Source organism: Motacilla alba, chromosome 29 (assembly GCF_015832195.1).
Source record: "Motacilla alba alba isolate MOTALB_02 chromosome 29, Motacilla_alba_V1.0_pri, whole genome shotgun sequence".
In the NCBI taxonomy this organism is placed as follows: domain Eukaryota; kingdom Metazoa; phylum Chordata; class Aves; order Passeriformes; family Motacillidae; genus Motacilla; species Motacilla alba.
The window spans coordinates 1,841,577-1,908,934 of record NC_052044.1 but is presented as its reverse complement, the minus strand read 5'-3'; the positions used below and the strand labels follow the sequence as shown (position 1 = coordinate 1,908,934).

General features: G+C 50.3%; 5 protein-coding genes across 6 annotated transcripts; 4 read left to right on the top strand and 1 right to left on the bottom strand.

Annotated features, from left to right (window-relative positions):
* The first annotated feature begins 3,169 nt into the window (after positions 1–3,169).
* HOXC10 (homeobox C10) lies at positions 3,170–9,921 on the top strand. Its single transcript, XM_038164367.1, has 2 exons — positions 3,170–3,876; positions 9,467–9,921. Exons 1-2 carry the CDS (start codon positions 3,255–3,257, stop codon positions 9,742–9,744), a joined length of 900 nt encoding a protein of 299 aa, XP_038020295.1. The 5' UTR covers positions 3,170–3,254; the 3' UTR covers positions 9,745–9,921.
* A 1,720-nt stretch (positions 9,922–11,641) lies between these two features.
* On the bottom strand, positions 11,642–15,637 carry LOC119712671 (collagen alpha-1(I) chain-like). Its single transcript, XM_038164186.1, has 2 exons — positions 14,609–15,637; positions 11,642–14,411 (listed from the first exon to the last, which is right to left on the bottom strand). The coding sequence occupies exon 2, from the start codon at positions 12,734–12,736 to the stop codon at positions 11,642–11,644; it is 1,095 nt and encodes a 364-aa protein (XP_038020114.1). The 5' UTR covers positions 12,737–14,411; positions 14,609–15,637.
* On the top strand, positions 11,704–24,450 carry HOXC9 (homeobox C9). The gene is made up of 3 exons (XM_038164368.1): positions 11,704–11,775; positions 20,899–21,497; positions 23,410–24,450. The coding sequence occupies exons 2-3, from the start codon at positions 20,963–20,965 to the stop codon at positions 23,652–23,654; spliced, it is 780 nt and encodes a 259-aa protein (XP_038020296.1). The 5' UTR covers positions 11,704–11,775; positions 20,899–20,962; the 3' UTR covers positions 23,655–24,450.
* A 7,738-nt stretch (positions 24,451–32,188) lies between these two features.
* Positions 32,189–38,532, top strand: HOXC8 (homeobox C8). Its single transcript, XM_038164417.1, has 2 exons — positions 32,189–33,372; positions 38,100–38,532. Exons 1-2 carry the CDS (start codon positions 32,916–32,918, stop codon positions 38,393–38,395), a joined length of 753 nt encoding a protein of 250 aa, XP_038020345.1. The 5' UTR covers positions 32,189–32,915; the 3' UTR covers positions 38,396–38,532.
* Positions 38,533–59,118: 20,586 nt separating this feature from the next.
* Positions 59,119–62,901, top strand: HOXC6 (homeobox C6). 2 transcript variants are annotated; one of them, XM_038164377.1, is made up of 2 exons: positions 59,119–59,746; positions 61,449–62,901. In XM_038164377.1, exons 1-2 carry the CDS (start codon positions 59,341–59,343, stop codon positions 61,808–61,810), a joined length of 768 nt encoding a protein of 255 aa, XP_038020305.1. In that variant the 5' UTR covers positions 59,119–59,340; the 3' UTR covers positions 61,811–62,901. The 2 variants fall into 2 exon arrangements, with proteins under 2 accessions (XP_038020305.1, XP_038020304.1); XM_038164376.1 differs by having other exon boundaries at positions 61,425–62,901.
* The last annotated feature ends 4,457 nt before the right edge of the window (positions 62,902–67,358 follow it).

The window sequence follows — 67,358 nt, the reverse complement described above, 5'->3', positions numbered from 1 at the left end:
TTCCTGAGGGGGTTTCGCTCCGGGTGCTCCCGCCTGGAGGAGAAAATTCAGATTATTTCAGTCTCCAAGGGGGAGGAGAGGGCGAAAAAAATGGGGAAAAACTCTGGGATAGAGAGAGAAAAATGGGGAAAAATCAATTTATTGTCCGGGCTGGCAGCGCGGGGGCAGAATTGGGTGGCGCGGAGATTCTGGGGGGGAAAAAATGAAAATAAAAAGCAAAATATAAATCAAAGCGGCGGGGGAATAAAATTAAAGGGGGAAAAATGAAAATAAATGTGAAAACAGAGAGGGGAAAAATAAAGGGGAGGCGGGAAATAAAATAAAAATTAAACTGGCGAGAAAAAAATAAAATTAAAAGGGAAAAAATATTAAACCAGCGGGAGAAAATAAAAATCAAGAGGGAAACGATGAAAATAATATGAATTCGAAGGGGAAAAATTAAATTAAAGGGGGGGAAATGAAAATAAATATAAAACCAGAGGGGGGGAAAATAAAGGGGAGGCGGGAAATAAAATAAAATTAAACCGGCAAGAAAAAAAAAATTAAAAGGGAAAAAAATGAAAATAAAAATTAAACCGGCGGGAAAAAATAAAATTCAAGGGGGAAAATGAAAGTAAAAATGAACCGGCGGGAAAAAAATAAAATGGAACGGGGTAAAAATAAAAAATAAAATTAAAATAACAGAAATAAAATAAAATCCGGCGCCGCGCTTTGATTTCCTGGCCCGTGGCTGGAGCCGGAATCCGCGCGGCCCATAAAGAGCAGCGATTCCTCTCGCGGTGCCCCAGCTGAGGCCATAAAGCCTCAATTCGCTTTTCCCTTTTATTTTTTTAATCCTTTTTCTTTTTTTCCGCGCGGAGCCAAACGGCGCCGGGGCCGCGGCGGCGGCAGCGCGGAGCTCCCGGCCCGGCCCGCGGCCTCGGGCTCCTGGGGGCGGCCTCCGGCTCCTCGGGGCTCCCCGGGGCTCCCCGGGGCTCCTGGGGGCGGCCTCCGGCTCCTCGGGGCTCCTCGGGGCTGCTTGGGCTTCCTTGGGGCTCCCTGGGGCTCCCTGGGGCTCCTCGGGGCTCCTCGGGGTGGTCTGGGGGCTCCTCGGGGCTCCTCGGGGTGGTCTGGGGGCTCATTGGGGCGGCCTCCGGCTCCTCGGGGCTCCTCGGGGCGCGGGGGACCCCGGGGAAAGGCCCGGGAAAGGCTCGGGAAAGGCTCGGGAAAGGCCCGGGAAAGGCCCGGGAAACCCTCGGGCAATCCTCGGGCAACCCTCGGGCGATCGTTCCCAGCCCGTGCCGGGGTCCCGCGGGCTGTGCCCGGGGCCGGCACCGATCGCCCCAAACGGTCAAGTTCCACTCTCTCCTTTCCCCCTCCCTTTCCTTCCCTCCCCTCCGTTTTATTTTTGCCTTTTGTCTTTCCCTTTTATTGCCATTTCCCCTCTATTTCCCCCCATTTCTTCCCCTTTTCCGCCGCTTTTTGTTGTTGTTTTTTGGTTTATTTGGGTTTTTTTAATGAGCTCGGCGTTTTCTTTCCGTTTCCCTTGGAAGTGACTCTGAACCCGCCTCTTTCTGCCCCGTCGTGATCTTGAAATTCCCGGCCTATTTCCCTTTTTCCTCCATTTATTCCCCATTTTCCCAATCCCCAGCCCCAATTCTGGATTAACAAACGAAATAAAGTCGGAGGCGACCTCCAGAAACTCCAATTCCGGCGGTTTGGGCGTCAAAATTTCGCTGGGAGACGAAAAATTCCCCAAAAAATCCAAGTTGAGGAGCGAGGCTGGGAACGAAAGGAGCAGAAAGAAAAAATCTGGGGGGAAAAAAGAACTTTAATCCGCAACTCGCTGCGGGAAAACAACGAAAACTCCATTGACAAACGGCAGGGAAAGAATGGAAATTCGATTCAGTTCAAAGCCGCCCAAATCCGTGGAGTTTCGCTCTAAAAATAATCCATTTTTTCTGCTGGATGAGAGAATTCCCGGAGCAGAAGAGGCAGCGGCTGCCGGCGCTCTCCAAATTCCGGCTTTTTTTCCCCAAATTCCGGGTTTTTCCCCCCCTCTCTGGTGGGATTTTTTCCTCCCCCTTCCCCCCGATGCGGTTTTATCCCAGAAATTCCAGACATTCGGCAATGGGAGCGGATAATTAAAAAAAGCTGCTGGGGCAGGGCAGGGGGAGGCGAAGCCGCTGCGCGGCGGGGAAAGGGGAGAAAAACGAATTAAAATTCAAAACACGCCGCCAAAAATAAGGAAAATGAAAGCGAATTTGGATTTCGCCCTTTTTTTCCCCCATCAGGGGAAACCGCTCGGGAAAAACCCAACAGAAATTGGGGATTTGGGGGATTTTTCCCCAAATTTCTCTGCCCCGGCCCCCGCCCCGATTTTTCTCCTAAAGGGCCAAAGCCGAGCGCGGCCCCCGAAGCCCCCCCAGCCCCGCAGAGCCCGAAAACATCGGAATAAAACCCAAAATTCGGCCGAGGAGCGACGGCTCCGAGCGCGGAGCGGGGCCGGAGGAGCGGCCGAGGGAGGAAGAGGAGGGGGGTTCGCTAATTAAACCGCAATTAAACCCAAATTAAACCCCCCTCCCTATTTCCCGCCGCAAAAAGCGGATTTTTCGACCGAGGTACTGCAGACGGAATTAAGGGAGGGAAAAAAAAAAAAAACCAAAACCAAAGCAAAGCAGACGATGAAAAGCCGCGCAGTAATTTTATTTTTAACACCGAATCCCCCCGTTTATCGCCGCTATAAACGCGCGCGGGGGGGCGGGCGGAGGCCGGGGAATCGCGGTGGAATCGGGCTTTTTGCGGCGGGTTTGGCCCGGGCGGGGCCGGGCCGGGCCGAGCGGGGCTCTGCGGGGCCGCGGCTCCCGGGCAGATGTCGCTGTTGCTCCACGGAGCCGCCGCCGCCGGCGACAACTTGACCCCCGTGACGCGCTCGCCGTCTGGATCACCAAGGCCATTTTCAATCCTCATTGGCCTGGGCGTCACGTGGGGGCGAAGGCTGGAAGGCGAAAAAAAAGGGAAAAAAATATCGAAAAAATTAAAAAAAAAATAAAAAAAGAGGCGGGGGCGGCGGCGGCGGCGGGGGCGGGGGGGCGAGAGCGATGCGCGGGTAATTACCGCGCTCCGATTTTTTTTTTTTAATTTTTTTTCCTCCCTTCCCTTTTTTTTTTTTTTCCCCTCTCTCTCTCTCTCTCTCTCCTCCTTCCCCCCCTCGCTAAAAAAAAGATGTCAGCCCCCGGCCGGAGTATTCCTGCCGCCGAGCGCTGCCGGAGAAAATGTCGTGTCCCGGCGGCGCGGCTCCCGGCGCCTTCCTGATGGAGCCGCTGGCCCGGCCCGAGCCCTTCTCCGCGCCCGCGGGGCTCTTCGCGCAGCCCGCGGAGCTGCCGCCGCTGCGCAGCTGCGCCGCGCTCCCCAAGCGCGACGAGGCCTCGCCGGGCTCCTTCCCGTCCTACCTGGCGCAGCTGGACGCCTGGGCCGAGCCCAAGGGCTCCTCGCGGCCCGGCTGCGCCTTCGCCGCCGTCAAGGAGGAGGGCGGCTGCTGCCTGTTCGCCGAGAAGCGGCCCGGCGGCGCCGACAGCTCCGGCCTGTTCGCCGAGCCCTGCCTGGGCGAGCCCGAGCCGCCCGGGGCCGGCTTCTACCGCTACCCCGCGCTCGACAAGAGCCCCGAGCCCGCCGAGCTCCGCGCCGCCTTCCAGAGCGCCGGCGGCCGCGGGGAAGCGACCCCCGAGGCGGCGTCGCCCCCGTTCCAGCGGCACTGCCCCCGCAGCGCCGGCGCGGAGCAGCCGCGGGGCGAAATCAAAGCGGAAAAAGCCAAAGCGAGCGCGGCCGAGGCCGACGAGGAGCGGCGGAAAAGCGCGGACGCCGGCAGCACCGACAACTCGGACTGCGAGGCCAAAGGTAGGGCAGGCGCGGCGGCGAAGGGGTTAAAATCGGCCCGCAGCGCGCTCGCTGCCCCGCAGGATTCTCCCGCAGAAATTGGGGCTGAAGCGATCCGGATGGAGGGCGCTTTAAGGGGGGAAAAAATATCAATATTCGGCCTGAAATGGGGGAGTTGAAAAAATGAATTCGAGCGTTTGGGGCACAGGGGAGAAACGGGAGCAGAGAGCGCGGGGGCTGCGGGGGAGGACGGGAACGCGGTGTTCGGGGCTAAAAACCACGGAAATTTGGTGTTTGGTGCCATAAAAGGATGGAAATGTGGTGTTCGGGGCTGAAAAGAATGGAAATTTGGTGTTTGGTGCGGAATAAAGGGTGGAAATTCGAGTTTAGTGCAGAAAAAGGATGGAAATTTGGAGTTCGGTGCAGAAAAAGGATGGAAATTTGGTGTTTGGTGCTATAAAAATAATGGAAATTCGAGTTTGGTGCAGAAAGATGATGGAAATTTGGTGTTTGGTGCCATAAAAGAATGGAAATTCGGAGTTTGGTGTAGAAAAATGATGGAAATTTGGAGTTCGGTGCAGAAAAAGGATGGAAATGCCGAGTTTTCTGCGGAAAAAAAGGATGGGAATTTGGAGTTCGGTGCAGAGAAAGGACAGGAATTTGGTGTTTGGTGCAGAAAAAGGATGGAAATTTGGAGTTCGGTGCAGAGAAAGGACGGGAATTTGGTGTTTGGTTCCAGAAAGAGGATGGAAATTCGGAGTTCGGTGCAGAAAAAGGATGGAAATTCGGAGTTCGGTGCAGAAAAAGGATGGAAATTCGGAGTTTGGGGGCTTTGCTTTGGAACCGCGGGGATTCGGGGTTCGGGGCTCGGGGGGCTCTCGGGGAGCGCTTGCTGTGATGTTCGGGGGGCGAACCCCGCTTTTCGCCCCTTTTTCCGAGGGGAATTCTTCGTTTCTGCGCGCGGGGCCAGCGTTGGATTCCTCTGGCTTTGGCTCGCGGTCAAAGAGGGAGGAAAAAGGAGAAAGAATTGAAATGAAAATAATGGAAATAATGGAAATGGAACTGGCAGCTCCAGGCGGGAATTGCGGCTCCTTCCCGGGCTGGGAAGAGGCTCCGGGAGAGGAGGAGAAGCTTTTTTTGAGCTGAACTCCCCCAGTTTGTTCCGTGCCCTGGCGGAGGCGCAGGAAGGGCTCTGCCGCGCCGAGCAGAGGGTTCGGCTTTGGGGCTTTCCCGGGGCTCGCACGGAAAGCTGCCGGATTGCGGCCGGGCAGGCCGAAAATTCGGGATATTCGGGGTTTATTCCCCCTTTAATCCCAACCCGGGCACACCCAGAGGCGGATTCGGGCAGCGGGAGTGACGGGATTGCATTTTCTGAGGGAAAAAAACCCCAAAAATCCCAGGAAAATCCCGCTCGGATCTCAACCTGGCTTTGCCTGTGCTGTGGGGATTAAAATATCCCAAAATTGCGGCTCTGCGGACACCCCAAAACCCCCTGACCCCAACAAAACCTCTCCTCCCCCACCAAAGGCGGCCTCGGCGGGAGCAAAGCCAGAAATTCTCTCCCCCCCGCTTTTGATTTTGAATAATTCGCATTTCTGGTTTGGCACCCGGAGGGGAAATGATTTTATCTGAGGGCTGAGCTGCGATTGCACCAAAAAAAACCCCGGGAAGTAAAAAAAAACCCAACAAAACCCCATCAAAACCAAGGCGAAAAAAGCAAAGTCAAGGTTATCAAAACGCCGCGGAGCCGATCCGCACAAGGCGCCGGGAGAGGTTTTGGGGGCGGATAACCCAAAAAAAGGAGATTCTTTGGGGCTGGATTTGCGCTGCGGCGGAAAGGACGGAACAGGAATGGACAACAAGGGATTTATCCGCCCGGGCTGCGCGGCTTGGGGGGATTCTTTGGGGTCGCTGTCAGAGAAATTCGGGGTCGGGACGGTCAGAGGCGGTTTGGGGCGGATTCGGGCGATTTCTGTTGCTAAAAACCTCCCCGAGCTGCCCTTTTCCTTTCTGTCGAGCCCCAGTTTCGATCTTTTAATATAAAACCCATTTTCATCTGGAATTTCAGCGTTCGGGGGTCCTGAAGGGCGAACCCCGAATTCCCCCGGAATTTCCCCAAACGGGGCCGAGGATTTGCTCCGATTTTCTGGGATTTTCCCCAGATTTGGGGCTCGGATTTTCCCTGCTCGTGGCCAAATTCAAGGACGCTCCGCTGGTTGTTTCTTCCCCGAGTTTCGCCCTTTTCGCCCCGGTTCGTGCCCTGGCAGCGCAGCCCGGCGGGGAAAGCCGCCAAAATCCCTGAATTTCACCCCAAAATGGCCCCGAACCGCGCCGAGAAACGATTCGGGGTTCGGGGCTGATGCGGGGGAGCCCGAAATTCATCAGTGACCGCGGGGGGGGGGGTTTAATTAGCGCTGTTTAATTGCCCTGGGGAGGCAGCGGATCTTCACCCCCGCCACCACGCGCTGCAGGTGCCTAAAACCCCTTTTTTACCCCCAAAATCTGCTGGGTGCCCCCAAACCCCCATTTATGTCCCCCAAACCCCGATTTATGCCCCCCAAAATCCCGATTTATGCCCCCAAAATCCCGATCTATGTCCCCCAAATGTGATTCTTCTTCCCAAAATCCCAATTTCTCTTCCCCCGAACCCCGATTTCTCTCTCCAAACCCGATTCTTTTCCCCCAAAATCCCATTTTCCTCCCCCAAACCCCATTTCCTCCCCGAACCCCGATTTATCTCCCCCAAACTCCATCCTTCTCCCCCAAAACCCCGATTTCCCTCCCCAAATCCCGATTCCCTCCCCTAAATCCCGGTGGATCTCCCTAAACTCGGTTCTTTTTCCCAAAATCCCAATTCCCCTCCCCGAACCCCGATTTGCCTCTTCCCAACTCGACGCTTCTGCCCCAAATCCCCGCTTCCCTCCCCAAAACCCCATCTCCTTCCCCAACCCAGTTATTTTCCCCAAAATCCGATTCCCCTCCCAAAACTCCGATTTTTCTCCTCCAAACCAAATGTATCCGCCCAAAATCCGATTTATCCCCCCCAAAATCCGATTTATTCCCCCCAAATTCAAATGATCTCCCCAAAATCCGATTTATCTCCCCAAAACCCCGATTTTTCTCCCCAAAACCCCGGTTTATCTCCTCTAAATTTCCATTTTTCTCCCCAAAATCCCGATTTATCGGCCCAAACTCCGATTTTTCTCCCTAAACCCCGATTTTTCTCCCCAATCTCGCGTCTCATTTTAACCCCTGCGCCCCCAGCCCCAAAACCGCTCCAAAGCCTTCGATTAAACCCGGCTTTAGGGCCGAATAAACCTTCATTTAAACCCGGCTTTAGGGCCGAATAAACCTTCATTTTAACCCGAATAAACCTGTCTATAAACTCGATTTCGGGCCGAATAATTCTTTATTTGAACCTGATTTTCGAGCCGGGAAAAGTCCATTATTTAAACCCGGGTTTGGGGGCGAATAAACCAATTTTGAAACCCGACTTTGGAGCCGGAACCCCCCTTATTTAAACGGAATAAACCTGAATATGAACCCCATTTTGGGGCTAATAAACCTTTCTTTGAACTCGGCTTTCGAGCCCGGATAATCTTTATTTCCCCTTGATTTTCGTGCGGTGAGAGTCTCGTTGGAACGCGATTTGCCGGAGAAACCTTTATTTAAACTCAGTTTTCTCCCAGAAAAGCCGCGTATAAACCCGATTTTCGTGCAGAATGAAGCTTATATAAATCTGATTTTCGGGCCCAATTCCGCCCCTATTGCCGCGCGTTAAAACCTCTGTGGAAATCCAATTTTACCGCGGAAAAATAATTATTTAAACCCGATTTTCTCATGGAAAAAAAGCCAAATACCCGCATTTTCTCGCAGAAAAAACCCTAAATATACAACGCCATTTTCTGACGGAAAAAAAAACCCCTTCTATAAACCAAATTTTCCCGAGGAAAAAATTAGTACTGAAACTCGATTTTCTCCCGGGAAAAAAAACCAATCCAATAACCCGGTTTTTCTCCAGGAAAAACCTCAAATAACGCTATTATCTGGCAGAAAAACCCCAATAACCCCATTTTCTTTCAGAAAAAAACCCGTATCACCCATTTTCTCCAGCTGAGCACCCCAAGAATCCCCATTTCCTCCCGGAAAAAAAACCCGAACCCGATTTCCTCCCGGAAAAAAACGAAAACCCCCATTTTATCCCAAAAAACACAACCCCAAATCCGATTTTCTCCCGGAAAAAAAAAACCGGAAAAATCCCATATTATCACAAAAAAAAAAAAAAAAAAAAAAAAAAAAAAAAAAAAAAAAACCCAAACCCAAACCAAAACAAAAAAACCACCAAACCCAAACCCCCCCCAAAAACCCCCCCAAAAAAACCCCCCCCCACCCGATTTTCTCCCTGAAAAAAATCGAAAAATCCCATTTTCTCTCAGAAAAAAACCCACATCACATCTTTTTCTCCAGCTAAGCACCCCAAGAATCCCCATTTCCTCACGGAAAAAAAACCCGAACCCGATTTCCTCCCAGAAAAAAACCGAAAACCCCCATTTTATCCCCCCCTCAAAAAAAACAACAAACCCGATTTTATCCTGGAAAAAACCCAACCCCCCCATTTTTTTGGCAGAAAAAACCCAAATAACCCCATTTCCTCACGGAAAAAAAACCCCTAAAGCCCCCATTTTCTGTCAGAAAACAAAACAATAACCCCACTTCCTCACGGGAAAAAGACCCCAAACCGGATTTTCTCCCGGGAAAACCCCTAAAACCCCCCGTTTTCTGGCAGAAAAAAACCCCAATAAACCCTAAACCCCCCATTTTCTGGCAGAAGAGACCCCAATAACCCCACTTCTTCACGGAAAAAAGACCCCAAACCGGATTTCCTCCCGGGAAAACCCCTAAAACCCCCATTTTCTGGCAGAAAAAACCCCAATAACCCCATTTTCTCCCGGAACAAAAACCCCAAACCGGATTTTCTCCCGGAAAAAACCCTGAAACCCCCATTTTCTGGCAGAAGAAACCCCAATAACCCCATTTCCTCACTGAAAAAAAAAACCCAAACTGGATTTCCTCCCGGAAAAAACCTCTTTTATCCCAAAACAATAACCCCAAACCCGATTTTCTCCCGGGAAAAAACTGAAAACCTCCATTTTCTGTCAGAAGAAACCCCAATAACCCCATTTCCTCCCGGGAAAACCCCTAAAACCCCCGTTTTCTGGCAGAAAAAAAACCCAAATAACCCCATTTTCTCCCGGAACAAAAACCCCAAACCGGATTTTCTCCCGGAAAAAACCCTGAAGCCCCCATTTTCTGGCAGAAAAAGCCCTCTAACCCCATTTCCTCGCGAGAAAAAAACCGAAAACCCCCATTTTCTGGCAGAAGAAACCCCAATAACCCCATTTCCTCACTGAAAAAAAAACCCCAAACCCGATTTTCTCCCGGGAAAAAACTGAAAACCTCCATTTTCTGGCAGAAGAAACCCCAATAACCCCATTTCCTCACTGAAAAAAAAACCCCAAACCGGATTTTCTCCCGGAAAAAACCCCTAAACTCTGCCCAGATTCCCCCCGCGGGCGCTGCGGCGGCGCTGACGCCGCGTTGTCTTTGGCAGACGGGCCGCGGGCCGAGGGCGCGGGCGGGACGTGGCTGACGGCGCGCAGCGGGCGCAAGAAGCGCTGCCCCTACACCAAGCACCAGACGCTGGAGCTGGAGAAGGAGTTCCTGTTCAACATGTACCTGACCCGCGAGCGCCGCCTGGAGATCAGCCGCAGCATCGCGCTCACCGACCGCCAGGTCAAGATCTGGTTCCAGAACCGCCGCATGAAGCTCAAGAAGATGAACCGCGAGAGCCGCGTCAGCCAGCTCAGCGCCGGCTTCGGCTTCAGCTGAGCAACGCCCGCCCGCCCCTCCGCGCCGCCGGCCTCTCGGGGCTCCCTAGCTTTTCTTTTGATTTTTTTTTGGATTTTTTTCTGATTTTTTGGGGGTTTTTTTTTGGCCGTTTAATCAGCATTTTACTGTTGTTTTGTTTTGTTGTTTTATTCTGTTATTTTATTTTATTATTTTCTGCTGTTGTTTTCTGGGTTCGTTTTATTATTTCATTATTTTATTTCATTATTGCATTATTTCATTATTTCATTTCATTGTTTTCCTCATTTTACTTTCTTTTATTTTATTTTATTCTATTTTATTTTTAATTTTTATTTTATTTTATTTTGTTTTGTTTTGTTCTATTCTATTCTATTCTATTCTATTCTATTCTACTTTGATTTTCTTATTTCATTTCATTTCATTTCATTCTATTCTATTCTATTCTAGTCTATTCTATTCTATTTGGGTTTTATTTTATTTTATTTTATTTTATTTTGATATTTTCTTCAATCATCTCCTTTTATTATTTTGTTATTTTATTTCACCAGCCCATCGTTTCATTTCGCCCTTTTATTTCATTGTTTTCTGTCATTATTCCATTTCATTTCCCCATTTCCTCATTTCCTTTCCCCCTTTCATTTCATCCTGTAACTCCATCTCTCCATTTCATTTCGCTATTTCATTTCCTTCTTTCATTTCGTTCTTTTATTTTATTTCCTCGTTTTATTTTTTTTTTTCTTTTTTTTTTTTTTTTGGTTGGTTTTTCCTCGCGCCCGCAAAATCCCGACCGGCCGAGAGGGCGAAAAACCCGACTAAAACAAAAGGACCTGGAGCGGATTTTGCGCTCCGAGCGCCACGAGGGGATTGCGCAGCCCGCGGCTCCTCGGAGGGGAGAGGAAAGGTGCGAAACGAGACAGTGGCGAAAAAACACACAAAAAATACAAAACCCCCTCTTTATCGAGTATTTAAGTTATTTCCGCGCAGCACGAGCAGGAGGACTCTTCCCCAGGTGTGCTTTTCTGCTCGGGAGGGAATAAATGCCTCCCCAAGTTTTTTGTCTTTTTTTTGGGGTTTGTTTTTCCCCCAATCCCGGCGTAGCTCGGCCGCCGCGCCAGGAAAACGGCGGAAAAAGCGCCAGGAAAGGAGAAAAGATGAGAAAAGATGAGAAAGGATGAGAAAAGATGAGAAAATAAAATGAGAAAAGATGAGAAAAGATGAAAAAAGATGAATTTCGGCTGGGTGGGGAGGGGGGCACCTCCCGCCCTGCGGCTCCTCCCAGGGAAAGCGATGCCATCCAAAAAATAAAATAAAATTAAATTAAATTAAATATTTAAGGGGAATAGAGCAGGAAAAAAAATGGGTGGGGGGAGGAAAGGAAAAAACTAATTTCAAAAATCAGAGTTTTGGGTGGTCTGGTGATGGGGGGGCAGGAAAAAAAAGGCTGAAAAAAGTCCATTTCTCGTGGCCGTGCTGTTGAAACACACCCTGTATGCCGTACCCTGTGCATGTATCTCCCTTCCCGGAGCCAAAATAAATTTCACAGAACCGTGGACGAGTGGGTTCCTTAAAACGCGGTGAAAAAAAAAAAAAATCATTTATTTATTTATATTTTTTTCCCTTTTGGGGGGGGGGGGGGTGAAGAAGCTCTTCTCCCCCACTGCCCCCACCGCCGCCACCTCTCTCTATATAAGATTTTTCCCCCTCCTCAAGGCTCGTCCTTCTGAGGCTCCGGGAGCCTCTCCTGGCGGCGGGGGGATTTTAATATCAGCGCGAGCCCCATAACGTTGATTTAAATATTATCCAGGTGACCACAATAAGTCAAGGTCATAAAACAGTAATGTCAGGACAGTCTCGGCGAGCGCTGGAGGTGGATTTTATGATCTGCAAATATAATGTGCCGCAGCAGTAAAAGATGCATTTAAAGGTGACGGTGCGGGAGGGAAGGGAGGCAGAGCCGGCGCGGCGACCTTGGGATGCGCACCTCCCTCCGCGGGGCTGTTTTTGGGGAGCTGCCCTGGGATTGCAGCCGGGACTGGGGATGGCGGCCGCAAGGTAGGAGCGGAGATTCCCCTCTCCGCGCGGATTTCAGCTTTATTATTAATGTTGTTATTATTATTATTATTGCGATTATTATTGGGATGATCGCGGGCATTTCTGCTCCCTCCGCGCTCGGGTTCTCCCGCAGCCCCGCGCGCTTCCTGCGGGGTTTTGCGCGCCTGGCAGCGGGAATTCCCGCTTTTCCCCCATTTCCTCTGCCCCCAACCCTCCCTTCCCCGGAAACCTCGCGGAGGAGCCGCGGAGGCTGCGCGGATGGCGGAGATTGCGGCAATGTCGGGGCGAGCCGCGGGCTTTGGAGGAGCTGCAGCCTCCGCAGGATTTGCGGCGCGGTGTGCGCGGGGCGCGGAGCCTGCGCGGCTTCGGGGCTCCCGGGCCGCGGCTTTGGGCTGGATCCGCGCTGTGTGCGCGGGGTGCGGAGCCTGCGCGGCTTCGGCGCTGCCGGGCCGCGGGTTTGTGCCGGATCCGCGCGGGTTGCGCGGGGCGCGGATCCTGCGCGGCTTCGGCGCTGCCGGGCCGCGGGTTTGTGCCGGATCCGCGCGGGTTGCGCGGGGGGGAGCGCGAATTCCGCGTTTCGGAGCCGACTGGGAGCCGATGGCCCCGGGAGGCGGCGGCGGCAGCGATCAAATCCATTTCCAGCCGGACCGGCCCCGCCGCTCGCGTCGGCTTCTCTCGATCCGCGCAGCCCCGCGCACCCCGCGCACCCCGCGGGGCTCGGGCACAGAGAGCGCCAGGGGGGCCAAGGGAGACCAGCAACAAAGGGGCGAATTTCCTCCTTCCTCTGCTTTTCTCCTTTTCCCCTCTTTTCCCTCCTTCCTCCCAGCCCCGCTTCCCCCATCCTCCTCCTCCTCCTCCTCCTCCTCCTCCTCCCCTGGCCGGGTTTTTGCCCTTTTCCGCCCGTTCTGACAGAAATCGCGTGGATGCCAGCGCAGCTGATCTGTGGTTTAGGTAGTTTCATGTTGTTGGGATGGGCTTTAGGCTCGGCAACAAGAAACTGCCTTAATTACGTCAGTTCGTCTTCATCAAGGGCAGCACCCGCAGCTCCGCCGGGCGCCCTAAAAAAAATCAAACAAAAACCCCAAAATCCCACCCCAAAATCCCCGTCCCGACGGGGATGGCCGCCCAAACCTGCGCGACCCCCAGCGCGCTCCTCGCTGGGGTTTTTGCCCCTTTTTATTTGATTTTTGCCCCTTTTTATTTCATTTTTTACCCTTTTTATTTGATTTTTTGGTTCCTTTTTTTCTTTGATTTTTGCCTATTTTTTAATTTGGTTTTTGTCCCTTTTTTATTTGATTTTTTTGCCCCTTTATATTTGATTTTTGGCCCCGTTTCATTTGGTTTTTTTGGCCCCGTTTTATTTGTTTTTTTGGCCCCGGCTTCCCCCCTTTTGTTGCTGGGATGATGAGGACAAAAGCAGCGCTTTTTGCGCTTTTCCACCCCAAATTATCAGCGATGATTGGCACAGCCCCAGCGCGGGGTGATGCCTTTAAAATACGAGAGAAAAAAATGAAATTATTATAAATAATTTTTAAAACCCCAAATTTAAATTCCCTCCCCTTTTCCTCCCTCCCCCGTGGCAGCTTTTGGATCCCTCATTTTTTAAAAATTCCGTTTCGGAGCTGGGAAGCCGATTTGGGGGATTTTTGGGGGATTTTTGGGGGGCTTGGCTGAGGAGGGGGTGTTTGGGAGCGCTGATTTTTGGGGGGTTGATTTTTGGGAGCGCCCCTCGCTCCCCCTTTTGCTGATAATCCCCCAAAAAAACCCAAAACTCGCAGGGGAAAAAGGGGGGAAAAAGCAGAATTCGGGCTCTTTCAGCTCCTCCTGCTGCCGGCGTCTCCAGCCGGGGATTAAATTTAAATTTGCCCATTTTTTTGCTCGCTTTAATCCGGATTTCCCGCTGCTCTGTGGGGCTCGGGTTGGGAATTCGGGAATGGAATCCTCTGGAATAAAAACTCGGGAAAACCTCAGGAATTTGGGCTGGAGAGGTTCAGGCGTTTGAGCTGCAGGAGCAGAGGGAAAAAAAAGTGATTTTCCCCCTTTTTCCCCCCAAAAAACGCGGTGGGAAAGTTGGATAAGTTGTGCCATCTTTTGAATGCCAAAAAAAAAAAAAAAAGGTGAAAAAAAGGAAAATTTGGGAGAGAAACGAAGCAGAAATCGCGGGGAAAGAGGAATGGGCGAGCTCTGGAAATTCCGGAGCGGGAAATGGGGAATTTCGGGGCCTTTCCCGCCGGGCTCGGTGGGTTTTGTGTCTTGGCACCCCAAAAACGGGAACGGGGCCGCAGCCGGGGAGGCGCGGCTCGGAATTGAGGCGAAACGCGGAATATTGGGGTTCTCGCTGCGCAGCTCGCCCAGTGCGGCCGCAGTTGCGGGGTTCGGGGTTGTGAATTTTCGGTGTTTTCGCCCCGGTTTTGGTTTCTCCCCCGAGAACGCGAGGTTGCTGCGGCAGGAGTTGATTCCGATGGCGAAAATCGCGATTTTTTCCCCCAAACTGGGGCTGGGGGCTGTGGCCCAAAGGAGAATAAAACGGGTGAATTCTTGAATTTCTGATTTTTCTGCTCTGTTCGGTGCTGGAAATGCTGGCTTTACAGCGCGGGGAGTCGCTGGTTTTGCTGGTTTGGGGCATTTTCCTCATCCTGGGGGCGAAAAACGGAATTTAACGGTGGCTAAAAAGGGCAAAAGAAGCGGAAAAAAAGAAAAGAAGAAGAAAAAAACGACCTCCCGCTGGTTTAAATTAATATTTCAACAGGAACAAGGTTGATTACTGGTAGGTTTAACCATAATTATTTGATATTAGCGCTGTGATAATTGAATGATTTAAAGGATTCATTACATTTATGACGAGTTTCGCCTTCTCGGGATTAACAATCTGCAGATTTCTCCCCCTTTTTCCTCCGAACAGCGTGAACCAGACAAACCAATTCCTATTCTCTGCATATTAAGATTGATTTTTATTTCCGAGCCACCCCTGGAGAGAGAGACAGTGAGAGAAATAATAAAAAATAATTTTTTTTAAAAAAGCAGCGAAATTTAAAATCCGCTGAGCAACCCCGACCCCAGAAAAGCCATAAAAAGCGAAAATCTCCCCCACTGGTTTTTAATTATGAAATGAGAGCGGCGCAGGGGCGCGGGGGGGATTTACGGCCCCGAGATTTTCCTGGGATGCGCCGATTTTTATGGAAAGCCGGGAGCGCTGGCGGGGACCCCGCGCTGCTCTCCGCGGGTTTTCTGTTTTTTTTTTTTTTTTTGCTGTGTTTTGGCTCCGTTCATCCGCTTTCTCGGGCCCAGAGCTCTCCGATTTTGGCTGATTTCTCCCGGCAGGTGGAATCCCAAACCCCAAACCCCAAACCCCAAACCCCGAATCCCCGCGTGGGCGAGCCTCGCCCCGGGCTGCGATTTCTCCTTTCTGAGCGGGGAAAATCATCAAAAACCCCTAAAAACCGAGCCCCAAACGAGTGAAACCCCCCCGAAAAGCGCCGGGGCGCGGAGGGGTCGCGCTGCTGAATTTTGCGGATTTTTGGGGATCTGGGCTTTATTTTGGGGGGGATCGAATCAATTCCCGTCCCTCCTGGGAGGGTTTGGGGTGGGGAAAAGCCCCTCAAGGTTTTGGCGGAGAGGAGCCGGGAAAGGGGAAAAGAGGCGGAAAAAGGGGCTCGGGAATGGGGGAAAAGCGCAGGAATCGGGCAAAGGCTGCGGCGCGGAGCGGCCCGGGCAGGATCCGCGCAGGTAGCGGGCTGGGAGGGGGCAAATCTGTGCGGATGGGGCAGATCCCATGGGGAGAAAAACCCCTAAAAATACCTTAAAAAAAACCCTTTAAAAACCCGTTAAAAAAAAAAAAACCTAAAACAACCCAAGAAAAAACCTTTAAACCCCTAAAAAAAAAAAAAACCTTTAAAAAACCCTTTAAAAACCCTAAATCAACCCCCCAAAAAACCCCTTTAAAACCCCAAGAACAACCCACAAAAAAACCCTTAAAAACCCTTAAAAACCCCTCCAAAAACGCCTGAAAACCCCCTAAGCAGCCCGTTTTGGGGGCGGCCGGCGGCGCGGCCGGAGCAGGCCGGAGCTGCGGGGCTGCAATCCAGCAGCCGCCGCCCCCGCCCTTCCCCCGCCCTCCCCCGCCGCTCTTTCGGGGTTGTTTTGTCTCCTCCGAGGGCACCGGGCGCTGCCCCAACACCTTTGGGGCCGGGGGGGTGCAGACAATGGGGTGGCGCAGACACAACTCGCGCCCGTGGTTATCTATGCTAATTACAGCCTGTCTGGCGCAAACCTAATAAATGAATAAACGCGGCGGCGGAAAGAACCCAAAAATGTTTCTCCAGGCGCTGTTGGCCTCGCCTCTCTGGGTTCAGGCTTGTTCTGCGCTCGTCTTTGCTTTTTTTTTTTTTTTTTGTAATGTTTGGGGGGGTTGTGATTTTATTTTTTTTTCCTCCCCTCCTTCTCTTTGCGCCTCACCCAAAAAAAAAGAAAAAAAATTGAAAAATCAAAAAATCCACAGCGAAGCTGCGGAGAAAAACGCGGATTTTCCGCCTCTCAGCGCGGCTGGGTGTTGGGGGATATCCGCGGAAATTTGGGGGGTTTTTGGGGGGGAAAAAAACCAGAGCAGGACGCGCTTAAAGAAATGGTCGGGAGCTTTAATTGCGGCTCGGAATTTATTGCGCGCCCGCGGTAGCTCCAGCGCTGGAGGAATTCGGACACGGGGGGGACCGAGGGGGGGCAGAGGCACCCCAGCAGGTAAAACACCCCCGCGGCGGGATTTTCCCGGGAAATCGGGGCGTTTCGGTACCTCCGTGGCGGTTCCGCGATGCTTTCCGCCGGGGAATGGTCCTGGGGAAGCTTTGCCGCGGAATAAATGAGATTTTTGGTTTATTTTCCCTTTATTTTTGGCCGGTTTGTTTTTCCGAAGGGTTCGAGCCGGGAGGGAAGCGCAGCGCCGGATCCGCGGACGGCCCCGAATTGATTTTTTCGCCCCGCATTTCTTCACTGCGAGAGACAATCCCGGGATAATCAAATATTGCGCAGCCGCTGGCGCATTGCGGGCGGTTTTTGCCCTTTTTTTGGGTTTTTCTGAGGGAAAGGAGGGCAGGAGGAGGAACAAAAGGGAGCGAGCGAGAACTTGAGCAGGAGGAGAGCAGAGGAAGGCACGGAAAAGGGACAAAGAGAGGCAGGAAAAGGGAATTTTATTCGGGGTGAAGGTTGGAAAAGCGGCCCTGGGGCTGCTCCGGGCAGATCCGCCCTCCCCCAGCGCCGATTTGGGGCAAAATCGCGATTTCGGGCAAAACCCGACCTTGACTGTGGGAATGGAAGCGCGGCCCCGCGGGGATCGGGGATTTGGGGATGTGGGGATTCGGGAATTGGGGGTTTTGTGTGTCCCCCCCGCAGTTTCCCCTTCCCCGGGGATCCCGAGGGGTTTGGGGACCCCCCTGGGAAAAGGGGAAATCTCCGACCCTTCCCCCAAATCCTCGGCTGCCTCTGCAAAGAAGGAGATTTTTAAAAATCCCAAAAATAGCTAAAAAGGCAAAAAATCCCCCCAAAAGCAGCGCCAGCCTGGCCACGAGCGGGTTTATTCCTTTTATTTTCCTGCCCTGCCTCTCCGGCCCTTTTTCCTTCCATTTAAAATTTTATTTTTATTCCTTTTTACATTTAATTTATTTTTTCTTGGGGTTATATTTTTGCCCCCGCTCCTCCCAGTCTGGGCAGAATTTCCCAGAGCGGAGGCGAAAGGTTCGGAAGCGAGGGGGAAGCTCCCGGCTCGGGAGCATTTCTGAGGCACCAGGGCAGGATTTGAGCTCCAAAAAGGTGCCAGAAGTGGCCAAGACCGGGCTCAGACAAAGGCTGAATTTCCTGCCGCCGCATCTCCGCTCTCCTACCTATTTATGTTTATTATTATGATCACCATTATTTATTGTTATTATTTTATATTCGAATTTTTTATCTCCGCCAGGAAATAATAAATCTCCAAACCCCGAGCTGAGCTCGCTCGGCGCTGCCGGAGTTTTTCTTTTTTTTTCCTATTTTATTTTTCCCCCCGCGGATTCCAGAGCAGGGAAGGAGCCGGGATTCGCCGGTTGCCCCCTCATTTCCCAGGAATCTCCCCCAAAACCGCGGGAGCCCAGAGCCGGAATTCCGGCCGGGAAAGGGGAACATTCCCGGGGCTCCCCCCACAACTTCGCCCCCTCCACACGGCGACGTTTTCCCCTCCTTTCGGAAAAAAAAAAAACAGATTTTATAGGGATTTTATATAGATTTTATAAGGATTATTTAGGGCTTTTATAGGGATTTTATCGGGAGAGGGGGAATTTCCCGGGGGGGTTCCCACGGCGGTGAATTTTATGGGGTTCCCCATGGCGGTGCGGGGTTCGGGGGGCAAAGCGCTGCCTTTTCAGCCCCACGCCGAGCTCCCAGGCTGTTTTGAACCCCAAAGCCGCCGCTTTTCGCCCCAAAGCCTCCCAGGCGAGGCTCGGAGCTGAAGCGTCCCCGCTTTGTGCCGCCGCCCGCTCCGCGCCCCGCGCTCCGCCGGGACCTCGGGGGGCTCGGGGATGAACCCCTTCCCCGGCGCACCCCGGGCCGGGCGGGGGTGGAGGAATCCCGCTTTTTGCACGTGGAAACCCCAGGGATCGGCGCCTTTGTGTGACACCGGCTCCATCCCGTGACCTTGCCTGGCCGCGCCGGGCTCCGAAATCCGCCCCGAGCCCGGCTGGGATCGCTCCCGCCCGCTGGCCCGGGGATCCCCGATTCCCGGAGGAATCCCCGATTCCCGGCGGAATCCCCGATTCCCGGAGGAACCCCCAATTCCCGGCGGAATTCCCGTTTTCCCCCCGCTCTGAAGCCCTCCCGCAGCTCCCGATCCCGCTCGGCTCCGCTGCCTCCTTCCCCCTCTTCCTCCTTCTCCTTCCTCGCCTCTCCCGGCCCCGCCGCCGCTTTTGTGAGGATTCCTCCTCAAAACCTTCCCCCGAAACCGGGAGATCCCACGGGGGTCCGTGCCCCGCGCTCCTCCCCGCGTGGAAAATGGGGCGAATGAAGGAAAACGAGGATATTTTGATTTTTTCCAAGCCCCGGTCGAGATGAAAATCGCGGCGAGCGGAGGCCGGGGATTACCGGGGCTCGGGAAGGCCAAGCAGCACTCCGGGACCCTCTGGGATGTTTTCCTTTTTCAGGGCTCGCAGGAGCCTCCAAACGCAGCCAGGGAGAAATCCTGGCGGGGGGCAGCGAGGCGAGGACTCTTTTTGGGGGAGGATGCGGAGTTTCCCGCAGCAATTCGTGGTTTTGGGTGGAAATCCCGTTTTTCCCAGCAGCTCTGGGATTCCCGTTCCTTTATTTTTGGGGCTTTTCCGCGGGGTGAGGAGCGGGGTTTGCGCTGGGGAGGATTTTGGAGGGGTTCGGGGGGGATTTGCCTCATTTTGGGCTCATTTGGGGCTCATTTGGGTTTTTTTTCCCCGTCCCAGCCCCTCGGTTTTCCTCAGCCCTCTCCTGCTGCTCGCGTCCCTGGCGCAGCCCAGGCGGGGAAATGGGTGAAAATCGGGGGTTTTTGGGTGCGTGGGGCTCCAGCGGAGCCGCTCCCAGCGGTGACATTGGGGACACCCCGCTGCTCCTCATTTTCCCCTTTCCTCCCCAAATTTCCCCATTCCCCTCCCAGCTTCGGGGACGCAGAAAGCAGAAAATCCTTTTATTTTTTTTTTTTTTTCCCCAGGATGGCTCTGTTTGTTTGTTTATTTGTTTTTAATAAAATGCTGAGATATAATTTTTGAAAAAGGGAATTTATTTTATTTTATTTTTTGCTTCCAAAGAAATCGCCTGAGTCCCTTTTTTGGGGCCGGCGCTGGGCGGGAGCTCCTCACCTACCTGTCCTTCCTCACCAAAAGCAAGGTTATTCCCTCAAAACGCAGCCAGGCTTTTTCTGAACGCTCCCAACTCCTCCGCTGGCTCTGGTACAAAAAAATAAAATTAAAAAAAAAAAAACCCAAAACCCAAAAGTTTCCAGGCGTCACCCAAAATAAAAGAAAATAATAATTAAAAAAAAAAACAGTTTAAAAAGGCAAAAATCGAAGCAGAAAGCTCCTGCGCCCAGCACGCGATGCTGCTTCCTCCGTCCCCCCCCCGAGCTCCCCGAGCTGCAAACTCCGTCCTGCGCTTTTATTTAATGAACGACACATTTATGAACAATCAAATGATCCTCGTAAAAATTTTATTGAAGCACATAAAAAACATCCCCGGCTCCTCCTCGCCCAGCGCCGCAGCCCGTGCCTGGCGGAAGCTCCGCTTTCCCTTTTTGGATGCTTTTCTTTTCATTTTTCTTGTTTTGTTTTGTTTTAGGGACGGAGGAAGGGGTTGTTTATTATCATTGTTATTATTGTTGTTATTATTATTGTAAGCCCCCCGCTCTTTCCTGGAAGCCGCCCGGAACGGTGCACGGGTTTCTTTCTGGCTGCTGGAGAGGCTCCTGCTCGCAGCGGATCCGGAGCAGCCCCGCGGGAGGCAGCGCTGCCCGGGATGACAAAAGCCGCTCCTCTGCCCTGCTCGGCTCCCGGCTCCTCGTCCCCCCCTCTCCGCGCCCCTCCGCGGCCGCGGGCGGGGGTCCCACCTCCCCGAAATGCGCTCGCATCCCCCCGGAGCCGCGCGGGGAGAGGGGACAGAGATAAATTGCGTCGAGAAATAGTTCCTGGGCCACCTTCCACAATTACCTTCCACCTTCCCTGCCTCTCGCTCGCAGCCTCGGGCTCGGTCTCCCCCCTCCCAGCCCGCGGGGCTGAGCATCCCCGGCCGCCCAGCCGAGCATCCTCCTCCTCCTCCTCCTCCTCCTCCTCCCCATCTCCGCCCCCGTTTCCAGCTGCTTTTTTTAATTTTTTATTTATTTTTTTAAGGAAAAGCCGGGTGGCGTTATTAGATTAAAAAAAAAAAAAAAAAAAAAAGAAAAAAAAAAAAAAAAAAAAAAAAAGAGAGGAAGGGGATAGGGGGAAAGGGAAAAAAAAAAAAAAAAAAAGGAAAAGGAAAAAAAAAAAAAAAGCCCTGCGGATTGATCCGGGCGATATTTTTGGGTAAATACAATCACGTGAGGCCGGCAGCCAATGGCGCGGTGGGAACGGCTGAAAAAATAATTACCTGCCCTGATTGTTCTATGAGCAGATAAAAAGTACACATACACTTCATACAATAATCCGATGAATGTAAAAGAGGGGGCGAGCGAACCATGTCGGCTTCGGGCCCCATCAGCAACTACTACGTGGACTCGCTGATCGGCCCCGACAACGAGGAGCTGCTCGCCCCGCGCTTCGCCGGCCCCGGCGCCGCTCGCCCCGCAGGACTGGTGCCGGACTGCGCCGACTTCCCCTCGTGCAGTTTCGCCCCCAAACCCGCCGTGTTCACCACCTCGTGGGCGCCCGTGCCCTCGCAGCCCTCGGTGGGCTACCCCCACCCGCACCCCGCGGGCCCCTACGCGCCGCAGGCGGCCGAGCCCAGGTACGTGCGGACCTGGCTGGAGCCGCTGGCCGGGGCCGTGTCCTTCCCGGCCTTCGGGGCTCGGCCCTACGGCCTCAAGGCGGACGCGTTCGGGCCTCCGCGCCGCGCCGAGTGCGGCCCCGCCGACGGCCGCGCCTACGCGGATTTCGTGTACGCGGCTCCCGGGGAGCTGCGGGAGCGAGCGGCGCAGAACATCCCGTCCTCCCCCGAGTCCGAGGCCATCGCCGCCGGCAAACACAAAGAAGAAAAGCACGAATTAGACCCCAGTAAGTCCAAGTCATTCTTGTTTACGACCGCGGAAGGCATTACGGCTTCCAGGACCCCACTCAATAAAATGAAATTACCTTAGAGAGAGAGAGAGCAGAGGGACGGAGCGCGACCCTAAAACTCCGGAGCCGCGGGAAGGTTCTGGGGGTTTCGGCCAGTCCACTTTGTTTCGGGCCCTTTGGGGGTTTTTAAAACATTTTCATCCCCCTTTTATCCTTCTATATTTTTTTCCTTTTTTTAAAAAAAACCACCAAATTTATTCCGCTGACGGGGCTGCTTTGAAACCCCCCTCCCACTTTAAATTGAACCAATAATAGCAATAATAGCAACAACAACAACAACAATAATAATAATAATAATAATAATTAATAATTCTATGGGGAGAGCGTGCGTGTGCGAGAGGCAGAGGCAGAAGCGTCTTCGGCTCCCAAAAATTCCTCCCCACTTTCCAGGAACGAGGAAGAGTTTGGGGATGCCTGGGAGCGAGCGCGCGGGTGTGGGGGTGGATTTTGGGGTTGGTTTCTTTATTTATTTTAGGGAGGGGAAGGGAACATCTCCGGGTGAACGCAGAGGCGCCCCTTTATCTCCTGGAAAAATCAATAGCAGCTCGGGCGGCGCGGTCACCCCCGAACCATCCCCCCCAAAAAAAGAAAAAATCCTGCTCCACGTGGGAATGAAGGGAAAGGTGAAGCCCGGCCAGGGGCGAGGCTGGAATGGGCAGAAAAATCGGGATTTTAGGGCCAGCGGAGGGGGCAGGAGGCGGCGAGCGCAGGGGCTGCCGAGGAGGGAGGGGAGCACTTAAAAAAACCCCAAAACCCCCCCAAAAAAAACCCCAAATTGCAAAGCGGGAGTCGGCGAAAGCCCGAATTTTCCCAGGGGCAGCCAGCAGGTAACGGCGGCGGCTGAGGAGCGAAAACCGCCCGGAACGGCCCCAAAACCGGGCCGGGGCAGCCGGGGACGCTCTCGGGGCGCTTGGGGGGCTTTGGGGGCGCTTTTGGGGCGTCTTTGGGGCTCCGGGAGCGCTTCCGGGGCGCTTTGGGGCGCTTTGGGGCGGTCGGGCTGCGGGGCCGTGCCGGGCGGGCGGAGCGGGGCTGCGGAACCCCCCGGGCTGCCCAAAGCACCCCCGGCACCCCAAAAGTGCAGCCGGGGGGAGAAGCCGCGGCCCCGCTCCCGCCGCGTGAAAAGCCCTTGAGAAACTACATTCAAACCCGCAAAAAATACCCCAAAATAACCCCAAAAATACCCCCCAAAACCCCAAAAAAACCCCAAAAATGGGATTTTTGCGACGCCCCGCGTGGCATCCCCGAGATATTAAAAAAGCCACGGCGGCTTTGCAGGTCCGGGAGAGCTTCTGGGGAAAGCCTTGGCGAGCTGAGGCTGTAAAAAGAGTTTATGGGCCTATGAAATGGTGGGAATTTTGACTTTTTATGACTTGTTCCTCGATTACCGCCAGCAGCAGCAGCAGCAGCAGCCATGTGCATCGTTATTATTATTATTATTGTTATTATTATTATTATTATTTTAAACCCTGGCGCGCCGCTTTGGTTTTTATTTTTTTTTATTATTATTATTATTGTTATATAATTTTTTATTTTTACTGAAGTTTTTATTTGAAAAAAAAATAAAAAAAAAAGTGAGAACGGCAGCGAAAAGAGAAAAGGAAGTGACCCCCTCCAAAATAAACAGATTAAACCCTTGCGAAGGTCACTTAAAATATTTAGGTAAGAGCTGCTAATTAAACAGGTTCTGGCTGTAGGGCGCGGAAGGGGGAGGGATAAATTAATAAGAGGAAAAAAAGCCGATTTTGTGCACCGATTTCCCCCCCTAAAAATATTTTAAAAATACAAAATATTCCAAAAAAATTAAAAACATATATATATATATATATATATAAAAAATCTTCTTTCTCAGACAACCCCGTGGCAAATTGGATTCACGCGCGCTCCACGAGGAAGAAACGATGCCCTTACACAAAATATCAGACCCTGGAACTGGAAAAAGAGTTTTTATTCAATATGTACCTCACGCGGGACCGGAGGTACGAAGTGGCGCGGGTGCTGAACCTCACGGAACGCCAGGTCAAAATCTGGTTTCAGAACAGGCGAATGAAAATGAAGAAAATGAATAAAGAGAAAAGCGATAAGGAGCAGCAATAATAATAATAATAAAAATTATAAAAATAATAAATAAAAAAAAAAACCACACCACAAAAAAAAAAAAAAAAAAAAAGTTTGGCGGAGAGAAACGAGGGTGGAGAGGGAAAAAGAAACAGAGGAAAAAAAAACATTAAAAAAGGGGGGGAAAGGGAAAATAATAATAATAAAAAAAAGGGGTGAAATGTTTCTGACTTTGAATGTGCGGATGAATGTTTAGCGGTAGAGCTCTGGGGACTCGAGGCTTTTCTAAAATGCGACTAAAACCAGAAAAAACAACAATCCAAGGTGCCCGGGGGGGTTTGGTTTTCTCTTCCTTTCTTCCGCCTTGCTCTGCCCTCAGCAAAAGCGGCGCGAGAAGTACTTGAATTTTTATTTTGCTGGTTTTTTATTGTTATTATATTTTATGTCCTAAATTAAAACTCCATCCAGTATTTTGAATTTTTTCCCGGATTTTTTTTTTTTTTTTTTTTTTTTTTTTGGAATCCCGCGTGAATATTTTGTACAAAAAAAAAAAAAAAAAAAAAAAAGATTAAAAAAAAAAAACGAGGAAAAAGGAGGAAAAAATATACGGAAAAAAAAAAGGACTGGAGGGAATGGTGGCTCCCGATGCTGATGTTCTGTCACGGTGTTGAACGTTTCTGCTGTACCGATTTTGTGTATTTTATTCTCGTCTCAGACCCGTTCTGTAATATTTGTTCTGTTGCCTATTGTAGAGCAGCTCTGTAAATATACCTTAAAAAAAAAAAAGAAAAAACAAAAAAAAACCCACCCGAAAACAACAAAGCGGCAAAAAAAATCGGCCTTGGAGGTGTCTTTTTCTTTGAAAGCAGCCCCGGGGCTCGGCCCGAGCATCCCCAGAGGTTTTTTAATTTTTTTTTATATTTTTTTCCCTTTCCCTGCATTTTCCGCGCCCCAAACGCGGCGGCGAAAAGCGCTGAGGTAAGGGATCTGCGCGCCATCAATTTGGAGATTGCGATAATTAATTGTGCTAATTTATGGCCGCGGGCGATCGAAGGATGTGCTCGGGAAAGGAGGAAAAAAAAAAGGGAAAAAGGAAAAAAAAAAAAAGCCGGGGATGAATGGAGGAGCTGATGCAGAGCTGGAAATGAGGGGGGGAATAATTAAAAAATCAAATTAAATATCCGGGCTGAGGGCAGGGAGCGGGGGGAGGGAGAGGACATCGAGAAATCGCCCATTTTGGGGCGGAAAAGGCCAGAAAAAGCAAACCCGCCACCCCCCTCCTTTTTTGAATTTGCTGCGGGAGGGGGAAATGATTAAAAAAATAAAATTCCGAGTTGGGGGGAGGCTCAGGAAGGTGGAAAAGCCCCGGGGAGGGAGGAGAAGCCGGGGCCGGGCGCGCCCCCCCGGCCGCGGGAGAGAGGAGCCGCATCAGGAACCCCAAAACCGCGCTCGGGGGCCTCGCTTTAATTAAACACCGCCCTCATTAGCGCCAGGCCCTTCGCCGCCCTCGCCCCGCTTTTCCCCCCAAATCGCCCCCGCCTCGTTCCCAAAAAAAAAAAAAAAAAAAAAAAAAGAAAAAAAATTAGAAATAAATCTGGAAGCGATTATCGCCGCGGAGCCGCTCGAGCGGCGCTCGGGAATATTCCCCGCCCGAGTCTCGGGCTTTTCCTCTCTTCCTCCCCCGCCTCGGGTCGGCTTTTCCCAGGGTTTTGTCGCCCAAGAGGAGCGCGGGGAGAGAGGCACGAAAATCCCTTTTACGATCCCAGTTTTGCGCCAGAGGAGAGGGAAAAAATCCCCACAGAAACCTCAACCACCAGGCTGGAAAAGATTTTTTTTCCTTTTTTTTTTTTTTTTTTTTTTTTTTTTTTTAGCCGAGCGGGAGATTTATGGCCGAAAAAATAAATAAAATAAAACAGGAGGAGGAAAAAAAAGAAGGGGGGGGGGGGGGGAATCTTTCTACCGAAAGGCGATTTTTGAGGAAATTATTACGATTATTGTTGTGATGATTCTTTTCCGTTCTCCGCCCGGAATAAAGAATAAAACCGCCGCCCTCCCCGCCCGTTTTAGCGTCGTTAATTAATGAATTAATGAGGAGGCGGAGGCCGCGCGGCGGGAGCGGCTCTGGGGCCCCGGGGAGCTCGCTCCGGGCCCGAATCCCATCCCCGGCTCTGTCCCCGTCCCTGTCCCCGTTTTCTGTCCCCGTCCCCTGCCGCCCCCTCCCCAGCCCTGTCCCCATGTCCTCCGGCCCCCTCCCCAGCCCTGGCCCCCTCCCCATCTCTGTCCCTGTCCCCCTGCCAGCTCTGCCCCTGTCCCCCTCCCCGGCTCTGTCTCCATCCGTGTCCCCATCTGTGTCCCCAAGTCCGCTGTTCCCCCTCCCCAGCCCTGTCGCCATCCCTGTCCCCTTGTCCCCCTCCCCAGCCCTGTCCTCTCCTGTCCCCCCCTCCCCGTCCCCTTGTCCCCGTCCCGGTCCCCGTCCCCTCCCCGCGGCCACCGGGGCTCTTTTAGGGCCCCTTTGTCCTCCCTTTGTGGGGCCGCGCGGTTCGGTCACGGGCAAGGCCCGCGGTCCCCTCCGCCCCCGTGCGCGCCCCCGCCCCCCGTGCGCGCCCCCGCGGGACCCCAACCCCCCCCCGGCACTGCCGTTGCTGCTCCGGGGCCGCCCCGAGCGCCCCGAATCCCCCCCGAGCTCCCCGAATCCCCCCCGAGCGCCTCGAATCCGCTCAAGGGAGCCCCCAATCCTCCCCGAGAGCCCCGAATCCGCTCAAGGGAGCCCCCAATCCTCCCCGAGCGCCCCGAATCCGCCCCGGGCACCCCGAATCCTCCCCGAGAGCCCCGAATCCGCCCCGAGCCCCCCGAATCCGCTCAAGGGAGCCTCGAATCCCCCCCGGGCGCCCCGAATCCGCCCCGAGCGCCCCGAATCCGCCCGAGCGCCCCGAATCCCCCCCGGCCGCCCCGAATCCGCCCCGAGCGCCCCGAATCCGCTCCCGGGAGCCCCGAATCCGCCCCGAGCGCCCCGAATCCCCCCCGGGAGCCCCGAATCTGCCCCGGGCGGCGGCCGGGGGCGAGCGGCGGCCCCGGGGCTGCGGCATTCGGGGCTTTCGTGCGCGGCCGATCCGCCGAGCCGCCCTTTGTGCGGGCGCCGCCGGCCCGACCCCAAACGCCGCCGAATCCCCCCAAAAACCAGCGGCGATCGCGTTTATCCCACCCCCGAAAGCGGGAGACGAGGCACAAAAACCCCAATTTCCCCCCAGCCCCGAGGCGAGCTCGCTGGTTTGGAGCAGAGGGAACGGGGGGGAAAGGGTAAAAATAAGCGAAAAAATCCACCAAAAGAAAACCAAAAAAAATTAAAATACAACGCGTTTTCTGGCGTGGTCTGGGGCCGTGCCGCAGTTTTATTTCTTTACACCGAATATCACAAATACAAATATTATTTTGGGGTGGTTTTGGGGTGCGTCGGAGTTGTTGCGTTATATTTTTGTGTGTGTGTGTGTGTGTGTGCGCGTCTCATTTTTTTTTTCCCCTTTGTGAAGGACACAAAACCAGGGCCCGGGAGGCTGCAGCTGGCCAGAGGTGCATTTCCGCAGCCCCCAAAAAAATGCGATTTTTACAGCTCTGTTTGTCTCCCTGCTATGCGGGGCTGAATAGGGGCGAACAAAACCGGGCCGGCCGTGGCTAGACGTCTGGCCTTAATTGCTTTATGGGGTAAATAAGGTGCGCGCTCTGCCCTTTGAAACCCGATTTTTGGAATGTTTTGTCTACAAGCTACAAACAACAGACCCCCCCCGGGGGCCCGGAGGGGAGGGCGGCAAAAAAAAAGGGGGAAAAAAGGGAAAATCCGAGCCGGAGTGGAAGGGGAAACGGGTGGGGAGAGAGGGGGCTTGGGGAGGGAAAGGGGTGGGGAAAGGGGGAAAGGATGGGGGGAAATGGGGATTGGGGGGAAAGGAGAAAAAAGGGGGGAAAGAATAGGGGAGAAAAGGGGGATTGGGGGGAAAAGGAGAAAAAAAGGTGGAAGAAAGAATAGGGGTAAAAAGGGACTGGGGAAAAAAAGGAGAAAAAAAGGGGAAAAAGAATAGAGGAGAAAAGGGGGATTGGGGGAAAAAGGAGAAAAAAGAATAGGGGAGAAAAAATAGGGGAGAAAAGGGGGATTGGAGGAAAAAATAGAAAAAAAAAGGGGGGAAAAAGTGAGGGGAAAATGAGGATTGGGAGGCATAAAAAGGCGAAAAGGAATAGAGGAGAAAAGGGGGATTGGGGGGAAAAGAGGGGAGAAAAGAATAGGGGAGAAAGGGGGGATTGGGGGGAAAAGGAGGAGAAAGGAGGACTGGGGGAAAAGGGAAAACGGGAGAAAGAGGGGGAGAAAAGGAGAAATAGGGGGAGAGGAGAACGGAGGGAAAAAGGGGAAATTGGGAGGAAAAAGGGGAAATGAGTGGGACAGGAGAAATGGAAAGAAAAGGGGAAATGGAAGGGGAAAAGGAAAAAGGGGAAATCGGGGAGAAAGAGAAATGAGGAGAGAAAGAAAAAGAGGGCAAAGGGAGCAAACGGGGAAAAAGGCGGAAAAGGGTAAAAAAAGGGAAAGGAAGGCGCGAAACGAGCGGGGGAAAGAACCGAAATTGGGATTTTGACCCGAAATCGCTCCCCGGGGCCCCCCCGGGCCCCCCGGCCCGCGGCGCTGCGCGGGCGCGGCCGCGAGGTGGCGCTGTCGGCCCAGGGTTCGCGCGGGGCCCCTCCCCCACCCCGCCCCCCCCCCCCCCAATTCCGCACCCGCGGAGCGACCCCGCGACCCCCGCTGCCAGAACCCCCCAGCCCGCCTTGCTCCCACCCCTTCGCACCCCTCCCCTTCCATTTTCTAAAGATATTTCGGAATTATTTTAATTTTTAAAAACTTTTAAGTGTTTTCTTTTTTTTTTTTTTTTTTTTTTTAATTTTTACATCGATTCATTCCGCTTTAAATCCGCGCTTTTCGTTTCTCCCCCACTCCCTTTCTCCTCGCGGTGCACCCGGCAGCCGGGGGGGGGCAGAATCTCCCCCCCCGAAAAATGAAATTTCTGTTAAAAATCTCTTTTTTTTTTTTTTTTTTTTTTCTGGCGAGGCTGCGGCGCTGCTGTGGCCGTGCCCCCCTCTCTCCTCTTTGTGGACGCCCCTCACGTCCCCGCCGCGCTCGGGGTGGGGAAGCAGAAAATGACATTTTGCAGTGAAGGTCAGGGCGAGAGGGAGGAGGGGGGACGGAGAATCCTCAAAAGCCCCGAAACGCCCCCAAAAGCGCCGAGCCCGCAGCCCGGACAAAGAGCGGCTCCCCAAAAACCGGGATTTTCCCGTAAAAAAAACCCAAAAACACCGGGAATTGGGGTTTTAATGGTCCGCCGGAATGCTGCAGGGGCGAGGGGATCTTTTCGCGGAAATCTCGGTGTTTGTCCCCAAAATCAGTGAGGTTTTCTAGAGGGGAAATCCGCGCTTTTATCCTGAAAAAAAAAAAAAACCAAACAAAATTTCTTCCCCCCCAGCCCTGAGCTGAAAATTCCGGTTTATTTTCGGCCCTGGATGGGCGCTGGGGGTTCAGAAATCGAGATTATTGATCAGGGAGGGATCGGGAGCGGAGCCTCCGCTGCCCTTGGCTGCTCTTCCCCCGCACTTTGGGGCAAAAGCGGCGGAATTCGGTAAAAAGGATCCGCCGCGGGGAGTTCTGCACGAAGCGGGGGGGTTCGGTGGCGGAAAAGGGGAATTTCGCGTCAAAAATGTGAATTTTGGGAGGCTGGGGGAGAAGGAGTTCATTGTCTGCTGGCGCTGCCCCCCCCGCCCCGCGCCGCCTCCTCCGGGGGGAAAATGGGGCGAAAACCGCGAGAATCGGCTCAAGGTGGGCTGGGGGGCGCTGCTCCTCGGGAGGGTGCGGGGAAATTAAAGAAAAAATTAAAATTTAAAAAAAAATGCAATTTTTAAACCCGCCCTGAGGTTCGGGGCCGCCCCAAAGGTGAAAATGAGCCCGAAAATGTGAATTTGGCAGGGCAGGGCAAGCTCGGGGCTGCGGGGGTTTTGGGGAAATCGGAATTTCAATAATTCTGGGAAAATTTTGGGGTTTTTTTAAAGGGGGGGAGGTTCGGGAGGGGTTGGGGTGCTGGAGTTTTGGGGGGATTCGGGGCTTTTTTGGCGCCTCCACAGCAAAAAAAACCTTTGGGAAAAGCTCTCCTCCCCCAGTCCTGGAGAAAAACCCCAAATTCACAAAAGCCCTCGGATTTTGGGGTGATTTCGGTGCTTTCCAGGAGTTTCGTCCACGCCGAAGGTTGCAGGGGGTGGCCGCCGAAAAAATGAGGCCCGAGGGCTCAGGAATGGGCTGGGAAGGGGGAAAATGGGGAAAATGGGGATTTGGGGCTGGAAAAGGGGGAAAAGGGTCTGCCCGGGGTCGGGGCTGGGTTTGATTCCGCAGCGCGCACAAAGGGCAGCCTGACTCTGCCTCCAAAGCGGCTTCTGCACAGCCAAAAAACGGAATTTTACACCAAAAAAATTGGGATTTATCCCCTCGGAATTCCCTCCCCGGCCATCCCAGAGGATTGGGACGAACTGGGGGGAAATGGGGGGAAATGGAAATAAATGGAATAGAGCGGCACAAACCCCGCGGATCTGTGGATTAATTCGCGCCCCAGCGCAGCGAGGAGCGGCCGATCCAGAGCGGGAAATTCCCGGGATTTTCGCTCCTTTTGGGGTTTTTTGGGGGGTTTTTGTTTGGTCGATTCCGAGCAGCAGCAGGGCAGCGAGGAAAATGGGGGAAAATGGGAAAAATGGGGAAAATGGGGGGAAAAGGGGGAAAATTGAGGGAGAAAAGGATAAAATGGGGGAAAAGGGAATAAGGGGAAAAAGGGGGAAAGGGAAGAAGGAAATAAAAGGAAAATAGAGGGGAAAATGGGAGGAAAATAGAAGAAAACAGAAAGGGGAAAAGGAGAGGGAAAAGGGGAAAAAAGGTGGGAAAAGGAGGAAAAAGCAAAAAAAAGAACCAAGGGAAAAAAAGGGAAAAAAAGGGAAAAATGGGAGAAAAGAGGGAATAAAAGGGTGGAAAATGGAATAAAGGCCAAAAAATCAGGGGGAAATTTAGGAAATCTGGGAAAATAAAGGGAAAAAAGAGGAAATCCCCCCAGGGCCCCCTCCCCTGTCCAGGTGGGACCCCCCAGGGGTGACACAAAAACAACAAAAACAACCCAAAAAACCCCGGGTTGGGTTTGGGGGTGCGGGGGCCGGGTTGGGGTTTACCTGCTCAGGTGACCCGGGGTCACCTCCCCGCTGCCCGCAGGGAAAGGGGGGGTTGGGGTTTGAGGCTTTTTTTGGGGTTTTGGGGTTTGGGGTTTTTTGGGGTTTGGGGTCTGCGGGCGCCCCCTCCCCCCGCGATCGAGGATTTTGGGGTTTTTTGGTGGGAAATCCGCTGCCCCCCCCCCCCCCCCCCCATGGAAAAAGCGGAATTTTGGGGTCATTCGGGCGCTGTGAGGGGAGGGAGAGAGGGGAGGGGAGAGGAATTGGGGGAAAAAAGGGGAAAAAAAGGAAAAAGGAGGGGAAAAGGAGAAGAAAAGGAGGGGAGAAGGAAAAAAGGGGGGAAAAAAGGAGGAAAAGAAGAGGAGGGGAAAGGAGGGGGAGAAAAGGAGGGGGAGATAAAGGAGGGGAAGGAGAGGGGAAAAAAAGGGGAAAAAAAGCAGGGGAGAAAAATAAGGGAGAAAAAGGGAAAAAGGAAGGGAAAAAAGGAAGGGAAAAAAGGAGGGGAAAAAAGAAGGAGGAAAAAAAAGAAGGGAAAAAAGAAGGAGGGGGAAAAAGAAGGGAAAAAGAATAGGAAGGAAAAATAGGAAAAAAGGTGGGGGGGGAAAAGGAAGGGCAAAAAAGAAGGGAAAAAGGGAAAAAAGAAGGGGGAAAAAAGGGAAAAAATAAGAGAAAAAAGAAGGAAAAAAAAAGGAAGGTAAAAAAAGGAAGGGGAAAAAAGAAGGGAAAAAAAGGAAGGGGGAAAAAAGGAAGGAAAAAAAAAAAGGAAAGGAGAGGGAAAAAAAAAAAAAAAAAGGAGCAGAAAAAAAAAAAAAAGCAGCCACACCGCCGGGATTTTGAGGAATTTGCCTGTGGTGTTAAAGGGAAGGAGCAGAGTTCCAAGAGAAATTGAGAGAGAGAGGGAGGGAGGGAGGAGAGCTCTACCTACCGCCACAGCGCAGAGGAGTCAAGAGCACCGAGCACCGGAGCCACTCGGAGCCACCATGAAACGCCTTTGAGAGCGCGGTTAAAAAACAAAACAACAACAACAACCACCAAAAAAAAACCAACAACAACAACCAAAAAATTTACCGACAGCGGCCACCCTCCAAAAAAAAAAAATCTAAAAAAAAAAGAGAGAAAGAAAAATAGCCACTCTTTAAAAAAAAAAAAAAAAAAAAAAAAGGAAAAAAGAGCGCAGGACTTCAGCAGTCAGAGGGACAAACCTCGCTTTGCTGCTTCTTTTCATTATTTTTTAGGGTTAAAGCGGATTTTTTGTGAGAGTTGAACCCTTTTTTAGAATTAAAGCGTGTTTCTTTCAGGGCGAAAGCGGAGGTGTTTTTCAGGATTAAAGCTGCTTTTTTTTTTTTTTTTTTTTTTTTTTTTTTTTTTTTTTTTTTTTGGGATTAAAGCAGTTTTTTTAAAGAACCGAGCCGTGTTTTTTCAGCGTTACCCCGGATTTTTTTTTTTTTTTTAATAACTCGCGTGCTGCTTTTTTCTGAACCAACCCTTTTTTTTTTTTTTTTTTTAAGAATCAAAGCGGGATCTCTTCAGAACCAAACCGGATTCTTTATCAGAGTTAACCGGGATTTCTTTTCAGAGTTTAACCTGATATTTCACCAGCGTTAGCTCGCATTTTTCCCAGAGTTAACCCGGCATTTTTTCCGCAGTTAACCCGGATTTTTTTGCAGAGTTAACCGGATTTTTTTTTTTTTCCGGAGTTAACCCTGATTTTTTTTTTTAATTTTTTTTTAAGCTGATTTATTCCAGAGTTAACTCCGATTCCCCCCAGCGTTACCGCTGCTTTTTCCGCCGAACCGAGCCTCCTTTTCCCCGCAGCCGAACCCGTTTTTCCCCGCCATCCGCCCCGATCCTTCCCCGAGCGAGCCCGCTTTCCGCCGGGACTCAGAGCCCTCTGCCCAGCCCCGGCTCCGAGCCTGCCCGGCAGCCCCCGATCCCCGATCCCCGATCCCCGATCCCCCGATCCCCGATCCCCGATCCCCGAGCCCCGAGCCCCGAGCCCCCAGCCCGTTCCCCCGCGCCGCTTTAACCCTTCCCCCGCCGCGCCGCCGCTCCCCCGTCTTGCATGCGAGGGTCATGAGTTCCTACTTCGTCAACCCGCTCTTCTCCAAGTACAAAGGCGGCGAGTCCCTGGAGCCGACCTACTACGACTGCCGCTTCCCGCAGGGCGTGGGCCGCGGCCCCGCCGCCGTGCTCTACGGGCCGGGCGGCGCCGCGCCGTCCTTCCAGCACCCCTCGCACCACGTCCAGGAGTTCTTCCACCACGGCGCCTCGGGCATCTCCAACGCGGCCTCGGGCTACCAGCAGAACGCGCCCTGCGCCCTGGCGTGCCACGGCGATGCCTCCAAGTTCTACGGCTACGAGGCGCTGCCGCGGCAGGCGCTGTACGGCGCGCAGCAGGACGCGCCCGCGGTGCCCTACGCGGACTGTAAATCCTCGGCCGGCGGCGGCGGCGGCGGGGCCGAGGGCCAGGGGGGGCACCTCAGCCAGAGCTCGTCGCCCAGCCTGATGTTCCCCTGGATGAGGCCGCACGGTGAGGCTCGGGGCGACCTGGGGGCTTCTCTTATTTTAAAGTATTTTTTTTCTAGGTTTTATTTGGGTTTTATTATTTTAAAATATTTTTTTCTGGCTTTTATTTTGGGTTCTATTATTTTAAAATATTTTTCCTGGCTTTTATTTGGGTTTTATTATTTTAAAATATTTTTCCGGTTTTTTTTTTCTGGCTTTATTATTTTTAAATATTTTTTTCTGGGTTTAATTTGGGGTTTATTATTTTAAAATATTTTTTTCTGGGTTTTATTTGGGCTCTACTATTTTTAAATATTTTTTGGATTATTTGGGGGGGCTTTATTATTTTAAAATATTTTTTCTGGGTTTTTTTTTTGTTTTTTTTGGCTAGTTTTTTTGTGTATTATTGTGTTCTAAGGGTGTTTTTTTGTTTATTTTTGAGGGGGTTTTTTGTGTTGTTTGGGTTTTGAAAAGGGTTTTATTTCTTGTTTATTTTTGAGGGGTTTTTGGGGTGTCTTGGGGTTTAAAGGGTGTTTCTCTGTTGATTTTTCGAGCCTGTTTTCTGGGGTTTCTTTTGGACGTCTCTTTGGTTTTTAAAGGTGTTTTTTGTTTATTTTTTGGGGTTTTCTTGTTGGTTATTTTTGTGTTGTAAAGGTGTTTTTTTGTTTATTTTTTGAGTCTTTCCCGGGCATTTATTTCAGTTGTTTTTTGGGCTTTGGGGGGTGTCACTCATTTATACCTTAAAGGATTTTTTTGGGGATTTTTTTAGGGTATTTGGTGGGGTTTTTTGGGGGGTAATCTGAGGGGTTTTTGCTTTTCTGCTCCGGGGGTTTTGGGTTGTTCTGGTTCTGGTGCTCTCGCTCGTTCTGCTGCGTTTGGGGCTCTTTGGGGTGAGTTTGGTGCTGCCGGGCTTGGGCTCGGGGTCGGCTGGGTTGGGTTCGGTGCTGCCGGCGTTGGGCTCTTGGGGTGGATTTGGGGTGGATTTGGGCTCTTTGGGGCTCTTTGGGTTGAATTTGGGCTCTTTTGGGGCCGTTTGGGTCAAATTCGGGCTCTTTTGGGTCTCTTAGGGGTGGGTTTGGGCTCTTTTGGGGTCAGGTTTGGGGTGGGTTTGGGTTTGGGTCCGATTTGGGCTCTTTGGGGCTCTTTGGGGTGGATTTGGGCTCTTTGGGGCTCTTTGGGGTGGATTTGGGCTCTTTTGGGGCTCTTTGGGTTGAATTTGGGCTCTTTGGGGCTCTTTTGGTTGAATTTGGGCTCTTGGGGGCTCTTTGGGGTGGATTTGGGCTCTTTTGGGGTTGGCTTTGAGGTGGGTTTGGTGTTTGGGTCGAATTCGGGCTCTTTTGGGTCTGTTAGGGGTGGGTTTGGGTTTGGGTCCGAATTGGGCTCTTTTGGGGCTGTTTGGGTCGGATTTGGCTCTTTTGGGGCTCTTTGGGCTGGGTTTGGGGTCTTTGGGCGCTGGAGGGAGCAGAGAGGAGACAGGCGAGGAATTGGGGGAAAAGAGGAGGAAAGAGGGAAAAAAGAGCAAAAAGGGGAAAAGGAGGAGAAAAGGAGAGGAAAAGGAGGGGAAAGGAGGGGAAAGGAGGGGAAAAGGAGCTCGGGTTGTTGGGGTTGCCTTTGGGATGCTTTTGGTGCTCTTTGGGCTGGAATTGCGTTCTTTGGGTTGGTTTGGGGTTGGTTTGTTGGGGTTTGGGGGATTTTGGGGGTGTTCGTGTCTCGGGGTGCATGGAGATGTTGGAATGCCCTGGAATTCCCACCTTTCAGCCCCAAATCCCAACCTTTCAGCCCCAAATTCAGGCCTCTTAGCCCAAAATTCCGACCTTTTATCTCGAAACTCCGGCCTCTTCTCCCAAAATTCAGGTTTTTATGGCAAAATTCCGCCCTCCTGTCCTAAAACTCAGACTCTCACCCCGAAATTCAGACCTTCTGTCTCAAAATTCCTGAAATTCTGGCCTCTTATCCCAAAATCCCGAGCCTTTACCCCAAAATCCTGAGCTTTTATCCCAAAATTCCGGCCTCTTCTCCCCAAATTCAGATTCTCCCCAGAACCCCGACCTGTCCCAGCGCCCATCCCCTCCTCCTCATAAATACATTTATTTTCACGTTTATTTTCCAATAATAGCGGTGATCACCTCAGCCCAGCCGCGCTCTCGAATATTCAATTTATTTTATTTTTAAAACAAAGCAAACCGAGGGGATTCCCTGAAAAAAAAATAAAATTAAAAAAAAAGCTGACAAAAATAAAATTAAATTTAAAAAAACCCAGCTGAAACGGCTCTAAAAGCAAAACTTGGGGTTTTTAGGGCTGTTTTTATGGCTTGCCTGGAGGATTGGCAGTAAGATACGGCTCCCACGAGGTTGTTTGCATGCTGATAAGAGCAGCGCTCTTAAAAATGTCAAAAATGTCAAAAATGCCCTTTTTGAGCCGCTGGGAGACGCAGCCGGAGAGGTGGGACCGGCTCCGGAGGGTTCCCAATATTTATATGGGCGGATATTTACATTTTTATTAATTTTTTTGGTTGTTGTTTCGTATTTGTGTTGTTGTTATTTCATCGCAGGGAGGGGAAAATTTAAAATAAATTTTAAAAAAAATTAAAATTAAAAAAAAAACCCTCAGCCTGGGGCTGCGGGGTTGGGATCAAAAAAATTAAAAATAAATAAATAAAAACAACAATTTAAAAAAAGAGTGGGAAATTCAAAATAAACAAACAAAGCTGGGACAAGGAGGGGGAAAAGGAGGGGAATCACTCGAATTTCAGCTGCGGGTAATTCGAACCATGTGGGCGCTTTTGGGGCGAGAGCCGAGCGACCCAAAGCGCCCAAAATAACCCAAAAAAGGGGAAAGAGAAGAATTGCGGCCGCTGGCGAGAGGACGTGGCCCGGGGCTGCTCGGGGGAACTCGTTATTTATTTCCTTGACCCGCGGGGAGCTGAGCCGGATCTGCGCTTTTTTCCCCCAAAATAAATGGATTTTCTCATTAGCGCCGGCCCAAGGGCAGCGGCCGCAGCCTCAGCTGCTTCTGGTTTAATTTTTTCCGGCTTTATTTTGATTTTTTGGGGCATTTTTCCCCCGTCTCTGTCTCTGTTTGCCCCTCTCGGTTTCGCTGACGAGGAGGAAAATCCCCGCGGCTGGGGCTGTTGGGGGGAAAATGAGATTTTGGAGGAATTTGGGCCAAAAGGAGCTCCCCGCCCCCTCCCGGGCTGCGATTTGGGGGGAGGCGTGGAAAGGGAAAAGCGGATTTTGGGGTTTGGGGAGGGAATGAGGGGGAGAGGAAAAATGGGGGGGAAAAGAGGGGAAATGGGAAAAAAGGGGAAATAAGGAAAGGGGGAATAAAGAAAAGGGAAATAAAGAAAAGGGAAATAAAGAAAAGGGAAATAAAGAAAGGGGAAATAAAGAAAAGGGAAATAAAGAAAGGGGAAAAGGGAAAGAAAATGGGGAAAAGGAAGGAAAAGGGGGAAAAGGGGGAAGAAAAGGAAGGAATAAAAGGGGGAGAGAAGAATGAGGGGGAAAGGGGGAAAAGAAGAGGGGAAATTGGAAGGAAAAGGGAAAAAAGAGGGGGAAAGGGAAGGAAAAAGGGAAAATGGGGAGGGAAAGAGGAAGAAGGAGGGGAAAAGAGAGGAAAAAAGAGAAAAAAGGGGAAAAAGAGAGAAAAAAGGCGAAAGAAAGAGAGAGAGAGAGAGAAAGAAAGAAAGGAGAATAATGGAAATGAAATTTAAAACAAGGGCGAAAGAGGCTGCTGAGGGTTTTCTGCTGGACAATGCACCTTTCCTAGGAAAAATGGATTTTTTGGGGGGATTTTCCCCCTTTGGGAAGGGGCTCTGGGCGTGCAAAGGGGAAAAAGGCAAAAAAGGGGAAGCTGGGGGAAAAGGGGTTAAAAATGGGTTAAAAGGGGGGAGAAAGGGGTAAAAATGAGGGAGAAAGGGGCAAAAATGGGCGAAAAGGGTGAAAAAGAGGAGAGGAAAGGGCGAAAAGGGGCAAAAGAGAGACGGAAAGGGGTTAAAAAGGCTGGGAAAAGGTAAATTAAAGAGAGGAGGAAAGGAGCAAAAAGGGGGCGAGAAAGGGACGAGAAATGGGGAAAAAAGGGGTGAAAAGGGGTGAAAAAGGGGTGAAAAATGGGGTGACGAAGGGGTGAGCAGGGGGTGAGCAAGGGACTGAAACAGGCCCCAAAGGGGCGCGCGCCAGGCGGAAAAGGGGCAGAAAATGGAAATTTTGGGGTTTTGACCCCAGCGAGCGCAGCCGGGGGGGAAAGGCGGGGGCGGAACAGCCCCAGGGAGAACTTTGGGGTGGTTTTGGTGGGGTTCGCTCTGGGGGTTTCATTGCGGATTTTGGGGTTCCTTTGGTGTTTGTTTTTTTTTATTATTATTATTTTTTGGGGTTTCGGGGCGTTATTTGAGGGGGGCTGGTTTTTCTGAGGGGTTATTTTGTTTTCATTATTATTATTTTTTGGGGGGGCTGTTTCTTTCTGTTGTTTTATTATTATTATGATTATTTCTCTTTTTTTATTGTTGTCGCTCTGGACTTTTTTATTTCCTTTGTGTTTTTATTTGTTTGGGTTGGTTTTTTTTTTTCCCCCCTTTCTCTTCTCCCTTTTATTTATTTATTTCCTCTTTTCCAGATCACCTCTTCCTCATTCCTCCCCGCGCATCATCCTCACCTCCCTAAACCCAAACCATACCCAAACTCAAACCTTTTTTTCGCCAAAAAATCGCTTTTTTTTTTTTGCTTTAACCCCTTTTCCCCCCCTTTTTTCCCCCCCAGCCCCGGGCAGGCGCAGCGGCCGCCAGACCTACAGCCGGTACCAGACGCTGGAGCTGGAGAAAGAATTCCTCTTCAACCCCTACCTGACCCGCAAGCGGCGCATCGAGGTCTCGCACGCGCTGGGACTGAGCGAGCGCCAGGTGAAAATCTGGTTCCAGAACCGCCGCATGAAGTGGAAAAAGGAGAACAACAAGGACAAACTGCCCGGGGCCGCCCGCGACGAGGACAAGGCCGAGGAAGAAGGGAACGAGGAAGAGGAGAAGGAGGAGGAGGAGAAGGAGGAGAGCAAGGACTGAGGGGCTGCGGGCCTCGGAGCGGCGCTTTTTTATGGCAGACGATAAATCGGGATGTTTACGACGGTCATTCGCTTTTATAGAGTTTCGGATGGAGAGGCTCACCCAGCAGGAGCTACCTGACAGGCGGCCCGGCCTTTGCTTTTTATTGGCGGCGAGCTTTCCCTCACTCCTGCTTCTTTCGGGGGCTTTCAATCCTTTTCCCCCTTTTTTCCTAATTTTTCCTTTTTTTTTCCTAATATTTCCCCCCTTTTTCCTCATTTTTTAACCTTTTTTCCCTCTTTTTCTCCCTTTTTCTTCCTCCTTCCCCCCCTTTTTTCCTCCTTTTCCCCTTTTTTCCTCCTTTCTTCCTTTTTCCTCCTTTTCCCCTTTTTTCCTCCTTTTCCCTTTTTCCCCTTCCCCCTTTTTTTCCCTTCTCCCTTTTTTCCTCCTTTCCCCCTTTTTTTCCCTCATTTTCTCCCTTTTTTCCTCCTTTCCCCCCTTTTTTCCCTCATTTCCCCCCTTTTTTCCCTTTTTCCTCTGTTTTTCCCCATTTCCATCCTGCTTTTACCACTTTTAAAAATCCTTTTCCCCTTTCCCCTCCATTCTCCTCCTTTCCCCCCATTTTTCCTCCTTTACCCCCCTTTTTTCAGCTTTCCCCCCTTTTTAAATCCTTCTCCCCTTTTTCTATAATTCTCTCCCCTTTTTCATCCTTTCCCCCATTTTTTTCACAATTTCTCCCTTTACAATCCTTCCCCCCTTTTTATCCTTTCCTCACTTTTTACAGTAATTTATTCTTCCCCCCTTTTTTAATTTTTCCACCTGTTTTTCCCCCTTTTTTTGTTCCCTAATTGGAGGAAAAAACCGGATTAAAAATGAAATTCTGCGGCCGAGCCGAGCCCTTGGGGCTGGGAGTGAAACGCCCCAAATTCCAATTTTTCCTGCTTTTTTCTCCCATTTCCCCCCCTTTTTTCTCTCTCTTTTTTTTTTTTAGTTCCATAAATTGTGGGGAGGAGGAAAAAAATGGGATTAAAAACGGAATGATGAGAGGGATGAATCCGGGCTGGGGCGGAAGCGTCACTGCTGCTCCCGAATTTGGATTCTGGGAGCATTTCTGAATTTAAATTCCCTTTATTTATGATTTTTCCCCCACTCCCTTTATAAAATCCCATAAACGAGCGGAAAAAGGAGGGAAAAACGGGATTTCAGAGGAATTTCAGGATAAAAACTGGAATAACCGAGCTATCCCAAGGAGCGGGGGTGAAATGGGACAAAACGTCCCAAACTCGGGTTTATTCAAACACCTTTGACTTTGTCCCGCCTTTATTGGGGTTTTTTGGGGGACGATTTTTGCTTTTTTGAGGTTTTTTTTTTTTTCCCCTGAACGACCCCGGGGGGGTTTCCCAGATTTTCCCTGAAAATTTCCAGATTTTCTCAGATTTTCCCAGATTTTCCCTGGAATTTTCCCAGATTTTCCTTGATTTTTCCCGATTTTCCCCGATTTTCCCGGATTTCCCCCGCGGCCTTTGCGGGGCTGATCCTCACCTGGCCCAGCCCCAAATCCGCCTTTTTTCGGGAATTTTTGGGGATCCCCGGGCAGGCCGAGCCGCGCATCCCCCCTTTGTTCCTAACATCAGTTTTTTTCATGTTTCCTCTCATTTTCCCCAATTTTTTTTCATTTTCCCCACGTTTCCCCCTCGATTTTCCACAATTCCCCCATTTTCCGCCTTTTCCCCGTGTTTTTCCTCATTTCCCCACTTTTTTCCTCGATTTCCCCCCGTTTTTTCCAGTATTTTCCCCCTTTCCCGGTATTTTCTCCCCCTTTTCCCCCCGCTTTTCCCGTTTTTCCCGTTTTTCCCCGTCCCCCCGTTTTTCCAGCCGCCGTCCGTGAGCCCTCGAAGCTCTTCCTGTACTACCTAAAGGGAAAACCTGCAATAATTTTAATGATCAGCCCTAATTAAGCCAATTAAACCAGGGGTGGGGGCTTCCACATCTTCGAATTCGCTCCGAAAATTCAATTTAAAGGGAAAGAACGAGAGCGAGCGGCCCCGACGCAGGCTACTAAGTAGCCAAAAAACACAAAAAATTAATAATAATAATAATAATAAATAATAATTAAAATAATAATAAACAATAAAAAAACCCCAACCTTGTATTGTACTCATCACTACCTATAGAAGGAGTCATGCTTTGGAAGTATTTGTAACGCGGTTTTATTGTCGTTTGTTGCTGCTTATTTTCTTGGAGATGATTAATTAATGATGATGATGATGATTAAAAAAATATGAAAATTTAAAAAAAAAATTAAAAAAAAAAAACCCCAACAACTGAAACTGCCTAGTTGAGAACGCACAGTATTGTCATTATTTTATTGTGCTTATACCGTAGCGTAGGAATCAATTGCACTGAATGTAGAGTTATTATCTATTTGTCTTGACTTTTATCTGTTCATGCTCGGGAAATGAAAAATAAAAATAAAAAAAATTTAAAAAAAAACCGGAAAAAAATTTAAAAAAAATCAGGAAAAAAAATATTATTAAAAAAAAAAAGTCGTCGTCTGTTTTTATGTACAAAAAAAATAAAATAATAATAATAATGATGATAATAATAATAAAAGGATGATTAAAAAGCGAGCTCGTCGTTCTGAGTGTTCCGCCTCCGCATTCCCGCCGGGAAAATATCTACAAATATTGAAAAATATACCCAAAAATGGGAAATAAAGGAAGAAATGAAGGGAAAGCCGCTGGGTCCGTGTTGTACCCTGAACCCCCAGAATAATCCCAATTAACTCCAATTAAAGAGTGAAAAGCTTCAGAGGCGCCTCCGCTTCACCCCCGCCCTCCACACCGCCTCCGGCTGCCAAAATCCGCTTTTTTGGGGAAAAATCCCAGTTTTGGGTGAATCCCGGGGGATCGCAGAATAAATGAAATTTCAACAAAACTCGAGGAATTGGCGGCGAGCCGCCCGCCCGGAGCCGCGCGGAAATCCCAATAAAATCCGAATTTGGAACCGTTTCCGCCCCTCGGAGCCTTTCTGCCGCCTCTGGGGGGCGGCTGAGGGAAAACTGGGAATTTTGGGGTTTTTGGGAAAAATCCTATGGGAAAAAAAAAAAAACCAACCAGGGCGGGGCGGGAGGCGCCTTCGCTGCGGGGAATTTGGGTGGAATCGCGCTGATTTTGGGGGGAAAAAGGGAATATTGGGAAGGAATGAAGTTAATTTGGGGATTAATTTATTCATTTTTTCATCCCGCCGTTCTTTTCTTCCCCCCCAGATGGGGAAAAATAATAAAAAAATAAAAGGAATTCTCCTTTCCTCCCCTACGGACAGCACGGAAAGCCCTTTATTAATCTAATTATTCCCGTTGATAATTGTTTTATTAGGGTTTTGACGATTGTCGTTATTAATCCCGCGTTTCTGTTTAACTTAATTTAATTCCATTTTAAATTTTATTCCATTTAATTCCATTTTTTTCCCGATATTTCGCGGCGTCGCCGCCAAAAGGATTCTCCCCTCCCTGTGCAAAGCGACCAAACCCCCAAACGCTGCCCCAAAATCTCCTGGGTCGCCACTCCCGAACCCCATTCCTCTCATTTTCCACCCTTTTTTAACTCCTCGATTTTTAACCGATAAATGAAGAGAATTCCCTGCGAGGTTTGGGATCGCTGGAGCCTGAGGGAGGGGAAGGAAAAAAGGGGAAAAGGGGAAAAATGGGGGAAAAAAAGGTGGAAAAATGGGAAAAAGGGAGGAAAAAGGGGGGGGGGGGGAAATGGAAAAAAAGGAGGAAAAAAGGGGGGAAAAGGGGAAAAAATGAAAGAGCGGAGCAGGAGGTGGGGATTTGCGGGGGAATGTGGATTTTGGGTGTTTTCAGCCCGATTTTGCCACTGCGAGGGGCTTGGGAAGGGGAGAAACGCCCCAAAAATGGGAATTTCGAGCGGTGCCCGGGAATCGCCCGAAACCCCCAAATCCGGGCGGTTTCCCCCAAAAAGCCCCGGGAAATGCGAATCGTGCCGGGGGATGCAGGCGGGGACCGTGCGGGGTTTGTCCGCCCGAAATGCGCCGCTCGGGCTGAGAAATGGGATTTTTGGGGAATGTTTCTGGGGTTTTTTACCTACGAGGAGATTTCCTGCCAGGGATAAAAGGAGGGAGCCGTAAAAACCATCAAAAAACCGCAAAAAAAACCGGGGGAAATTAAAGATATTCTGCTTTGTCGCGTCAAAAAAAATGAAAATGAAATGAAAATGAAAATGATCAGCGCAGCGCCCGGCGGGGAAGAGCCGCGGAGCTCATCAAAGCGCTCAGAAATAATGATAATAAACCCGAAAAAAGCCATTTCTGCGGCGCATTTGTCATCTTGAAACCCCAAATCCGCCGCGTTTCCATCCCGCCCTGACATTTATCTCCGCCGCTCTCAGCGAGGCAATTGCTGCCTCTTGATTTGAGGGGAAAATGTTGATTTTCGCCTCGCCTCGAGCCGCCATCCGCTGAGCGGCGAGGCGGAAAAAAATTAGGAAAATTAGATTTTTTTTTCTCTCTCTTCTTTTTTTTTCCTCGCTGTTTTTTATTTTTTTATGGGGGGATTGAAATTGAAACGATCCCGGAACGATCCTGGCGCCGCAATGAGCGGAATGAGCGAAATTAGCGAAATGGAGCCCGGAATAAGAATTATCGGCTCCGGGCGCAGCAATCCCGGCCGCTGCCTCCCTCCGCCGCAGAAATCGCGTTCTTTTTAACCCAAAATTCCGATTATTTTCCATCCTGCCCCGAATATCGGCCTCGCACCGAATTGCCGCCGCCTTCAGCCCCTTTTGGCCTCGCTGTATTTTGATTTTTTTTCTTTTTTTTGTGTGTTTAAACTCCGCTCGGGGGGTTTGGGGGTTTAAAATTAAAAATAAAAAAGGCGAAAATCCGCTTTTATTCGGTTTAACTCTATTTAATTCTTTAATTCTCATATTTTACAAAAAAAAAAAAGGTTTTTTAAACTTTTTTCTTTCTGCCGAAATTCCATCACGAGTTTTAGGAGCGGAGGGCTTCCACAAAAAATTCGCGCCCAGGTTGCTTTTACCATCAAAATTTGAATTTTAGGGTATTTTTTGTGCGGTTTTTGAAGGTTTTTTGTGCGTTTTGGGGGTATTTTGGAGGTTTTTTTACGGTTTTTTGTTTGGGTTTTTTGTTGTTGTTTTTTTCTGGGTTTTTTTTTTTCCCCCCCATTTTGGAATTTATTATGGTGGGAAAAAAGAAAAAAAAATGGGATCCCCATTGTGCTGGGGAACTGTTGAGCTCGGAGCTTCCCCCCTCGTAACTTTTAATTACCTGTTATAAAATTTATTGGTGGTTTGTAAAGCGAATAAAAGGAATTTCCCGTCCATCCGGTGGCGTTACAACCTTTGTGTCCTTCGGGCGGCCCAGACACGCGGGAAAAAAAAGAAAATAAAGACAAATAAATCCCCCCCCGCCGCCGCTGCCGGCTGGTTTTATTAATTAAAATTAAATTAATTACCCGCCGGCCCGAACAGGGCCGCGTCTGGCGGAAAAACAAGCGGAAAAATGGGAATAATTTGAATTTTCGGGGTGTTTTTTGCAGCTGGAGGCGCTGGTTGTTGATGGTGGGGGGGTTGAGGAGGATTTTGGGGGGTTGAGGAGGATTTTGGGGGGGTTTAGGAGGATTTGGGGTTTTTTTAGGGGGGTTTGGGGAGGGAGAGGCGGGTTGGGGTTGGAGGAGGAGGAGGAGGAGGATCTGCGGTCGCTTTTTGTGGTTCGCGGGTGCCGCCGAGCAGGCCTCGACAAGGCCAAAAAAAAAAACCAAAACAAAAAGGCATTTCCCAGTCCCGAAATCCAGATTTTCCAGCCCTTTCCACGCCCCCGGGCAGCGAAAAAAGAAAAGTAAAATAAAATAAAATAAAACAAAATAAAGGTACACCCAAAATTAAAACGATAAATAGGTTTTATTGCACTTAATGAAATAAAAATGATATTAAAATGTACAAATTCCGCCCCAAAATCGCGGGGCCCCCCCGGGGGACACAAAAGGGGGGGGGAATCGGATTTTTTTGGATTTTTTTTTCCTTGGGGATGGCGGATTTGGGCAAAAAGAGGCCGGGGGAAAAAAAAAACAAACCGATTTGGGGCGGGATTTGGGGTTTTCCCGGCTCCCCTCGGGACGGGGAGGGAAAAGCGGAAATTTTGGGGTGCAAAGGTGGGAAATAGGAATTCTGCAGCGCCGGGCACGCCCGGGGCAGCGGGGGAACTGCGGGGGCCCCAAATCCCAATTCCCCCCCCCCCTTTTTGTGTGTTTGTCCATGAATTTAACGCATTTCCCCCTTTTTTTTGTGTTTGTCCATGAATTAAACGCATTTTCCCCCGGTTTTTTTGTGTTTTTCCGTGAATTTAACGCATTTCAGTCTCGCTGTTGCGTGGGTTTATCCCCCCGCCGCAGCGCGCTGCTTTTTTGGGGTATTTTCTCTTTTTTTCACCCGTTTTCCCCCAATCAACCCCCGCCAGAAAATTCAAATTCGAATCAGGATTCGCCCCGTTCCCAGCGCTCAAACCAAGCTGAAAATTCGATATATCCCCCACACTGAAAATTCAATGTATCCCCCACACTGAAAATTCAATGTATCCCCCACATTCGAACGCTTTAAAATCCCAAATTAAAAAAAAAAAAATAAAAGCGAAAACCAAAATAAGGTTAAAAATAACCCCAAAAAACCCTAAAAAAAGGGGGGTAAAAAATCGGAATATCGGGGCAGAACATGGCGACAGAGCATTTGCACTCGTCACAAAAAAATGCAACGCATTCCGGGTTGTTTGCGGAAAATTTACAGCTGAGCAATAAAAGTTTACGACTGGATCCCAAGTTGGATTGGCCACAGGAAGTCATGTGGACTCCATCCATGAACGTGAACTTTTTATTGTGGTTTCTCTTATGACTCTTTCGCAGTTCTGCTGCCTGGAACAGCCCAAGCGCTGCCAGGGCTACGCGGGGGTTGCGTTTTGGGGTTTTTTTTTAATTAAAAATATTCCCTTTATTTGCGGGGTTTTTTTCGGGGGTGTTTCGGCCGAGCGGCGTTGGTTGGGTTGATTTTTTTTTTTCCTTTATTTTTCAATTTATTTTTCAATTCATTTTTAAATCTATCCTCAAATCCATTTTTAAATCTATCCTTAAATTCATTTTTAAATCTATCCTCAAATCCATTTTTAAATCTATCCTTAAATCTATTTTTAAACCTATCCTCAAACCCATCTTTAAACCTATCCTCAAACTCATTTTAAATCCATTTTAAACCTCATTCTTCGGTTAATTTCTCCATTTATTCCTCATTCATTTTCCTCCTTTATCCTTTCTTTTACTTTCACTTCCTTTCTCACCCATTAATTCATTTTTAATCGCTTTTCCTTCCATTTAATCGCTGTTTTTTTGCCGTTCCCACCCCATATTTTCCATTTTCCCCGGTTTTTTGTATATTTTTCTGTTTTTCCGGGTGTTTTCTGCCGCTTTTCCCCCTCCCGGCCCCTTTTGGCGTCTCCCGGGGCTGGAATTCTCCGGGGCTTTTGGCATTCATGGCTTTACTGCTGTCGCCGCCTCTTCCCCCTCCCCGCGGGGCCAGCCCGGCGCTTCCTCCCCGCTCCGCGCTCCCAAACCCCCTTTCCCCTCTCCCCCACCCCAAAGCCCCCTTTTTTCCCGGTTTTCCCACCCCGATCCCCGCTTTCCGCCGGCTCCCGCCGCCGCCGCTCCAGCCGCTCCTTTTTCTCCGCTCTGTAAATTGAATTTTCGGGGTTTTTTTGGCGCTGTTTTTTTTGCGGGTTTTTGGCGGCCGCGCGGAGCCGAGCGGCGAGAGGGAGAGGAGAGGAGAAAAGAGGCGAAAAGAGGAGGAAAAAGCCGGGCAGGAGGGAAGGGGGAGCCGGGAGCCCGGTAAGTGCGCGCTTATTGGTTCACATGCGGCTAATGGTCCAGAACCGGGGAGGATGATGATGGTGATGATGGTGATGATGGTGATGATGGTGATGATGCGGCGGGCGGGGGAAGGAGCGAGGCGGAGAGAGAGGGGAGGAAAATAAATTAAAAAATCAAAATACTGGGAAAAAAATGATTAAAAATCCCCAAAAAAATCGGTGGTTTCTGCTCGGAAAAAATGAAAATAATCGGGTTTTTCCTCGCCCTCGGCGCCTCGCTCTGCGCTCGCTCGGGAAATGGGATGGAAATGAGAAATGGGATTTGTGTGTGGGGAAACGGTGAAAAAATGGGGGAATTGGGGGAAATGGGGGGGAAATTGGGGGAAATTGGGGGGAAATGAGTGAAAACGCGCTTCGGGCCGCAGGGATGGAACCGCGGCGAGAGGCGCCGCGCATGCGCGCAGGGCGGCGCGGGCCGGGCTAATTAATGAGCCGCTGTTAATTGGGGAGCCCCGGGCCCGTTCCCAGCCCCCCGCCCTTCCTGCGGGCATTTTCGGGCGGTTTTGGGGTTTTTTAGGGTTTTCCAGCGGTTCCCCCGAGCCCCGATCCCGCCCGCGGCCTGCGCGGGGCTCATTAGCGAATCATTAATGAGCTCATTAATATTCAGCGGCGGCTCATTAGGAGCGAGCCCTTCCAGCCCCGAGGCTCCTCCCGCCGCCGCTGCCCCGCTCGCCGATCGCGGCTTTGGGGTGGAATTCTCCTTTTCCGGGCTCTGTCCCGCGCGTTGGGGATTTGGGGATTTTGGGGGATTTTTGGGCATTTGGGGTTTTGGAGATTTTTTGGGATTTTTTGGGATTTTTTGGGATTTTTTGGGATTTTTTGGGGATTTTGGGGGGATTTTTTTTGGGATCTTTGGGGATTCTTTGGGGTTTATTGACACGCAGGGCCCTCCCCCTCCCTTCGGTGCTATTTTCTATTTTGTTTATTTATTTACTTATTTATTTCTAATGTTTTAAATATTTCTTTTCTTCTCATTTTTCTTTTTATTTCTCAATTATTTATTCCTCTTTTTATTCCCATTTTTAATTCCCATTTTTTATTTCCACATTAAATTTATATTTTTATTCCCCATTTTATTCCTGCTCGTACCTCTACATATTTATTTATATTTTTTTTCTCACATCTATTTCTACATATTCATTTCTATATTTTATTCCTATGTTTATTTCCCAATTTATTCCTATTTTCATTCCTCTTTTTATCTCTAGATATTCATTCCTATATCTTATTTCTCCTTTTATATTTAATTTTACACCTATTTTCTCTTTTTAATTCCAATTTTAACACCATTTATTAATCTCCATTCCCCTTATTTATTTTTTAATTCCCTTTTTATTTCCTTTTCGATTTCTTTTTGTGCTTTATTTTTTTATTCATGTTTTTAATCCTTTTTAAAATTATTTTTAATTTTTTAAGATGTTTTTTCGCCTCCCCTTCCTGCCAGACTTTAAGCCCGGCCTAAGGAGGGGCCGAGTTTAAAGCCTGACCCTTTTTATTCCCGTCCTACCTTGGAGCACCTTCCCCCATCCATCACCTGGTCCCTCCCCTTTCCCTGGAAAACCCAGAAAAAAAACCCGGAAAAATCCCCAAAAATCCTTAAAAACCCCAAAAAACCCAAAAAAAACCCAAAACCCCCAAAAAACCCCAGCGCGCGGCGCTCCCACCCCCTCCACACCTCGAGTTATTCCCGTTTGGGGACCAAAAAAAGGAAAAATAATCGGAATTTTCCACCAGGAATTTCAGCGGGGCTGGAAAACCCAGCCCAGGCCAGAGGGGGAGGGGATTTGGGGCGAAAAAAGGGGATTTTGGGGGAGAAAAGGGGATTTGGGGCGAAAAAAGGGGATTTTGGGGGAGAAAAGGGGATTTGGGGGGAAAAAGGGGGATTTTGGGGGGGAAAAGGGGGATTTGAGGGGGGGGGAAAGAGATTTTGGGGTGAAAAAAAGATATTTTGGAGCGAAAATGGAGGATTTTGGGGTGAAAAAGGAAATTTTGGGGTAAAAAGGGGGGATTTTGGGGTGAAAAAAGGAGATTTTGGAGTGAAAACGGAGGATTCTGGGGTGAAAAATGAGATTTTGGGGTGAACAAAGGAGATTTTGGGGTGGGAAAAGTGGATTTGGGGTTTTGGGACCCTCTCTGCGCCGCTCTTTCGGGATGACGCCGTCGCCGCTGCCGCTGCTGTTGGTTTTGGGTGGATTTCCACCAAAAAAAGGCCTCGGGAATCCAAAAATGCCCGGAATTTTGGTGGGGGAGGGAAATTGTGGCGCCGCCGAGTTCGGACGGGATCCGGCACGAAACAGAAATCGATAAAAACCAGGCGGGAGGAGAGAAAGGGGAGGGAAAAACCCAAAATAAAGGCAAAATTCCCTAAAAAATGGGATTTTTGGGAAATCCGGGAGGGGCTGGGAATTCTCGGGGCCCAGCCCAGCGCCGCCGGCCCTTTTAGACCCTTTTAGACCCTTTTAGACCCTTTTAGTCCCTTTTATTCCCTTTTATTCCCTTTTATTCCCTTTTTTCTCTCCATTTCCCCCCCTATTTTTCCCCTTTCTTTCCCTTTTTTCCCCTTTAATTTTTCCCCTTTAATTTTTCCCTATTTCCCCCTATTTTCCCCTATTGTTCTTCCCTATTTTTCCCTATTTTCCCCTATTTTCCCCCTATTTCCCCCTATTTTTCCCTATTTCCCCCTCTTTTTTCCCTTTCCTCCCCATTTTCCCGGTGCCTCCCGCGCTCCTCGCTCCCCATTTTCAATTCCCTCCGAACCCCCCGAAACTTTGGGGCGAAAAACGCCGGGAAAGGAGCCAAAATAAAATAAAAAAAAAAGAGAAAAAACCCCAGGAAAAGCCCCGACTTGCCCGGGTTTTGTGGCCGCCGGAGCGGAGTCGTAAAGAGAATTTTATGAGCAAACAATGAGCGTTTATTGGAACCACATGACGGCAGAAACGGGAGCTTTCAAGTCGCTTCTTTATGGGTTTTTGTTTTTTGGTTTTTTTTTTTGCAGTTTCTCACCCAAAATTCTCCTCTCCCTCCCCCTCCTTGCAGGCCGGAATCCCCAAAAAACCCCCAAAAAACCCCAAAAATCGGATTTTTGATTTTTTTCCCCGCGGTGTTTTGGCGTTTTCTGGCGGGGCCGGGACATTTTGAGGGTGTCGGCTTTGATTGATCCCCTTGGAAATTGGGTTTTTCCTGCCTTTTCCCCGTTTCGGTGGGATCTGGGAAGCAGAGGGGATTAATTTGGTGGAAAGCGGATTTATTGGGAGCCGGGCCATTGACAGCCGCGCAGGAAATCGCGGGGATTCCGCCCATCAGTCGGGCGGGAAAATGGAATTAAAATGGAATTAAAGTGGAATTAAAATGGAATTAAAGTGGAATTAAAATGGAATTAAAATGGAATCAGCGAGCGCTCGAACGGGAGCGGGAAATGAAACGGGAATCAAAGAACGAGCGGAGAAATTGGATTAAAAATAAATAAATGGGTGGGAAATGAAATGAAGATATGAGGCCGGGGAATGAAATGGGGAGAAATTGAAATCAGGAAATGAAATGGGGAAAATTAAATTTGGGGATTGAGTGGAGGATGAAGGTTTAAATGGGAAAATTGAGGAGAAAATGGAGATTTTAATAGGGAAATTCAGTGAGTGGAGGCAAACTCAGTGGGAAATATTTCAATGGGAAACTCAATGGGAAATTAAGATTTAAATGGGGAAATTCAATGGGAAATAAAGATTTATATAGGGAAAATTCAATGGAAAATGAAGATTTAAATGGGAAAATTTAATTGAAAATAAAGATTTAAATGGGAAAATTCAACTGAAAATAAAGATTTCAATGGGAAATCCAATGGAAAATAAAGATTTCAATGGGAAATCCAATGGAAAATGAAGATTTATAGAGGGAAATACAATTGAAAATGAAGATTTATATAGGGAAATCCAATTGAAAATAAAGATTTCAGTGGGAAATGCAGTAAACCCAAAGGTTCAAGCCGGGAGTGGCGCCCCGGCTGATTTCGAGGATTTATTTCCATTTTCCGCGGGGTGAGGAGTTCGCCGGGGATTAAAATTGTGCAAGCGCGGAGGGAAAATTTCCATTTGGATTGGAGCCGGAACGCGGGATCCGCGCGATAGGATCTCCCCCCGCGGGATTTATTTATTTGTTCCCGGCCGGAAAAATCCAAATGATCCCAAAGCGAGCGCGTGGGCGGCGGCCGATCCCGAACGAATCCGCAAAAACCTGGAAAAAACCCAAATCCAACAACAAAAACCCCGAAAACACCGGAATTCCTAGAAAGAGGCGATTGCCCTTTTTTTGGCGGAGAATTCCCCAAAACCCGCGGATTTAGGGGGAAATATTTCGATTTTCCAGCGCGGTTTTGGGGCGATTTCCACGGGAATTTGGAGTTTTGGGGGTCGCGGTTTCGTCTCGGAGTTTTGGGGTGAAAAATGGATTTTTGGGTTTTTTTTTTTTTGACCTCCAGGTCTGGGTTTTGGGGTCCAAAGGCGAGGGGAGCTGAGAGAATTCGCGATGGGGGAGAAAATTTAATTTTAAAAATCTCCAGGGAAGAAGAAACCGGCTCTGGGGAGGGGCTGCTCTCAATATTTGGATTTTTGGGGCGATTTTGGGGGATTTTGTGGCTGCTGCTGCTGGGGGTTTCCTCTTTTTGTGGAAAAAAACGTGGAAAAAATTAAAATTTTCAGTGGTCGGGGGCAAAAATTCCAAATATTTGGGGCAGGATGGGAAACTGGGGGATGAAAAGGGGAAAATCGGGGTGGGAATGAGGGAAAATGGGGACCAAAAGGGGAAATAAAGGGAGAAATAAGGGAAAAATGGGGACGAAATGAGGGAAAAGGGGTGAAGTAAGGGAAAATAAAGGGGAAAGCCAAAAAGAGGGGAAAATAAAGGGGGGGGGATTGGGAAAAAGGGGGAAAATGATGAGAATATAAAGGGAAAAATGGAAAATAAAGGGGAAAAAAGGGAAAATAAAGAGAAACTAAAGAGGGGAAAAAAGGGAAAATAAGGGGGGGAAAGAGAAAGCAAAAGGAAAAAAGAGGGGAAAAAAGAGGGAAAAAAGAGAAAAAATTGGGAAAAGGGGGGAAAAAGAGGAAAAAAGAGGAAAAAAGGGAAAATAAAGGGGGGAAAGGGGGGAAAAGAGGGGAAAAAAGAGAAAATAAAGGGAAAAAAGGGGAAAAAAAAGAGGGAAAAAAGGGCAAAAAGGAGGAGGAGGAGGCGAGGGCGGCCCCGTCTCCCCCCCGCGGCCCCGCCAGACACAAACACCATAAAAAGGCGAATTTGGCCCCAATTGCGCTGTCTGGCCGCAGTCTCGGGCTGGACGCACCTGGCTGGGAATGGCCTTTGTGCCCTGCGCTGAAAGGGCCCGGGCAGGGCCCGAGAGGAACAAAAAAACCAAAATAAAACAATACAAACCAAACCAAACCAAATCAAATCAAAAGGGCGGGAGAGAGGAGAGGCAAAAAAACCCCAAAAAACCCCCATAAATAAGGAAAAAAAAACTTAAAAAAAAAGTTCAAAAAGGTAAAAAAACCTTTTTAAAATGCCTTAAAAACCTTTTAAAAAACCCCCTTTCAAAGCCCTTGAAAAGCCCTAAAAAAACTTTAAAAGGTATCCTTTAAAATCCTTAAAAATCGCGAAAAAAAAGAAAAAAAAAAAGGATGGGAGAGACGGAGAGAGGTAAAAAAACCAAACCCAAACAATCCCGAATAGAACTTTTAAAAGCTAAAAAAAGCTAAAATAAACCTTAAAAACTTCTGAAACCCCAAAAAATCCCTCAGCAACAACAGCAACAAAAGTATGGGAGAAGCAGAGAAAGGAAAAACCCCCCAAAAAACACAGGAAAAAACCCTAAAAAAAGCAAAAACGCCTAAAAATGGCTCAAAAATCGGCGAAATGGCCCCCCGACCGGGGCTCGGGGCGGGGGACCGGGGCTCGGGGGCTCGGAGCGGGGGGTCCGGGGCTCGGGGGCTCGGGCGGGGGGACCCCGGGGGCTCGGGGCGGTTCCGGAGCTCTCCCGAGCAGCGCCCCCCGGTGACGGCGCCCCGCAGCCCGGCGCCTTCCTCGGGAATTTCCCCTTTTTTTTCCTCTCTCGGAATTGCGGGGATTTTCGGGAATTTGGGGGTCGGGCGATGGATCCCCCCCGAGTTTTGCGGAGAGCCCGGAATCTCCTTTTTCCTCCCCCAAAAATTCAATTTATAGCGAAATTCCCCCTTGAACCTTTCCCCCGTCCCGAAATCCCAAAATCCATGCAAAACTCCTCGCTTTCGCTTTCTCCTCCTCCCGGGTGGCTTTGGGGGCCAAGTTGAATTTTTAAAACTTTTTTTAAACCTTTTTTTAAAGCCTTTTTTAAACATTTTTTAAATTTATAAACATTTTTAACCTTTTTTTTTTTTTTTTTTAAACATTTTTACGACTCCTCCGTTCCCTCCTCGCGGCTTCTAAATCACCCCGAGCCATAAAAAGCGATAAGGCTCCGAAATTGATAAGAACCAGCCCCGAAGCGCTGCTTTTCCCCCCTCTTGTTTAAAATATGAAAGAATGGAGGTAAATCCTGAGAAATTGGGATTTTCTGGGTTAAAACGCATCAATCCCCGAGCGGCGCTTCCAGGCCGGCCCCAGGCACGAACCCCGAGACGAGGCCGATTGATTTCTGGGTGATTTTCGGGATCGCGGATTCCTGGACCGCGATCCTTGTTCCAGCCCGGCTCCCTGGGATTCAACTCTGCGGGAAAATAAAGGAAAAAATCGCATTTTCCCCCCCAAAAACAGCCATTTTCCACCCCGCGATTTTACCCAAAACCCCTGCGTTTCTGGGGGATTTTTGACCCTTTCCCCACCCAGGATCCGCCTTTGGAAAAAGAGGGAAAATTGGAATTTTTGATCGTTTTTTGCCCCAAAATCGCCCCCCGGCCGCGGCCGTGACGTCACGGGCGCCCTCTCCCATTCTCCCCTCCTGCGGTTTTTGGGGATTTTCGGGAATTTTTTCCCCCCAAAACCTCATTTTTAAAAATATAAATGAATTCTTTTAAAGCAGCCAGCCCGGCTCTCAGTTCATTTATTCCCCCCGGGAATTGCTCCCTGCTCCCCGAGCCGCTTTTCCACCCAAACCCCGGGATTTTCCTGCTGCAAATTAAACCCAAAACCCCCCAAACTGACCCCAAACCCGCCCCCGTTCGGGGTATCCCCGTTCCCCATGGACACCACTCCGATCCGCGGGCTTTTCCCATTAAAATCTGAATTTTCTTCATTTTTCCTCCCCTTTTTTGGGTGTTATCCACCAAAATAAATCCATTTACACACACAGTTTTCCTGAGGGGTCCCGTTGGTTTTTGTCGCTTTTTTTGCTGCTAAAAGTTGATTTTTTTGGGGGAATTTCCACGAGGAGTTTTATTTTTTTGGGCCTCTCTTTTGTTGGGGGTTTCGCCAATAAATCTGGGCAGGAGCAAAAAATCACGAAATAAATCATTCCCCTCCCCCGGCCCCAATTAAAGCAAAATCCGCCGATTGAAACCCCTCAAAAACGGGAAAAAACACCCAAAAAAATTCCTCAAAGCTGCCCCCGAAGCGCTTGGGAGCCCGGGGGTGAAATGAGAATATTCCGGATTTTTCCCCTCCTCCTCCCCCCAGACGCGTTTTGACATTTGCCAGAATTCCCTTTTTTTCACCCTATTTTTTCTGGAATATTTTCCAACCCCTGAGGAATTTAAGCGGCGAAAAAAGCGATTTTTTAAACCATTTTTTCCCCCCCACCAATAATTATAATTTCAATTATTCTCTATTTTTGCCCCAAAACTCCAAGGACTCGCCCCGAACTTTTGCTGCCCTTCCCTAAAATGACCCTGAAAATGAAATAAAATGAAATAAAATGAAATAAAATGAAATAAAATAATGAAATAAAATGAAATAAAATGAATTTCTGCCTCCAGACGGGGAAAAAAAAGACTGGGAAAGGCCCCAGAACAGCCTGGTCCGGGCGCTGAAATCCCATTTTTATCCGCTCGGGAGTTGAAATTCCGGATAAATGAAATTCAGTCGGCGAGAGCGGCTCGAGCTGAGCTTTCTGCAGGGAGAAATGGGGGAATTGGGATTTTTTGGGTGAAACTGATTCTTTTCTGGGCGAGGATTTGGGGTAAAAATCGAAATTTTTCAGCGAGCGAAGCCAGGCCGGCCCCTCCCCGCGCGGCGCCAAAATCCAACTTTGAACCCAAAAACAACCCCAGACTCCAAAATTCCCGGAAAAGGGGAATCCCAGCAATTCATTAATTAGAATTAATTAATCCCGCGCTGCCCAAACCCCGAGGTTTTCACCCCAAAACCCCGCGGCCCCTCCAGGCTGGGCAAAAAAATCCAATTTTCCTCCTGGAATTTGCTGGTTTTTCTCGTTTTCTCCCCTATTTTGGGGGGGGCGCTGCTCCCCAGTTTGGATGGATTTTGGGAAAATAAAAAGAGGAGATTTTTGCCCCAAAAAGAGGAGATTTTCACCCCAGTAAAAGCAGATTTCAGCAGGGAAAGAAAAAAAAAAGGGGAAATAAATAAATGAGGGGCTCACGTGCGCCACGAACGTCAAAACAGAGGCGAGAAAAATGGAGAAAAAATGAAAAACAAGAGGGGGAAAAGGGGAAAAGAGGGAAAAGGAGGGGAAAGAGCAGAGGCCGAGGGGAAAACAAGGGGGGAAATGAAAATTCGGGAGAAAGAAAAGCTTCTGGCGGCCCCGCGGAGCCTCGGAGCGGCGCAGCCGCAGCGCGGCCGCGGGGGGAGCGCCCCCAAAAAAATTCCCCGTCCCAAAAAAAACCGGAATTCCCAATTTTCACCCCGAAATCCCAAAATTGTCACCCCAAATCCCCAATTTCCCCCCCAAAATTCCCATTTTTCACCCCGATAATCAGAATTTTTTTGGGGGGGGGGGGCGCGTCCTGAGCTCCTCCCCCCGGGTTTGACCCCAAAAGCTGAAAGTCCCCCCAAAAAGCCCCGAAAAGCCCCGAAAAGGCCCGAAAAGGCCCGGACCGGGCGGTTTGGGGCCGCTCGGCGCGGCCGCGGGCGGGGGGGGTCGGCCCGGGCGGGGGTCCCGGTCCCGGTCCCGGTCCCGGTCCCGGCGCCTTTGGGGTCTCCGCGGCCCCCCCGCTCCGGGCGGGATTTGGGGTTTCTGAGCCGAATTTCCCCCGCCCTAAATCAGCTCAGCGCTGCCAGCCGGGGGGGGTGGGGAGGAGAAATCCTAATTTGGGGGGATTTTTTTCCTTTTTAATCTTCATTTTCCCCCCTTTTTTTTCCACCGCGCGGGTTAAAAAATAATAATTAAAAACTAACGGGAATGCGAGGATGGGAATGGGGGAAATTCGGGGATTTTGGCCGTTTTTTGGGGTTTGTTTTCCCGGGAACAAAGAGCAACTGCCGCACGACTTGTCCATATTTCCAGCGCTGTGTCGCACTTTTAATAAAACATCTGTTCTTGCTTCTGCTGATGAGTTCCCTTAATTGTTTGCAGACCCAATTCCGCCAGAAATCTCCCCACGATTCCCCCCGCCCCTCGCCGCCTGCTTTTTTGGCAAAAAGGAAAAAAAAAAATCAAAATATCTTTTTTTAACGGGGGCAAAAAGCCCAGGAATCCGCCCAAAAGCTGGTGGGAAACGTCAAAAATTCAATGAAAATTCAGATTTTCGCGGGGTTTCGCTGGCGGGGTTTTCTGCAGGGTTTTATTTTTAATTCCTGGCGGGTTTTTTGGGTTTTTTTTACCCTAAAAATCAGTGTTTGGAGGGTGGATGTGTTTTGGGGTTTTTTCCGGCAGCTGCTTTCTGCTGTCTATAAATCGAGCGGACTTTTAGGACTTGCCCTCTGTTTAGAGAAGTCATAAAACACTTAAACTTCCCCCGGCTCGCGGTCCCACGCTCGCCCCGCAGGTCTCCAGCCCACCTTGGGAAGGGAAAAAAACGAGGAAAAATAAAAATAAAATTTAAAAAAAAATTGAAATAAAAATGGAAATAAAAAAAGGCGAAAAGAAGCGAAAAGAGCGAAAAATAAAAGGGAAAAAACGAGGAAAAAAGGGGGGAAAAAAGCAAAATAAAGCAAAAAAAATGAAGGGGAAGGAGCAGCAAGGGGAGGGAAAATCAGGGAAAATGAAAATCCAGGGGTGAAAGGGAAAAGGAGGCTCGGAAGGAGAAGTTTCTGGGCGGAAACTCCTCCAAAGTTGTGGCCCTGCCGCCCCCGGCCCCCAGCCCGGCCTCTGGCAGATCCCAAAATCCCCAAACTCCCCAATTTTGGGGTCCCCGAGCCCCCCGAACCCCCCCGGGCTTGGAAAGCCAAAGCAAAGCAGCGAAATCCTCCCAAAATCCCGATTTTCCCCCCACGATCCGGGGAGGATTCGGGAAAGGCGGAGGGAGAAAAAAGCAGCGGAAAATTGGGAATTTTGGGGGGAAAACGCCCGGAATTCGGGGCAGCGCCCCAAGGCGGGAGCTGCCCCCGGGCGCCACTTTTGGGGCCAAAAATCGGGATTTTTTCCCCTTTCTGGGACGCCAGGGCCGGGTTTGGTGGCGTTTGGGGCGTTTTTTGTGGTTTTTTTTTGGTGTTTTTGTGGTTTTTTTCCAGTTGCGGTCCCGTTTATGGTTTTATTGCTACCATTGACGACTTTGCTTTGTTAGCCAGAGGAAAAAGAGCATAAAATCCGCTGGCATCCGGGCTGCCGTCATAGCTGGGGGGGCCGAATATTCCCCAGAACCCCCCCGGGGCTGGGCTTTGTCAGCCCAAAAAATCAAATTAAAAATTAAAAAATAAATTACAAATAAATTCAAACTAGACCCCGAGGCTGGGGTGAACTCCCGGCGCTTTCCCGGCGCTTTTGGGGATTTCGGGTTTTCCATAAAACCCGAGGTGCTCCAGCAACAAAAACCAGGAGGAGGAGGAGGAGGAGGAGGAGGAGGAGGCCGAGGGCAAAAAAATCGGGATTTGGGGACTGCTGCGGCTCGGCCCGCGGGCTGCAGGTAGGGGCTGGTTGGGGGGTTTTGGGGGGTTTTGGGGGGGTTTTGGGGTTTGGGGTTCGGGGTCGGGGTCCCTCCCCGCGGGGGAAGCTCCGCGCAGCGCTCGGGGGGCTCCGGGGGCTCCGGGCCGCTCCTGCCCGGCCCAAATTCGCTTTTTTTGCGCCTTTCCGCCGCCGCTTCTCCGCCGCGGCGCGCCCCGAGATGGCCCCAAATCCGCGGAATTCCGCCCAAAGTGCGCGGCCGATCCGCGCCGCCAGCCCGCCGCGGGATTGGGGGGTTTCTCCTAAAAATGCCCCTTTTTCCCCAAATGTCGGCCCTTTTGCAGGAGTTTGGGAGCGCTCCCGATCCCGCGTTATCCATGGAGAGGTCGCCATGTTTATCCCCCCCCTTTTCCCCGTTTTTTTTTATTTTTTTTTCCTCCTTTTTTAATGGAATTCTTTTTCCTTTTTCGCCGTTTAAATGCGAACACTCGGAGCGGGAGGAAAGGGCGGGGGGAAAAAGGGAGAAAAAATAAATTTAAAAAAATTTAAAAAATTAAAACCAAATAAAACTAATTAAATAAGAAGAAAAGAAAAGAAAAATATTTGGAAAAAAAAAAAAAAGAGGGAGAGAGAGGGTAATTTATGGCTTAATATTCTGTGTTCGCCTGAGATTTATTGCTGGGAATTCGCAGCCGCCTTTTTACGAGATATTTAAGCGCAGCTTCCTCGGAAAGAATAATAATTATGATAATCATTAAAAAAAAACCATAATAAAAGAGGAAAAGAAGAGCGCCGAGCGTTTAGCGCCGCTACAAACACAGAGGTAAATAGATTTTTTTTTTTTTTAATTTTTTGGCGAATCTGAGCGAAATAAAGAAGGGGAAGGCGGGGGACAAAAATAAAAAAAGGGAAGTGAGGTGGGTTAAAAAACTGAATTTCAGGAATTGGAGGCGCCCTGAGCCCCCTCCCCACCCCCAGCCCGCCGCCCCGAATCCCCCGGGGGGGTGGGGGGTATTTTTTGGGGGGTGCCGGACTTACTTTCCATGCCCACTTAGTTTCAACTAGGGACTGGCGAGCAGCAAAAAGCCATTTTTCCCTTTTTGACACGCGGCTCGCCATTGGCCCGGGCCCGGTCAGCTGACTGTGTCATTCTGTCTGTCCTGGAGCAGAGCCTTCCCTATAACAATCCTACACTTCCCACTACAAACTGGAGACCGAAATAAATATTAAAAGAAATCGCACGGGCCCAGGTGGCGCCGGGAAAAGGGAGAGGGAGAGAGAGAGAGGCACCGAGAGGAGGGGAGGATTTAAAAAAAAAAATTATATAAATATATAAATATATATTAATTAATTGATCGGGGTGAGGGGGCGCGGAGGGGGGAAGGAGAGAGGGAGGAATAAAGGGGAAATCGGGGAAATTGAGGGGAAAGAGAGCGAAAATAGAGGGGAAAATAGAGGGGAAAGGGATCAAGGGGGAATAAAAGAGAGGAAATGACAGAGGGGAAATAGAGGAAATAATAAAAGGAATAATAGGGGGCATAGAGGAAGGGACAGGGGAGTACAAGAGGCGGAACAGAGGGATAAGGAGGAAAAATAAAGGAATAGGAGGCAAAATAGAGGAAGAAAAGGGGAAGAATAGAGAAATAAAGGAGAAAATATAGAGGAATAAAGGAGAGAATATAGAAGAATAAAGGAGAAAATATAGAGGAATAAAGGAGAAAATACAGGGGAATAAAGGAGAAAATATAGAGGAATAAAAGAGAAAATACAGGAGAATAAGCAGGGGAAAAATAGAGGAATAAACAGGGGGAAAAGGGAAAATAGAGGGGGAAAACGGGGGAAAATAGGGAAAAATAGAGAAAAATTGAGGAAAAAATTGAGGAAAAAAAGAGAAAATATATAGAAAAAATACAGAAAAAATAGAGAAAAAACATTTAAAAAAAGAAGAAAAAACCCAGCGAAGCCCCGAGGAGCGCGAGCGAGCCGCCCGGCCGGGCACAGCGCGGGGCACGCCGCGGAGCGGCGGCGGCGGCGGCGGCAGCGGGAGCGGCGCGGAGCGGCGGCGATGAATTCCTACTTCACCAACCCGTCCTTGTCGTGCCACCTCGGCGGCGGCCAGGAGGTGCTGCCCAACGTGGCCGCGCTCAACTCCAGCTACGACCCCGTGCGGCATTTCGGCGGCTACGGCGCGGCCGTGGCGCAGAACCGGATTTACTCGTCGCCCTTTTACTCGCCCCAGGACAACCCGGTGGTGTTCGGCTCGGGCCGCTCGCCCTACGAGTACGGCTCGAACGCCTTCTACCAGGACAAGGAGGTGCTGAGCAGCTGCCGCCAGAGCTCGGTCGGGGCGCACGGCACCCCCAACTCCATCGCGCAGGATTTCCCCAGCGAGCAGAGCCGCGGCGCGGCTCAGGAGCAGAAATCCGGCATCCAGATCTACCCCTGGATGCAGCGCATGAATTCGCACAGTGGTAAGTTTTTTATGGCTCGGGGGGGGGATAAATTAAATAAACTCCGAGGGTTTTATGGCCTCTCCCCTCCTCCTCGGCACCTCGGTAGGACGGGGTTTTTATGGCGCCATAAAAACAATAATTTCGCGCAGTTTGCGGCCGGCTTTTTATTCGGGTTTGGCTTGTTAGGATCGGTTTTAATTAAAAGGTTTCGCCCGGCGGTGAAATATCGGCGATCGTAAAGTGGGATTAAATAGGGAAATAAAAATAAAGCGGCGCGGCCGGCCCCGCTCCGGGAGCTCAGCGGGGAAAACAAACACGAGCGGGGCGTAGGGCGAGGAGTAAAGTTTGCGGGGTCGGGGTTTTAGGGGTTTTTTTAGGGTTTCGGGGGGATTTTTTTAGGGGTTTTAGGGTTTGGGGGTGGCACGAGCTGGGGCCGGGGGGAAGCCGCCCCTTCCTCGCCGTCCCCGGCTCCCCCAAACCCAGGGAACCCAGGGCGAGTCTGGGCTAAAACCCCGCAAAGTCAGGGCTTAAACGCTCCAAAGCTGGGCTTAAAGCCTCAAAGGCCGGCCTAAAACCCCGCAAAATCCCTAAGATCCCGCAAGATCTGGGCTAGAACCCTCAAAATCCGGGCTAAACCCTGTAAAACCTGAGCTAACCCCCCGCGCAGTCTGGGCTTAAACCCTGAAAAATCTGGGCTAAAACCCCACCAAAATCTGTGCTTAAATCCTCAAAACACGGCCCAAACCCCCCAAATCACTGGGCTAAAAGCTGCAAAATCTGAGCTGAACCCCCGCAGAATTTTGGCTGAACCCCTTCAAATACGGCCTAAAACCTCGCAAAATCCGGGCTGAAAGCTGCAAAATCTGGCCTGAAACCCCGCAAAACCGTGGCCAAACCCCACAAAATCTGGGCTAAAAGCTGCAAAATCCGGGCTGAACCCCTCAAAATCTGGGCTAAAAGCTGCAAAATCCGGGCTGAACCCCTCCAAACCTTGGCCAAACCCCACAAAATCTGGGCTAAACCCCTCAAAATCTGGGCTGAACCCCTCAAAATCTGGGCTGAATCCCCATAAAATCTGGGCTGAACCCCATAAAATCTGGGCTAAACCCTGCAAAATCCGGGCTGAACCCCCACAAAATCCGGGCTGAACCCCCATAAAATCCGGGCTGAATCCCTCATAACCTTGGCTAAACCCTCACAATCTCCGCTAAACCCCCACAAAACCCGGCCTGACCCCCAGCAAACCCATCCCCAGACCCAGTGAGCCCGGCCTAACGCCCAGCAAACCCATCCCCAGACCCAGCGAGCCCGGCCTAACCCCACCAAACGCCCTCCAAACCCATCCCCAGACCCACCGAGCCCGGCCTAACCCCACCAAAGCCATCCCCAAACCCACCGAGCCCGGCCTAACCCCAGCAAACCCATCCCCGAACCCACCAAGCCCGGCCTAACCTCACCAAACCCCCTCCAAACCCATGCCCAGACCCACCAAGCCCGGCCTGACCCCCTCCAAACCCATCCCCGAACCCCCCAAGGCCGGCCTGGCCCCCCGAGCCCGCAGCGCCCCGAGCCCCCGGCCGGCGGGAGCGCCGCGGGCCCCCCGGGACACGGAGCGCTTCCATTCCATTTTTTATTGATTTCGGGGCCGGGGCAGGGGCAGGGCGAGCGGAGGGCGCTGCGTTCTGACGAGTTTTAGTCTGTTTTGTCTCGGCTTCTTTAGGAGTCGGCTACGGGGCCGACCGCCGGCGGGGCCGCCAGATTTATTCCCGGTACCAGACGCTGGAGCTGGAGAAGGAATTCCACTTCAACCGCTACCTGACCCGGCGGCGCCGCATCGAGATCGCCAACGCGCTGTGCCTGACCGAGCGGCAGATCAAGATCTGGTTCCAGAACCGCCGCATGAAGTGGAAGAAGGAGACGAACCTCAGCTCCACGCTGGCCGGAGCCGCGGGAGGAGGAGGAGGAGGAGGAGGAGGAGGAGGAGGAGGAGGAGGAGGAGGGGGCGGGGGGGCAGCGGCGGCCGCCGACAGCTTGGCCAAGGAGGAGAAGCGCGATGAGACAGAGGAGGAGAAGAAGGAGTGATGGGGTTTTTGTCCCCCCCTCTCCCTCCCCTCTCGTCCCTTTTCTTCCCCTTTTTGTCCTTCCTGGTATTTATCGCTGGAGAAAAAAAAAATAATAATAATAATAATTAAAAATTATATTATTGAAAAAAAAACAAACAAAAAGAAAGCGTTGGCGGGGGAAGAGAGAAAGAAACGGAATAAAAGAGGGGAGGAATGAGGGACGGGGAGAGGGGAGAGGGGGGAGAGCGGAGGAGTGGAAAAAGTTCAGGAATTAAAAAGGGGAGGGAGCGGAAAAAAAGTTCGGGGAGTGAGAAGTGGAGGAATGAGGGAAAAAAAAGGGGAAAAAATGAAAAAAATAGGAAAAAAAAAAGAAAAAGTGGAGGGGCGAAAGCGGAGAATTGAATTAATTAATGCGGAGAAACGAGCGAGTGAATGAATGAGGAATGGATTAATTAATAAATTAATTAATGAGAGAGCTCCTCGGAACCCCCCAAATCTCCCCCCTCGCCTCCTCAGCCCGGCCGCGCCCCCGCTCCCCCCACCCCAAAAATCGGGAAAATCGGGCAAAAACTGGGCAAAAACTGGGCAAAAACTGGGCAAAAATTGGGGCCAAAGCGGGCGGAACTGGGGGCGACCCCGCCCCCGCTGGGCCCCCCCAAACCTCAGCGATTGCCGGTGAGAAAAAATCAGATTTTCCTGGCGAAAATGCCATTAAAAAAGCGCTTTTTGGGCCCAAAATCGCCTTTTTTTCCTCCTGGTATTTAAGCAGCTACCTGGGCTCATCACCGCATCCACAAACTGTGACGGTTTCTGTGTGAATATTTTTCTGTGTTCGTGGTACCTGTATTTATATTTATGTTTAGCGCTGTAATGTTCGAAAAAAGGGAAAAAAAAATTAAAAAAATTAAAAAAAAGTGAATGGAGTTCATAGAGGTAGAGAGAGAAAAAAAAAAATTAAAAAAAAAAAAAAAGCGGCGAAAAATGTGTAAAAAATAAATGAAATTGAAAACTCTTGTGTTAAACCCTCTCATGTATAAAGTCCCCGGGTCCGGACCGGACTTGCTGTCGAGTATTTAATGAAATAAAATCGGAATATTATTTTTGAAAGTTGCCCCCGCGGCCTCTGAGCTTCAGTGGGAACCTTGTGCTGGAAATTTCCTTTTTTCTTTCGCCTTCCCTCCCCCCAAAATCGCCTCCCCCCCATCCCGGGGCTCGCCTTTCCCCTCCTGCGCCTTCTGCCCCCCAAAAAACCGGGAAAAATGAAGAGGAGGGGGGAAAAAAAGGACAAAAAAGGGGGAAAAATTCAATTTTTGCGTTGTGTGGTGCGGCTGCTCGGGGCGGCGGGGTTCCCCGGTCGCCCCAAACGCGGATTTCCCCCGGTTCTCCGGTCCCCCGGTTCCCCCGGTTCCCCGGTTTCCCCGGTTCCCCGGTTCCCCGGTTCCCCGGTTCCCCCGGTTCCCCGGTTCCCCCGGTTTCCCCGGTTCCCCCGGTTCCCCGGTACCCCCGGTTCCCCGGTTCCCCGGTTCCCCCGGTTCCCCGGTTCCCCGGTTCCCCGTCCCCCGGTTCCCCGGTTTCCCCGGTTCCCCCGGTTCCCCGGTTCCCCGGTTCCCCGTCCCCCGGTTCCCCGGTTTCCCCGGTTCCCCCGTCCCCGGTTCCCCGGTTCCCCGTCCCCGTTTTCCCCCGGGGGGTGAAAAGTTCGGCTCCTCTTTTATCATTTCTGGCGGCTCCGGGTGATGGATCGCGGCCGCCGCCGGGGCCTTTATTAATTAATTAATTCATTAATTCGGGGTTTTTGGGGGGTTTATTTGGCGCCCCGAGCTTTTCCCCTCCCCTTTTCCCTCGATTTCATCCCAATAAAATCCTCTCGGGGGACGGGGGAGGGGAAATGTCATTTTTAATGGATTTTAGCGGATTTTCAGCTTTTTTATCTCAGCCTCGCCCTGGAGGAGCGCGGGTTTGGCACCGGGGAAGGAAAACGCAGGAAAAGCGGATTTTCCCTCTTTTTTTTGGTCGCATCCGAGGGATTTTCTGGGAATTCCGGAGGTCACGGGACGAGAAATCCCTGGGAGAAACCAGAAATAAATAAAGGAGATTTATCTTTGGGAGGAGGCGGCGGAGGGACCGGAGCAGGGAAAGGGCTCGGGAGGAGGAAATGATCGGAAAAAGCAGAGGAACAGGCGGGTTCCTGAAAGGAAGTGATCGTAAAATGGGAAATAATCGTTAAAAAAGGGAAATAATCGTAAAAAAAGGGAAATAATCGTAAAAAGGGGGAAATAATCGTAAAAAAAGGGAAATAATCCCAATAAAAAGGGAAATAATCCCAATAAACAGGGAAAAATCCTAATAAAAAGGGAAAAATCCTAATAAAAAGGGAAAAATCCTAATAAAAAAGGAAAAATACTAATAAAAAAAGGAAAAATGCTAATAAAAAGGAAAAAATCCTAATAAAAAAGGGAAAAATACTAATAAAAAAGGAAAAAATCCTAATAAAAAGGGAAAGAATCCTAATAAAAAGGGAAATAATCCTAATAAAAAGGAGCCCGAGGAGGTTTTTTTCCCCTCCCATCCTTTGTTCCTCTCCAGGGTGGAATTTATGAAAAAAAAAAAGGATAAAAAAGACCAAAAAAATCCCCAAAAATGAAGGAAAACCCCAAAAAAGCGCCGGGAAGGAGCTGCGGGGGGGTCGGAAATTCCGATTTTCCGCAGGATTTTCTCCCCCCCCGGCGCTTTGAGGAAGAGACGGCAGCAATAAATTATGGGAAAGAGAAAATAATAAATAAAAAAGGATAAAAAAAACCCGAGGAAAGGCGAGAAGGGCAAAATAAATAAATTAAAATAAAAAAAAATCCAAGGAATGTAAACTTTGGAGCGCTGGGGGAGGAGCGGCCCAAAAATAACCCGGAATGGGCTGGGAAAAAGGAGGGGTGGTTGAATTTATTTTAATTTTGGGGAGGGTTTTGTACAGGGGGGAAAGGGAGGAGAGAGGAGAAATGGGGGGAAAAGGGAGGAAAATGGGAAAAAAGGGGGAAAAGGGGAAAAAGGGAGGAAAGGGGAAAAGGGAGGAAATGAAATAAGGAAAGAAAAGGGAATAAAGGAAAAGAAGAAAAAAGAAAATTAAAAAAATGGGGGAAGAAAAGGGGAAAAGGGGTGAAAGGGGGGGAAAAGGAAATAAAGGAGAGAAAAGGAAATAAAGGAGGAAAAAAGGAAATAAAGGAGGAAAAAAGGAAATAAAGGAGGAAAAAAGGAAATAAAGGAGGAAAAAAGGGCAAAGTTTGAGAAGGAAAGAGAAATCAGGAGAAGGGCAGAAGGCGCGATTTGAATTGGAATGATTTCCCTGTTTGAAGCCTCCCCGCGCCCTGACACGGGGGGGAAATCAAAAATAATTCCAAAATTAAGGAGTGACCGGGAAAGGGGAAAGACGAGGAAAGATGAGGGAGAATCGGGAAAAAATGGGGAGGAATGGGGAAAGGAAGAGTGGGGAAAAATGAGGAAGAGTGAGGAATGAGGAAGAATTGGGAAAAATGAGGAAGAATTGGGAAAAATGAGGAAGAATTGGGAAAAATGAGGAAGAATTGGGAAAAATGAGGAAGAATTGGGGAAAGGAGGAAGAAGGGGAAGGAGGAAGAGGGGGAAGGAGGAAGAGGAGGAAAGGAGGAAGAGGGGGAAGGAGGAGGAGGAAGGAGGAGGAAGGGGAAGGAGGAGGAGGAAGGAGGAGGAAGGGCACGGAGCCGGCCGTGCCGCCGCGCAGCGCTAGGTGCCGCTGCCGCCTCGCCCCGCAAAAAAAAAAAAACAAAAACCAACAAACCCAAAACCCCAAAAATGAAAAAAGGCAGAAATGCCGGCCGGGGTCGCGGCTCGAGCAGCGCCGCCGCCCCCTGCACGTGACGGCCCCAAAATAAAAATCCCCATTTGGGACGGGAGGAGCGGCGGGAGCCCGGCCCGGCCCCCCCGCCAGGGCAGCCCCGTCCTGCAGCCGCGCTTGGAATTCTCCACATTTCTTAATTGTTTTCCTATTCCTAATGTTTTTCTATTTTTTTTTTTTTTAATTTGTTATAATTTATTTGGGTGAAGGCGAATTGAAAATTGAAATTGAGAGAGCCGAGAACCGGCCCGGAACTGGAGAGGTTTTGGGGGAAAAAGGGGGAAATGAGAGGGGGAAAAAGGAGATTGAAGAGGGGGAAAATGGGGTAAAGAAGGGCGGAAAGGGGAGGAACAAGAGAGGGGAAAGGAGAGAAAAGGAAAATGGGATTTAAAATGAGATTAAAAGAGGGAGAAAAAGGAGATTAAAAGAGGGGGGAAAGGGGAATTAAAAGGAGGAAAATGGGGATTAAGAAGAGAAAAAAGGGGATGGAAAAAGGAGCTGAAAAAAGAGGGAAGAAGGAGATCAAAGAGAAAGGAAAGGGAGATAAAAGAGAGGAAAAAGAGATGAAAAAGGGATAAAAAGGAAAATGGAGATAAAAAGAGAAAAAAATGGAGATGAAAGGGAGGGAAAGCTTGGATAAAAGAGAGGGGAAAGAGTTTAAAAAAGGAGGAAAAACATAGATAAAGGACAGGGAAAAGAGCGAAAAAAGGAGGAAATTGCCTCCCCCCCCCCCACCCCCCCCCCCCCCCCCCCGTTCCTTTTGTTGAATTTGGGAATTTCCCTCCCCGCCCCTCCCCCTCCGCGGAGCCGCCCCTCCCCCCCTCCCCCCCCCGGGGCCTTTTCCATGGGAATCGCTGGAAATTTGGGAATCGCGGCGGCGCCGCCAGCCCGGCACCCCCCGCCTTCCTCCTCCCCTTCCTCCTCCTCCTCCTCCTCCTCCTCGCGGGCCGCCCCGGGCACGAGCAGCGGAACCGGGGCAGGAATTCCGGGCAGGAGCAGCGGGATTCGGGGGAATTCCCGGGATTCTGGACGGGAGCAGCGGGATTCGGGAACCGGGGCAGGAATCCCGGGATCCCGGGCAGGAGCAGCGGGAACCGGGGAATCCCGGGATCCCGGCAGGAGCAGCGGGATTTGGGATTCGGGACAGGAATCCCGGGATCCCGGCAGGAGCAGCGGGATTCGGGAACCGGGGCAGGAATCCCGGGATGCCGGCAGGAGCAGCGGGATTTGGGGAATTCCTGGGATCCCGGGCAGGATCAACGAGAACCGGGGCAGGAATTCCCGGGCAGGAGCAGCGGGATTCGGGAGAATTCCCGCGATCCCGGCAGGATCAGTGGGATTCGGGGCAGGAATCCCAGGATCCCGGGCCGGAGCAGGGGGATTTTGGGATTCGGGGCAGGAATCCCAGGATCCCGGGCCGGAGCAGGGGGATTTTGGGATTCGGGGCAGGAATTCCCGGGATCCGGGCAGGAGCAGCGGGATTTGGGATTCGGGGCAGGAATTCCCGGGATCCCGGCAGGAGCAGCGGCATTTTGGGATTCGGGGCAGGAATCCCGGGATCCCGGCAGGAGCAGCGGGATTTGGGGGATTCCCGGGATCCCGGGCAGGATCAGTGGGATTCGGGGCAGGAATTCCCGGGATCCCGGCAGGAGCAGCGGGATTTGGGATTCGGGGCAGGAATTCCCGGGATCCGGGCAGGAGCAGC

What these genes read in the sequence shown, in the direction of transcription:
- HOXC9 (XM_038164368.1), top strand. Translation starts at nt 20,963, where the DNA reads ATGTCGGCTTCGGGCCCCATCAGCAACTACTACGTGGACTCGCTGATC. An exon ending in AAAGCACGAATTAGACCCCA is followed by an intron (nt 21,498 to 23,409) that starts GTAAGTCCAAGT and finishes CTTCTTTCTCAG; the next exon opens with ACAACCCCGTGGCAAATTGG.
- HOXC6 (XM_038164376.1), top strand. Translation starts at nt 59,341, where the DNA reads ATGAATTCCTACTTCACCAACCCGTCCTTGTCGTGCCACCTCGGCGGC. An exon ending in GCGCATGAATTCGCACAGTG is followed by an intron (nt 59,747 to 61,424) that starts GTAAGTTTTTTA and finishes GACGAGTTTTAG; the next exon opens with TCTGTTTTGTCTCGGCTTCT.
- LOC119712671 (XM_038164186.1), bottom strand. Translation starts at nt 12,736, where the DNA reads ATGAAACTACCTAAACCACAGATCAGCTGCGCTGGCATCCACGCGATT.
- HOXC8 (XM_038164417.1), top strand. Translation starts at nt 32,916, where the DNA reads ATGAGTTCCTACTTCGTCAACCCGCTCTTCTCCAAGTACAAAGGCGGC. An exon ending in CCCCTGGATGAGGCCGCACG is followed by an intron (nt 33,373 to 38,099) that starts GTGAGGCTCGGG and finishes TTTCCCCCCCAG; the next exon opens with CCCCGGGCAGGCGCAGCGGC.
- HOXC10 (XM_038164367.1), top strand. Translation starts at nt 3,255, where the DNA reads ATGTCGTGTCCCGGCGGCGCGGCTCCCGGCGCCTTCCTGATGGAGCCG. An exon ending in CTCGGACTGCGAGGCCAAAG is followed by an intron (nt 3,877 to 9,466) that starts GTAGGGCAGGCG and finishes TGTCTTTGGCAG; the next exon opens with ACGGGCCGCGGGCCGAGGGC.